At 42.4% G+C, this 72,089-nt stretch overlaps 1 long non-coding RNA gene across 2 annotated transcripts; it reads left to right on the top strand.

The window, feature by feature from the left end:
- Positions 1-37,515: 37,515 nt before the first annotated feature.
- Positions 37,516-44,485, top strand: LOC111929106 (uncharacterized). Of its 2 annotated transcripts, XR_015287044.1 has the most exons (6): positions 37,516-37,643; positions 38,591-38,669; positions 38,844-38,988; positions 40,219-40,339; positions 41,942-42,080; positions 44,256-44,485. It is a non-coding gene; the product is annotated as an uncharacterized LOC111929106 (long non-coding RNA). The 2 variants fall into 2 exon arrangements; XR_015287045.1 differs by lacking the exons at positions 41,942-42,080; positions 44,256-44,485 and having other exon boundaries at positions 40,219-40,420.
- The last annotated feature ends 27,604 nt before the right edge of the window (positions 44,486-72,089 follow it).

Genomic DNA, 72,089 nt, shown 5'->3' on the forward strand with positions numbered 1-72,089 from the left:
CCAGGGATCCAGGGGCAGCCACAGCTTCTCTGGGCACCCTGTGCCAGGGCCTCATCATCCTCAAAGGGAAGAATTCCTTCCCAATATTCCATTTAAATCTACTCTTTTCCAATTTGAGGGCAGCTGAAGCACAGCATGACTGGCCAAGAGCAGGGCTGCCTCCTTTTCCCACTCCAGCTCAACTCAGGCTTCCTTAGTGCCTTCAACCACTCACTGCTGAAGCTTCCCTGAGCTGCACAGAGTCATTATTCTCATTTTCCATTATTCTCATTTTCTGTTATTCCTGTTCCACAGACACAGCACCAAGGAGAGGTTACAGGGGTTGCTCCTCTCCCTTAACTTTTAGAAATCTAAAATGAGTTGTCTCACCCTAAGCTCGTTTCTGTGACCTTCCATTAGAGGGAAAAGGGAGAAGCTTGTGCCTCCAGGGGAGAATTCTCCTGAGACACTGATGAAAACCCAGTTTAGGAGGTGATGCATCACCCTCTATTGTGTCTGGACAGCTTTCCATGGATGCTAAAGCAATCAAGGGTGAGTAACTCACATATTCTCACCAAACTCACCTGCTGAGTCTGGAACAGACCTAAGTACCCCCAATCCCACATCCTTATTTTCCAGGATTACTCAGCTTTGTCTCAGCACTCAGCAGCATGTTGAGGATTCGAGACAGGCATTTCTGCTCTGCTCCCAGCTGACTCAAGCCCAGGGCTGTCTTTCATCTCATTAAAAGAAACTCAATTGAACGCAGTGCTGGGAATATGGAGAACAAAGATTTGTGTTGTCTCGAGTGTTGTGTCAAACTGCTACAAACAACCCATTCCAACAGCAATTCCTGCTAGCACACGGCTGGGCAGCTCTGCTTTCTGTCAGTGCAGCACTGCCTTGGTGCTGGTCTCTCTGCCAGGGTTATCCTGCTTTCCTTTGTCATCTGACACAGCCTCCCATGGCAAATTAAAACCTAGGAACTGGTGGCTTTGACAAAATACTCACTTGGCTCACTGAAGGGAAACATGGATTTACTGACTGTGGAAGGAGAGACAGGCAATGCTTCTTTTTTAATGTTTTCTGTCTTCTTCTTGGTGAGAAGCTCTTCTTCCTCCCCTCAGGACAGAGCTGTTCCAGGATCCCCTGATGGCTGCATCACCCTGTAACCTCAGAGGTGCCTTCTGACAAGAGCATGAAAGGGCCCCTGAGAAAAGAGCCAGGCAGATGCAGCAAAATGAGAGACAGATTTTCTCTCCTTTGGTCATAAAACCACAGCCAGCTCCTAATTTAGCCTCACATTTACAACCTGCCTCCAGCTTCTGGTCTGTCTTCCTGAAGTTACTACTGATTCTCTCCAGATCTTTCTCCACTAACTTGGGCTTCACTCCAGAAAACTTTGCTTCCCTCTGTGTCCAAACACAGGGGTGGGAGGTGTCTGTACTGCTGAGTCTGTTTGCCCTGGGCCATTTGAAAAAAGAAAAAAGAAAAAAGATGTAATTTAATCTTTGACATGAGCTACTTCCATTTAGAGCAGCTCAAGAGGGCAAATGAAGACTCAGAGACCACACAGCTGAATGGGCAAGAGTTGCATGAGCCAAAAATGACAAATCATGTGAAAATTTAAATAACTAGGAGCTGTTTCTCCTCGGGAGTTCTCCCTCCCTTCATCTTCATGTGAGTGAGATCTACTGGGAGTCACTGCCCAGAGGAACTTGAGGATAGTTTAACAGCACAGGGCAATGCCCTTGGAGGATGGGTCAGCTCTGGGACACCAGGAGGCCCACAGGAACATTTTTATTCACTGGGAAAGGCTCAGTGACAAAGGGTGGAAGTGAAAGAAGTGCAGAAGTCCAAGCATGGGTGACTGATGCCCTGGCTGAGTGGCTGAGCAGTGTGTCAGGAAAAGTGAATTGTTATGCAAATTTCCCCACTTTTTTCCCTGCTGGAGGAGTGTTTTATACCCCTGCCCTACTTCTATACCCCCAGTTTATGTCCTACATTTTCATTTTCTGAATGACAGTGCTGAAAACATCAAAATACAGATTAACCTGGAGACCCTTGAAGTAAAACTTTTGATTGTTACAAGACCCCTTCTTAGGTTAAATTTCACTTTTATCCAGATCTCCCTTTTTATGATGATTAGTTTTACTACTAATCACTCAACATTATATTTTTTTCTTTTAGTTTGTTACATATTTGGGAAAAAAAGGAATGTTTGTTATTTTCCTACCTGAGCTGTCACAAACCAAGTTCAAGAGGGCTCATTGATGATCCAGATCATTAATCTTTTTAACAGGTGTGGACAAAACACGCACTTCCCGTAGATGGAGAAGTATTTTACTATTTACTTTCTTTAATGCATGGCTGAAAACATCTGGCTGACATCAGGGCATGCAAACCCTGCTTTTACATAAGCATCTGGCAAGGTGGACTTATTAGACAGTGTCTCACTTGATTAGCAATAATTAAATCTGAGTGCAGATCTCAGTGTTTATATGGTGGCACCAGCTTGGAATGAAAATCAAAACCAGAGGCTACTCCTGTTGTATCTGGTTGGTGCAACTGTTCCCACCAGCTGGGGATGGATTGTCCACCCTGAGAAGAGAAGCTGAGGTTGATGGATTGAGGTCCCCATGGCTTGGGGCATCAATCAGGGAGGAAATCATCAAATCATCCTGGTTGTTCTGCTGACTTGCTGCATGTCCAATCTTCCTTGCTTTCTGAAAGGTAGACTGAAAGTTATTTACAGCACAGTCCTTCCTGATGGATTGTTCTGGAGGCTTGAAGGATGAGAGCTTGACACAGTTTGAGTCATTGTCTGGTCGTGTTGTGCCATTGGTATGGATTCACAAGCTGAGGCTGTGTGTGAGTGAGAACCTTCCTAGAACCGGAATAAAACCAATTTTCCACTCCTTTTCTTATAACATCCCCCTAAAGGGAGCAAAACTCAGAGTGACAGTTCTGTGTTGGGTGACTCCGGGGGGTTGTGGCAAGAAGGGGGAAACACAAAGCTTTCCTTTTCCTGCTCCATGTATCTCAGTGTCCCCTCTCAGAATCCCCTTTGCTCCTTGGCACAGAGAGATTTACCCTGCCTCCCTTTCCTACTGGCTCTTCTTGCTCTGTGCTGCTTTATATCCTTTTTTAAGCCAAAACCAAAACAAAGTCAACTTTTCCCACCCACAAATTGTAGTTTTTGTTTAGCATGCACCAAAGCTTTGCTTGTAAAAGAAATTGCGGCCTGGAACTTGGTGGTTTTTTTTGTTTTTTTTTTTGTTTTTTCTTTTTGTTTGTTTGTTTGTTTATTTGGTTGTTGTTGGTTTTAGTTGGTTTTTTTCTGACAGCATGGCATTTTCTGCTCAGTCTGAACGCAAAAGTGTCAGTTTCCTTTCAGAGGATCCAGCACCAAGTGATGGATCCAGATTTTACCGTGTGGATGCTTTCTCTGACACACAAATGTTGTGCTGAAAATGGAAAGCTTCAAAACTGAAGAGGTTTCTGAGGCCTCCATGGGCCTTTTCAGAGCATCAGAGACTCACTCAGGTTGGAAAATCCCTCTAAAAGCATCGAGTCCAACCATTAACTCAACACTGCCAAAGCCACAACTAACCCACATCCCCAAGTGCCACATGTACAAAGCCTTTAAACCCCTCCAGAGATGGGGACTCCACCATGGCCCTGGACATTTGTGCCAGGGCTGGAAAACCCTTTTGGTTCAATTAGGTGCCAAAGCTTCAGTTACCCTGTGTCATTCCCACATCTCCTTGGGGCAGTAGCCAGTTTGGGAGGGTCTCTGGTGTGTCTGCTTGGAGGATGGGGTGCACTTGGGCTACAACTTTGTCTCTCTTCAAAAGGTTGTGCTTGGACAATTTATTTTATTTTTTATTGTTTTGTATTTTGTAGGATGGCACCAGAGATGCACAGAGCTGGAGATCATGTTTTGTTTTGTGCCACCTCAATACCTGCTGGTTGCTTCAAGCTTGGTTCATAATTAGGAGACCAGCTTCCTTTGGCCAAGGGAGGGGAAGTAAAGGGCTGCAGGTGTTGATTCAGAGCACACCAATCCTTCCAAATTCCCCATTTTGAGGAGTAATTATCTTCCAGAAGCAACACAGACACCACTGCCTGTGTTTGTTAACTGCCTACAGCAGTAAACAAAATATTCTATAGCAGGCTCTGCAGAACATCCCCAAGAAGGGATTTTCTTTACCTGAAAGAAATTTCCTGGAAATCTAAAGCTTTCCCAAAGCATTATTTCACTAAAATTCACTTTTCCACTGTGGAAACCCCCGTGGCAGAAGCAATGACACAATGTGTTGGAGGCACTGTAATCTGGCTGCTTCAGAACTGGGTTGTTCATTTGTTCACTTTGTGTTCCAGGGCAGCCTAAGGCAGAAAATCTCAAACATCCTCCACCTTCCCTCTCTCACAGAAATTTTGTCTGAAAAAAGGCAGAGCCTCTGGCTTTGTGGCACCTTTTTCCAACCCTTTGGATATGTGACCACTGGGATGTGCACAAAGGTATGGGATTCACTGGTACTGTGAGAATCAGGACTGGGAACTCCATCACCTGAATGATTGACCCTTGCTGTGGTTGCACTGACCTCAGATGCTCCTTGGCTGTGCAGCAGAGTCTCGTTTGCCTGGCACAGGCGGCCCCTGGACCAAACAGGTTGTACTGGATGGAGTACAAAGGACTTCACGAAGGCAAACGATGAGATCTGCCCTGCTCCAGCCAAGGTGACACAGCCAAACCTGCTGATGCCGGGGTGCAGCGAGATCAGCCTGCACCAGCTGAGCCTCTGGGCCTTGTGATTTCCAACCCTCTCTTCAGCTTGGCAGCTGTAAAATTGCATTAGTGGAGTTAGAGGCATCTGTGTTATGAATTTCAGCTGACTAACAATGGGCAAGGATCTTTCCCACACCCACCAGAGAGGCCTGGGGAGCGCAGCTGGAAACCGCTGGTGAGTCGAGTGGTTCTCTGCTTCCACCGACACTAACACCAACCCAAACACATGGAAGGCTTCCAATTTCTCCTGGAGTAAACAAAGGGAAACACAAACCCCCATTATTTCCTATGGCTCTTTGTTCATGGAGTATTTTTAGCCCAGCTGACGATCTTTTTGCGTACCCAAAGTCTTTAATTAGATACATTCATCAAAATGAAGACCCCAAGGAAATTTTTGTAAGCGTTACTCCATCCAGCAGGTCACTCCCTTGCAATGCCAATTTCACATGTCACTCTGGGAATCCAGGCATGGGTTTATTATCTTATTTCACTTTCAGAGTTCAATAATTTACAACAAAAATCATCACGGCCATCTGTCAGTTCTGGAAAAAGGCTCTTCCCATCCATGGTCACCACTACTCTTTAATACCAGGGAAGTGTGAAGCAGTAGAGAGAGGAGACAAAATATCTATTGAGAAGAAAAGTCCTGTACTTTTAGGATTTATTTATGATACACGAGGTGCTTGTTAGGTCACTTCCAGATTATTTCAACCCCAAATCCAGTTTGTTTCTTCTGCAGGCTCCTATCAGCAAAACAGAGCAGGAATATCTGGAGGAACATCAGGAGAAGCAGCTGGACAGTGGGCTAAAATAAGCTTAATTTCCACAGTAAATCCACACCTGTAGGTTTATAAGGAGGTAAAAGGCAGACACCCTGTGCTGACCACAGCTACAGATGATGTCTGTGCTACAGCTTGTAATGACCCCTGTCCCAAACTGGTGTTTCTCCATCCACAAAATTAATTTATCACATTCCTTCTTGAAAATTTGTTGGATGACACATGGCAAGTGCTATGTCAGACCCACAGGGAGTTTTCCCTGTGGCTTGACTTCATCAAATTCCAGAATGAGGGGCAAGAACAGCTCTGTTAGGCAGTAGAGCTGCCCAAATGTCAGTGCCAGTGCTGCAGGTTCAAGGTTGGACATGAACACTGGATAGAACAAGAGGTCTGTGTCTGAAGGGCTTAAATTCCATCTCTAGACTTTCTGGGCTCTTCACCAAACAGGCTTGGGCCTTCAAAACCCAAAAACAGCCCATGACATCACTGGAGTTTTAAAAGTCTTCTTGTTTCCTCTTGGAATCAATTGAAATTTCACTTTTAAAGCTCTCCTTCATGGAGACCCATCTCATTCCTTGGGGCTGTGCTGTTTCTGAAGCAGTGGTGTATGAACAGTGGCAGAAGAGAAAAGGAAAGGCTTCAGCCCCACTGTAACTGTGGAGCAGCCCAGACTAAAGCAACCTGGTTTTTGTTTTCCTTTTTTTTCCCTGTGGAAGCCAAAAAGCCAAGCAACATCTCTCATGCTCATTAATTTAAGTGGAAGCACAAGATTTACTCTCTCCCAAGATTAGCCTCCAGGCTGCTTGGGGTTCTGAAGTTGCAGCCTGGCACAGGGCCAGCTTTAAATAACAGCTCATCCCTTCAGCTTGTTTCCAAAAAAAACCCAACAAAACATAAACAAACCAAACAAGAAAGCTCCACCCATCCTCTCTGTAATTCCAGGCATTGAAATGTTCAGGGCTGGTTGCTCCAGAATTTCCAGGAGGTACAAGAATGCAGCAGATACAAGCAGGGGGGACAGCGATACTCTTTGATCTTCCCTGTTTCCCAGTAAATTTATATTGAATATTAGAAGGTGTAATGGTCTGTGTCCTTTTTGCCTCATTTGGAGTTCAGTAGGTGGATGATAAAAACACAGCATAAAGCCCAGCTTGAGGAAAATGTTCATTTTCAGCTCAGAAAATGAAGGTATCTCCTAGATGTTGTCTGGAAATAATCGAGACCACTTATCCTACATGCTGGAGCACCTCATCAGAAGATTAAAATTCCCTCAATCTCCCCATCCTGGATCTGTCAGAACTCCAGACCACCACCTGGGATCAGGGGTCTGGGCTACCTTGAAGGACCCCAAAGTATTTTGTAAGCTGCAAACAGTGCAGAAATGCAGCTGCCCCAGGGTTAGGAACTCCAGACAATAAAACAAGAAAGCCCCTCAATCCAGTTAAATCCTAAAATCTAGATAGAAGAACAAAAAAAAAATCACAGAGTCCTGTGAGTTTTATTTTCATTTTGGAGAAAAGTTGCTAGCAGAGGTGGGTGTTCACTGGGTGTGTTGGGGATTTACTGGTGCTACTCTGCTTAGAGTTCAAAGCTGTAAATTTACTTTGCAAATCACAGATCAGGTGCAAAAGAGGAGGAAAGGTGGCTCTCTTTATACTTGTTTCAACCTTTAAAAGTAGATACTTGTGTGAAGCAGCAGCAGTTTCATTGTGAAAGTTTGTTTCATGCTAGAAAACATCAATTTTTCTGGTGGAAGTGTCAAAGATAGAATGTGTAATATCACGGTTTTCCTCATGTTTTCTCACAGATTTTCTGTTTTAGAAACAGGCAATTCACTGAAATCAGGTGCTTCTTGTAAACAGTTCTGATTGCACAAAATTGGTTTACTCCTGAATAGAAATCCAAAATAGGCTTACTTTTATCCAGTGGCAAAATTTGATCAACTGAAACACAGAATAAAGGCATAATAAAAAAAGCATTCAGTTTTGTGTAGAACAAAGCCCTGTTTCATCAGCAAAGATCCATCTGAATAATTACGTGCAGTGTTTTATTTCAGGTTTATGCCCCCCAAATTCGTTGAGGTCATCAAGGAGGTGTCACATACTTTGAAGTTCTCCCCCTGAAGGTTCCATGGAAGGTACCAAAAAAATCACCTGGAATAAAAAGCTGCTCAATTTACAGAAGCTATAGTTTTTTGGTCTTTGTTTTCATGGATTTTGAGCACCATCCACCTGTATTTTCTTGTACAGGTTTGTGGTGTAATTTTGGTGTTTGGCCTTTGCGGAGGCCTCTTAAGAGGTTGTGTTTGAGGAGAACTGGGATATTGTCAGGGAGTTGTTTGTGGGATGAAGGCTGGAAGAGGAATTGCCCATGTAAGGACAGGGGTGGGAGAAGATGAACCATGGCCAGTCTGAGGAAGTGCCCAGTGAACCATCCCTGGAAGGGTTCCAAAATCATGTGGATGTGGCGCTGGAGGACAATCCTTTTTGGGAAGCATGGTGGCTGACACCTGGACTTGACGACCTTAGAGTTCTTTTCCCACCTCAGTGATTCCGTGCTTCCATGATTCTGAGTGGGCCAGGTTTAGCAGGATCCACAGGATGAGATTCCAGAGGGGAACAAGGCAGCAGAGGGGGTGTATGAACAAGGAGAGACACGTCTGGGAGCGGAGCAAAGGTGGAACAACAGGATGTGGCAGAACTGGGATAACACTCTTGGGATAGTGAGGCCATTGCTCCTCGGAGCTGAGCACCTGCATTAATGAACTCTGGAAGTGCTCTCAGAAAATTGGGAAGGGAATATCAGAGGAACTCTGTGTCGAGCAGGATATATGTGTTTGCATTTCTGTAGAAGTTCAAACAGTTCCAGACAGACATTGGTGTGGGCCAAATGGGAAAACAACTTTCTTCTTTTGTACAGAAAAATAATTGCTGCTTGCTAAAGCTGCTGCTTCCAAACCCACTCCAGCCCTCAGGGATGATGCCTCTCTCTCTTCTGCTTGCTTTGCTGCAAATTATGGTAGCTCTTGGTTTTCCAAGATCCCATCAGGGGACCCAGATGCTTCCTCTGGCGGCTACAGAAATATGAATGTAAGGAGTTTACAGGTCTTGGCTCTGTCCTTGGAGCATCTCGCTGTGCTCACCATGCCTCCAAGCACAGAGGGGCATCACCAGCTTGTGTTTCTCCCTTTGCAATATGGAGGGGGTGAAGGAAAATCTGTTGTTCTGTTCTGCCACCTCACTGAACGCTCCTGCAGCTGAGGAGGACCAGCCTCGTGCACCCCAGGCATCAATTTGTGCTGGGGCCATTCGACTGGGAAGAAGTGTGGCAGGAAAGGATCTGGGAATCTTCATGAGAACCAAATCTGCCCCCTTCAACTCGCACCTACCTGGTACTAAAAAGATGCAGTTACCTTTTTCTTGCCAAATCTGAATGCTGTTTTATTTTAATTTTCTTCTCCTTCTCCTTCCTCCCCCATCACCACCTGAATTTCTGGAGCAGATCTAAGAGAGTTCAGAGAGACAGCTGTGTGCTGTGGGTGGGAGTGTGGGTGTGATATACGCACACCACGCTGGCGAGCAGGTAGTTAAAAAAATATTATAAATAAAACACTGACAGCCTCCTTTTGTCGCCTCCTTCATCACTGCATTTTACAACTCTGGGAGATTATTTTGCAGAATGTTTGGCATCAGTTTGATGCACGTTGTTACCATGGCAGCAGGTCTTTCTCACACTTTTTTGTTTTGCTTTGGTTATTTCTTGGAATATCTCATTCTTCATTATCTTAGGATTTTGGTCAGGCCAACCCTGGCAGAGTTGAAAGAGCATTGGGGAAACACTGTCAGGCACAGGGTGGGATTTTTAGGGTAGTCCAGTGAAGGGCCAGGATTTGGAGTGGTTGATCATTGTGAATGTTCTGTGGTTCTGTGATTGTGCTGCCCTTCATGTGTCGTGGATGGAAGGCAGAAGAAATGACTCATTTCCACCAGGAATCTGGAGTTCTGCTCCCCAGTCAGGGCAGGAGCACCGCTGCTCTGCTTTTTCATGTTCATTTTCTCCTTAAATGATACCCCACAATCCCACCCTTTCACACTTCATCCCCATGTCATTATTGAAAATAAATCCTGCTCTGGAGCCTCACTGCAGACTGCACGAAGTTGTGGGGTGGGGATGAAGAAGTTTATTTCATGACCTCTTATATTTTTAATAGCCTATAGGGTCTCTCTGCCTCTCTTTTCTGCCTCTGATGGTGTTCCACCAGAGGGGAAAATACAGCCACAGGACTCTGTCTTTGTGAGGAGACAAATACACAGCTCAGCAACACCGAATTTGCTGCTTGGACACGTGATTGCATCCACCAGCAGGAACCTTCATCAGAACACCAGAACTAAGGAAAAGCTTAATGACCTAAATATGAATTTGTGAGCCATCCTTCCAAAACTGCCAAGGCCCAGGCATGTCATCAAACGGCCAGGGATAGGTCTGAAGGAGGCCAATACCAGTGGGACAGGAAATGGTGAGGGTGTTCTCCAGGGAATAAACACAGAGTGGATCAGGAAATGTTTCATAGCAGTGAAAGCTGCTCGGCTGCACAGCCAGCTCCCAGAGGAAGTCCTCTTGGAGGGTCTCCAAACTCTTTCATGGGGGTGCACAAGCTGCATGAGAACGCACGTTGGATAATGTTGTTATTGATGATTGCTTTCATGATGGTGCAGGAAAGATCATTAATAAAAACTTCTGCATGAGCACAAGGGCTACGAAGAGCCATAACTGGGCTGGACAGGGATCAGCAATAAAAAAACTCCTTCCTTCATGTTTTACCAGCTTTATGAATGCTCTTCTGGGACATTCACCCCAAAAAGATCAATAGTCACATCCTTGCATCCCAAAAAAAAGAGGTTCAAGAGGTCTGGTGGGGTTTGGAGAGCTGACTCCTGGCCTTTGTGGAATGTCCTTCAGAGGCATTGGGAAGCTGCCAGCAGTATCCAGGTTTGCAGGGTGGGATGACTGAATGCCTCTGGCAGGGATCCGTTTTGGCTAGCAAGCCAAAAGTGCTTGTAGGGTCTGGGTGAAATACCCATGAAGAAAAAAGAAAAGCACAAGAGTGGGAGCAGCAGGCTTGCTGCAGGAATTCCATCTTGGGCAGCTGGAAACCTCTTTAGAAATGCCCTCTTCTATGATGTTATAGAATCATGGAATTGTTTATGTTGGAAAAGCCCTCTAAGATCATCCAGTCCAACCATTCTCCCAGCACTGCCAAGGCCACCACTGCCCCATGTCCCCAAGTGCCACATCCACGTGGCTTTTAAACCCCTCCAGGGATGGGGACTCCACCACTGCCCTGGGCAGCCTGTTCTGATCTTTGACAACCCTTTCTGTGAAGGAATTGTCCCTAATATCCAATCTAATCCTTCTGTGGCACAGCTTGAGGCTGCTTCCTCTTCTTTTATCGCTTGTTATCTGGAGGAAAAGACTGACCCCCACCTGGGGACTTATCCTTTATCCCCAAACTCCAGTGCCTCAAATCTGTCTAGAAGATCCCCAGCAGCTGCAGCATGGGAAGGAAAAGGTTTATTAGCAGAAGACACTAAAGAAATAAAACCAGAACTCCTGTGCATAGTAAGTTGTGCACTTTTTCAAGCTCACTGCTCTCCTTATATTCTCCTTACTGTTTGTTGGATGTGACAAAATCAGCTGCTTTTTTTCAAACTGAGAATGAGGATTTCTGTGTAATTTTTGAAAGCTCACAGGGCAGTCATTAGACAAGAAAAAAGAAAAAAAAATTCGCTAATCTGAAGCAAAAACGCCTTTCCTGACAGTCTCAGCTCACTTAGTGGGTCTTCCTGGCCCTGTCCCATCATGAATTTTCCACTTGAAAAGGTGGAAATTCCTTTTTTTTTGTGGAATAACTTTGCATGGCAAGGGATACAGAAGCAGTTAAGCAAGGATGTGATGGGACAGGAGCTCCATATTGAGCAATTAGACTTTTTTTTTCTTATTTCCCTCCAGTTTCAGGTGTTTTCATTATGTATGGCAAACAATGGCTCAGAACTTGGTATATTGTCTGCCAGTTTTTCTTTTTTTTCCCCAGAAGAATGGAAAAGATGAACTTTGGGAGCTCCAACTAGCTCAGTTTGAACCTTTCAGTGTCCAATTGTTTAATGGCTTTTCTAAGCGCAAGAAATTTAATTGGCGTCCTTAGACCTTCCCAACATGAAGAATTTGTCAAAAGGGAAACTTGGCACAAGATCTGCTCTGTGCAAGCTGTTCTTTCATGTCCCCAGGGCTTCCTGCAAATTCATCCATCCCTGGCACTGACAGGGTCCTGTTATGGATGGGCATGACCAGCCCTCAAAAGTCATTTATTCTTCATTTACCCAGTCCTGTGGGGTAGAGCAAGGACTGCATCAAAGGTGTCACTGATTGTCACAACTGAGAGCTGCAGACACCAAGGACAAAGCCCCTGGCTCCCAAAACTACATGGATAAACTTTGCCTTTGTTGAGGCAATGCAGAGGCCTTTTCTTACCTCAGAAAACCTTCAACAATTTAGATTCTGCTTCTCAGCCTAGCTGGAGATGTGATGGAGGAGCTCCACAAAACCACATCAAGATGAAATAATCCTGGGATTCAGAGCAGCTCTTGCTGCCTGTGCTGCCCCAAGGGTGTGATCACATCACGTTTAGAGGGTGGCAGAGCTGACTGGAGCCAAGAGCAGGAGCCACATTCCCTCTCCTTCAAACCATATCCAAGAGCAAGGCACTCAACCCTTTATGCAAGCAGTGTTTTGGGTTTTGGAGCTCTCCCCTGCCTGGGAATGTCCTCCTTAATCTTGAATTTTTAATTTCTATCTCCAAAACTCCAAAAATAGTGTCCAGGACAACGGATAAAAATAAACTGGGACATCTTTGTGATCTTCTCCATCCATTGGAGTGGGACATCAGCCATGGGACACTGAAAAGAAGAGAAAGAAGTGCGCCCTGAGAATCTTTGACAGAGCTAATAACAAAAAAAAATCAATTTATTTTTCAATCCCTTCATTGGGAACTGCACATTCTCTCTCTGATGAACAGCTAGTTCTGGTGAAAGTGGAAGAATGAGGACACTTTAGGAGAAAAACAGCCAGGAGGAAAAAAAAAAGAATAAATCAAAAAGCAACTTGTTAATGTGTCCAGATTTATGGACAGAGAATGCTGAGCAGGAGTTCCTTTCAGTCTCTTCCTACCTGTGATTTATTAGTCTTGCTCCCAGCAACTTTCTCTCATAACCCAGCATGATTTAACGGGGAAACCTCCTCCAAGTGTACATTTACTGGAAGAGAGGTGTTTTGCAGCCCCCTCCAGATTGCACCTGGATGGTTCATGGGATCAAGGAATGCCTGGAGTGGGAAGAGACCCTGTAGAAACATTTTCTGTTCAATTAAACAGAAATAGCTCTGGTACAAGTGGACATAATCAATTTATCTGTGCAGTGTGAATGTCACCAGTGAGCTCATCTTAGAGCCAGTGATGCATCCTAATCCTAATCCAGTGATGCCCTCCCCTAATTCCTGTTCTCAGATACATCATAAAATTTACTGAAGTCATCCTGTGATCTTTTCATTTCCAGTGAGAAAGTAATTTGTTTTTCTCAGGTCTTGATCTGCATTTTGCGGGGGGCTGGCCCAGAGGGATTAGAGGTGACAAACTATGTCAAGATAGTAGAAAAGAAAATGGATTTAGCTTCCCTCTAATAAAGCATTGGCTTTTCATCAGGGCAAAGAATATTAGCAGCTCATTAAGACAGATGCAACCCAGGCTTTTGCCAACCCATCACATGGATTTGAAAATAACTTCAGCCTGTGATGCAGGATATTGAAAGTAGGTGTGACTTATTATAGGTTTTTATCTTCCTTTGAAGATAGCACTGATCAGAGGATGAAAAACAGTGGTGTGAGTCTGGAGAGGAGCAAAGAGAGGGGTTTCTGGGGGCCTCCACAGACTAATTACACCCAGATCAGATTGTGCCTGTGATCTTGCACGCAGAGGATGTGCTGTGTGACTTTAGATCCCCTCCTACTCGTGTCCCACCTGTCCTTGCTTGGAAATCCCTCATTTGCAGGAGCTTTGGTAGGTACATAGTGAGATGGTTCAGGTTTAAAGATCGGAGATGGCAAGGTCTGTGCCATTTCTGGCTTGGCTTCTACCAAAATGAACTTATTTGTCTGAATTAGGTGTACAGCCAAGTATAAATAGATCCTGTCTAGACAGACAATGCAATAGAGAAGTGAAATAGAAGGTTTTAACCATACCAGGCTCCTGATTTTAGCAAACCATTTCAGAGACATTTCCAGACTGAACTGGGCTGTCAAGAATGGAAAGTGGAAACAGTTTATTATGGATGTATCTGATGGGTTTCTGTTCCTTGAATTAAAACAATCTAGGAGATTAGACCCAAAATGAAGAGGGACTACAAAACTAATGCAATAGCCAAGGTGAAAACCCCTCTGGGTGACTGATCCTGTGTCCAAATCCCCGTGTCAGGTCATCTTGTAGTACCACAACATGATGAGCACGGTGAAGAAATAACATTGTAATGTCTCTGCTGGTTTAAATCACAGAGTTTTAGATTTTAGGCAGCTGAAGTGGAGTTCAAACATGGGCAGGTTTCCTTTGTCCAGCCTGGATCACCTTTCCAGGCTGTTCCAGGGCAGACACTTTCCCATAAGTGAGCCAGGACAGAAAAGTGCAGTAACATCAACAACCCTGGTGTCACTGAGCCCTTAAATACAACAAGAATTCAGTCAGTGGGATCAAGCTTGCACCGTCTTCCAATTTACCTTCCCCCCTTTCCCCAGGAGAAATGATACCTCTGAGTGACTTTATTCCACTCCTGTGGTGCATTTTTTTAATAAAAAGGGGCGTAAACATCAGCATTTCCCTCTGTTCGCCTGGTTGAGTGAAAAACTTCCTCCAGGGATTTGAAAGTGCAGCGCTAAAGGGGCCAATATCACCCACACCAGGATTAGGGTGGAGAAACCCTTGAGTGGCACAAAGCTGTTGCATCTATGGCCAGTGCAGTGCTCTGACATCCTGTTAGAGAATTTTCAGATGGGTTGGAGCACAGAATCATAAGATCACAGAATATCCTGAGCAGAAAGACACCCACAAGGATCACTGAGCCCAACTCCTGGCCCTGCAAAGGACACCCCCAAAAATCACACCACTGGCCTGAGAACGCTGTCCAGGTGCTTCTTGGACTTCTTACATTGAATGCAACCTTAACTGGAGAAACTGATTTGTTTTTACTCAAGTCCAATATTTGTATTTCAGTGAAAATACTGGAAAAACTGTAAAAGGCTTTTTAAAAAGCCTTTTAGATTACAACTTTTATCAAGACATGTAAAAGCTGTCCCTCCAGCTTCACTCTTAAGGAGGTTAGGAGTTGACTTGGTCACATTTCTGTATCTCTGCAGAAATGTCCTTCCTGGGAGGATACAGCCTTTTCATGTAGGAGAAAAATACACTGTAATAGGTGAAGGTCAGTCTAGAGTGAACTTCTGGAGAAATTCTGACCAGAAATAAAGAAGAGATGTTTTAATAGTGAGAGAAATTAATGACTGGAACAACTTCCTCAGAGATTTCTTGATTCTTTGTCATCTGTTTTTTTTTTTAAATCCCAAGGGAGAGGTTTTTTTCTAAAAGGTGTGGATTCACTTAAAGGGAAACTGCAGGCATTTTATCACCCAGCTCTGCTGTCTGGTAAAGATCAGGGTGTTTGGCTTGGATAAAGATGCAGATTTTAAACCAGAGGGGATTGACAAGCCAGAAATTGCACTGGGTACCCCAGGAATCAGCACATACGAAGTGGTGGAGATGTTTGCATGGCTCTTGTCTGATGTCAGAGCTGTTTTGCTCACTTGGACACAGAATCTTGAGCTCATGCAGACCTGGACTTGAGTTTTCTTGTGCAGATAAGAACGTGAAACCAACTCTGTGTTGCCTTTCAAATGTGTAAAGGCAGATTTCTCTTTTGGAGGGAAGTAACACCAATTAACACAAATAAATGAGGTGCAGTTCAAAGGCAAGAGAGAGCAAAGGAGCCAACAGAGCAAGGAAGGTTTATTTCCTGTTAGCTTTATCTGCAAATCAGAATCAGAAATTTCATAAAGTATGTTGGATTTTCATAAGACACAGAAAGTAAAAAAAAAAAACAATCTCAATTTTCTGCTTCATCTTTCAGCCTGGGCAGCCAGGAGTAGTAAAATCCCCTTCTGCTGTGGCCCCAGTGTGCAGATTGCAGAGTATTGTGCAGATAAGGTGTCAGGCAGGATGACTCACTCATCAGCCAGTGCGTAGGATCCTGAATGCACAAACAACTGAGAGTCCCACAAGGCCTCCTGGAGATGGAGATTTAAAAGTCAGTTTATTTCCATGTAAAGTATTCTCAGACTGTAAAAATAGTCCTATACCTGGTCTCTGTGGAGCTTTTCAGAAATCCAGCTGGGCTAACTAACGTCATCTAAAAGTGATTTACTCAAAGTTTTCACCCTGATGGCCAAATTGCTTTGAACTTGTAAAGTCATTATGAGATGTGGGGTGGGAACTCCACCACCACAGCCAGCATTGCTCCATTTGGCTGTGGAAATTATTGTTACTTTTTAAAAAGAGCAAATATTTTACCTATTAGTATGGTTGTCATAACATTGTAGGAGAGCAGAAAGTGGTTAGTGTGGGGGAGAAGCTGAATCTGGGTATTCAAGAAGAAATCTCCCATCAAGAAAAATGAAACATGCTTTTAAATTATTCTGGAATCTTAGTTATGGCAACGAACCTGAACAAAACCAGCAGTGGTTATTATTCTGTTCAGCGAGATGACAGCTTACCAGTGAAATCATTTGTTTCCAAAAATCAGCTGGAATGGTGTCTCCAAGGAACATGTAAGAATTTTACAACTGATTTCACACAGCAAAAGATGTGGGATTTTGAAATTGATACAGGGAACTGTTTGACAGAAATGGCTGAGGATAACCCATGTCCTGCAAGGCTCAGTTTCCCAAAAGTTATGGAAATTTGCAGCATCATCTGGAATGAGCAAGGTGCTTGATACTGGAGGTGTTTTAGTTGTCTTCCCAAGCCCATAAATCTTTTTTGATCCAAATGGCAACTGCAGTGGCCCCACTGCCTGAACTTGGGTGGTGTTTGCAGTTAGCATCGAGCCCCAAAGACATCAGAGAAAGGCTGAAAGCCTCAGTCAAGTCAAGGATAATGAAAATTTTACAGCACTGAAAGAACGACATGGATTTAACCCATTTGAGCACTTCAAAATAAAAAGGTCTTCTTGGTAATTCCTGTTTCTGAGGGAGCTGAAAGTTCTGTGTTATTGCACAGCTCATTATATTTAAGGGTTGGACAAGACACAGAAAAGACAAGAAGATGCATGGATGGAATTTTGAAGGTTTGGAAATCCTTCAGAAATTCTGACTCCCATGGAGATGGGATTTTACCTCTGGTATCCTAGACAAAAACCTGATTTTATCATGAAAATCTCTAGCAAGCACTTTACAAATGTCTGATTTTGAGGCATTGTTTTACTCAAAAAAGATGTGCCTTCCACTGAATTCTCAAGTGCAGAGGTCTTCAGGGTCTTTTCTACTTTCCCCACAAACCTGATGATTCACCAGGCAGGGCCTTTTAGGGATGGCAGGATTGAGATGTGAGATTTGTTCACTTCAAGAAAATGATCCTCTCCCTCTGCTTAGAGGGAGAAACATTTTCCTTCTATTTGGTGGTAGAGAACTAAAATATATTTTGTATTCATGTTGCATCAATGGGAACTATCGAAGCGTGGCAGGTTGTTTTTAGGAAGGCTGAGTGGGTAATTTTAGAATTGTCTGTCTAAAAATACACCAGTATATTTGAGACACCAAAAAATCTTGGCAGGATTCACAAATAGAGCATTTAACCCTCGAGACCCTCTTCCTAAAATGAAAAGGCTCTGAAGAAAGGCTGCCCTGGCTGTGAGATATCTGTGGCTGAAGCCCCCACTCCCCATCCCCTGTGCTGCTGTTGGGGAGGAGGGAGAGAATTTGGGAATGAAGACGTCAGTTCATTTGCTACACCTGAAGATGAAGCCTTGCAGTGAATTCAGACCATGCTTGCTCCACCACAAGGTTCTGAAGGGTTTCTGCAAAGCCCTGCAGTGGTTTCTGTGTTATATAAAAGCCACATCCTACATGTGGCTTCCTATTTCCATAGGCTGGCAGGGCTTTACAGACTTTCTTCCCATTCTGTGTCACCCAGACGTGTTTCTGCTCACCCTTCCACCTCTGCCTGCCCCTGCTGTTGCAGGTGAAGGGTCTTCCCTTGGGTCTTTTCTGGTCTCTTTGCTTCTCCTTCTCCCATCTCTCCTGTCCTGCAGGTCTCAGTCTCATGTCCTGAAGGGCTGTGCTGCTGGAAAACCCATTTTTACAACCCCACGACATTACTGCATTCATCTTCTTTGGGATAATCATGAACTGTGGACTCATTTGCAGCCCTGGATGCAGTCCAGGCCATTGCTTGATGAACTCCCACCCCTCTGATGCTGAATGGTTCCCTCAGGAGTTGATGTTCCCACTTAGCCACAGCGCCTGCATTTTTGTGCCGTCACAGGATGCTCCAGCAAAGCTCCAGCTTTGCTTTGGCTCAGCACCGTGTTTGCAGCAAGTCAGAGGGATCTTGGGGCAGAGGCAATCTGCTTCTTCTTTCCTCAGCCCTTCTGAGGTTTCTTTCCCCTCCTGAGAGGATGAGGCCTCCTTATCTGAATTTTTTAATCAGGTAAAGTTTCCAACAGGTCGTTGGACAGTGACAGAGAAATGGTTCACTGGTGGCTTTGCATACAATAAAACTCAAGCCAGTTTTTGGTTCTTGAACTCAGGGTTGCAGATCAAATATTTAAAGGTAGAGAGGAAGAGGATTTATCCCAGTTTACCATTCCTACACCTTGGAAATCTGATGATCCTACCTGCTTTCTGGAAGTAAGGAAATACCATGAGAAGGGAATTTAGTTGACATTTGTGGGGGGATTTTAATGCAGCTGGAAACAACCTGCCAAAAGACAACTGAGTGTGAGAGAGCTGGGGGATGTGATACTCCACACAGAGCAGTGATTATCATATCTCTGACAGAAAGTATTAAACAGTTGTTCAGAATATCCATGGGTGAGGGATTCCCAGTTATTTTTCAGAAGTGCAGTAATTGATCATCAATCTTGTAATTATTTTAATTGGAGAAAATTACATGCCTGGCACCTCTCAGCATTACACCTGCCACAACCTGTTAGGAGTTCTGGGGTCTGACTCCAAGGCTGCTTCATCTAAATCAGGAGTATTCAAAAACATCACTGCATCATGTCAGACCTCCATATTTTATGGTTATGACTCCAGCTTTGGTGTACTCTGCTCCCGAGAGAGACTCAGCCTCATATTTTCTCTTCTAGCCTGCTGATGAAATTTGAAGTTGAGAAGAAAATAATTTAAAAACATAGAGTAGAGGCCCTGTGTGAAGCAGATGACAATTCCAAGACTGGAGAGAGCTCCTGCTAGCACAAGACCTGTGTCTCTAAGACAACAGTGAGATGCACATGAGGGGCTTGTGAGAATTGGAGCGGGTTCTTCCTTCAGAGAGGACATAAAGCAGAATCTCCCTCTTCCATGTAGTCACATAATTAAAAAGTAGAAGAGGTCATAATATATATGAGATGGCTCTCCTTCCATAAAATCTTATTAAACTTGGCTTATAGGGCTGAGAGCTGTAGGAGGAGTTTCTGTCAGTGTTATTTTCATCCACAACTGAACTTCCACAAGTTTTTTCCTAGTGTCTAATCCAGGCTCGAAGAACTGGTAACCCAGAGGCATTAATTCCAGAGACATGCAGGATCAGTGGATACACTCATTTTCCCTAACACATCTTCAGTTTTTGTTTTTTTTTTTTCCTGCAGTTGGATATTCCACTTGTGTATATATTGAAAAAACCCACCAAAACCAAAGCATAAAAATCTCTGTATTATCTCTTAATTTTCACAAGTTACATGCCACTATTACAACTCAGAAAACACAGCCAAGAAAATTTTTGTCCCCAGGAAGCTTGAGGTCACAGAATCATAGAATCATTAAGGCTGGAAAAGACCTTTAAGATCATCAAGTCCAACAGTCAGCCCAGCACCATGACCATGTCCATCATTAAATAATGTCCTCAAGTGCCACACCCACACAGGTTTTGAACACTTTCAGGGATGGTGACTCAACCACTTCCTTGTGCAGTCTGTTTCAATCTTTAACTACTTTCTCTAAGAAAAAACGTTGCCAAATATCCAATCTGAACCTCCCCTGGCCCAGCCTGAGCTGTTCCCTCTCCTCCTGTCCCTGTTCCCTGGGAGCAGAGCCCAACCCCCCCAGCTGTCCCCTCCTGGCAGGGAGTTGTGCAGAGCCAGAAGGGCCCCCTGAGCCTCCTTTTCTCCAGGCTGAGCCCCTTTCCAGCTCCCTCAGCAGCTCCTGGGGCTCCAGACCCTTCCCCAGCTCCGTTCCCCTCTCTGGACTCTCCCCAGCCCCTCAAGATCTTTGGTGAGGGGCCCAGAAGTGCCCCCAGCCCTGGAGGTGTCCCAGCAGTGCCAGCACAGGGGACGGGCACTGCCCTGGCCCTGCTGCCACCCCAGAGCTGGGACAACCCAGGCTCCAGTGGCCTTTCTGCTCATCTGGGCGCACCTGGGCTCATGTTCAACCACATAAAATGTTTTAAGGATATTCCCAGGACCTTTGCATGGTTTGCTGTGCGTGGTTGTCATCACTAGGACTGTCTTGAGAAGATTGTGGGAAACCCACTGGGGTGCAAAATCATCAGGATGCAGAAGCACCTCTAGAAATGGGCAGGGTGAGAACATCATTATTCCTGTGTTAACACCAGAGCTGTAAAAATGTGCCATCAATCTGCCGAAGAAACAGAGAAGATTAAAACAAAAACAATAAAATAGTGTTTGCTATGAAGCACAGCAGGAGAAAGGGAGGCTGAAAGTCTTACCGTGTAATTATAGACTCAGAGATAATTTTAAGCCAGGAAGGGGGTGTGCACACAGATCTATTAATGTGCAAATAAAGCCTTGTACAGAAGCATTTTTGACCATAAATGAAGAGCCATTAGTAGATCTGCAGATACAAATTTTCCTCATCTCTTCTGGGATAAATGGGCAAGCAGGACTTGTAGATAATGAAGTGCTGAAAGGAGTGTGAGGAAAGCAAAGGTTCAGGAAGAAGGAGATGCAGGGGGAAACTCGGATGTCTTCTCTGGACCTTTCACCTTTGTCTTTCCAGCTTCCCTCTCTCTTGCCATCACACTCTGCTCAGTTTTTATAGCTCTGTAAGGTCTGGGTGGAACAGATTGGAAAGAGAGTAGGATTAGACTGCATATTAGGAAGAATTTGTTTATTGTGAGGCTTGTGAGGCACAGGGTGCCCAGAGAAGTTTTGGACTGCCCATCCCTGGAAGTGTCCAAGGCCAGGTTGGACAGGCCTTAGAGCAACCTGGGACAGTGGAAGATGTCCCTGCCCATGGCAGGGGGTTGGAAGTTGATGGTCTTAAAGATCCTTTCCAACCCAAACCTTTCCATAATTCTGTGATTTGGTCTCTACAGGAAGGACAGGACATTGTGGAAAACAACCTATCTGCTCCTGCTCTGAGGTAAAGCAAGGCTTGATTTTTTGGTTGGTTTGACCATGGAGATTAAAGGATGTGTTAATGTGGACATCAGACTCATTATCTCAGTTCTTGTGTTCTTTAATCATCTGAACAAGGAGACTCTTGATGTTTTGTAGAAATATCATCTTTTCCTGTTAGGACACAGCGAAATTGAAAATCATCCCTGTGGGCAACACTGCTACAGTGAACTGTAAAAACCCAGACATTGTTTTCAGATGGAAAGGGCAAGGATTTTTATTACTGCCTACACATCATGTCTCCCTAGATTTTTTTAAAAAGAAAATAACCATTACATGCAATACATTTCTCTATAAACCAGGCAGAAAGATCACTTCATCTGGGAATGGGATGTGCAGGGAAGCAGTCATCCAAGCGGATGACTACGGAACCCGTACTCTCAGCAAATGCGTGTCCTTTAAATGTCGTGATTCTCTCCCTTTTGCTCTCAGTCCCTTCACACTCAAAGATTTTTCTGATTAAGGTCAGGAGTCACCTGGAGCCACCTGTTGCAGAACAAAGGCAGGAGGAGGAATTTCACCCTTTTAAAGAGCTAAATTGTTGAGCTACATCAACATTGTTCTAGAAAACCAACTTGCCTTGATATAAAGACTTGAGTGACCTTGTTATGTCCTGTGGTAAACTGGCATCATGTTTTGCAACTTTGGAAGGCAAAAATGAGAGTTTTGATCTTCCATCTGAATTTGCTCAGCTTTTCTGGCACATATCCAACCCTGCTGTGAATTTTCTGATAAATGGAAGTGTGCAGTCAGATCAGAAATCTGTACTCAGCTTGGCCAGAGACCTGGCATCAGGAAGGCTTCCAGCTTTTTTCTGGATAAATTAAATTGAACTTGTATACTCTCTCATATCCATGAACTCAAATGACATTTGAGCAGCTAGAGAAATGTGTATTAAATTACACAATAGCTATTGCAGCACATTCAATCTTACCTAGAACATGTCTTTCACCATCATGCTTTTCCTCAAATTGGGGAAATTCTAATTTCTCAGCCAGCATCCTGGCAATCCAAAGGTGATCTGTCACTGTATCCTCACTGCTATTCCCAATTTTATGTACAGCACAGGCATAAAGGAATTGTATCTCCAAGTTTGGCATTAATACCTCTTGAAATGAGACACACACAGAGCCCTTATGAGTTTGCACAGAATCTTATCAATTCTGCTGCTCAGTGTTGCATAAAATATTAGCAGTTCTGCTGTGCAGTTTTGCTATAAAATATGCTGTATATTGCTATAGAAAATCAAGAGGAAACTAATAGTTTTTTTCTGGTCCTTGCTCTGAGATATGATTGCCTTCTGTTTTTGTTTTTAGAAAGTTAAAATTTAGTCTGAAAGTTAAAACCACGGATCAATAACATGTGAGATGTCTCCTGCCTTGTCTTCCACCACTGCAGGCTTGTGCTTTGAAATATTCCCCAATTCCCTGATCTCACCTGCTTTGGAGAGAAGTCATTTTTCACCAATAACTCCAGCACCAAGAGACCCCAGGGCAGTAAACAGCACATGCAGGGTTGTTGGTACCATGCAGAACTGTTGGTAAAACCTTGGCTGTGCTTAGGGCAAGGAGCAATCTGGCAATTCACAGTGAAAATGGGGTCCTAAACCCAGACATTAATGTAACTGCCCCATAAATGATTAATGTCTAAATTCCCCCTCCACCCTCTCCAGACCCTTCAATACAGGGGGATAACAGGAGCTCAGGCACATCTTTTTTGGTTGACATAATGGGAAGATAATTCTGACCTCACCTGGCTGCTTTCAGAACAAAGCCTTTTCACTGCTGTGTGTGATCTTGTGATTTCTGGAATGAAAAATACAGAAAAACTTTTCAGGAGTTAGACTTTGAGGGACTTGTTGCACTTAAAACCAAATGACATCTCACTTCTTACAACTAAATGCAAAAGAAAACTCATAATGATATGGAAAAGTTAAATAAACACACAAAGCTGACTGTTCTGGGTTTCTATTTGTCTCCATTACTGCACAGAATGGAAGTAAAATAAAGACTTTTGCTTTTTAACAAAACTATTTCCATGACATCATCTGAAAGACTATGAGTTAGTCACAGATCAGATTTCTGATTCCAAGACTTTTAAATATGCTCAAGAAGTTTTCAGTCACTCCAGCATTGGGCCCACTTTCTGGAGCAAGGAAATCAGGTGCCAAACCATCTGTTAAAACTTCTGTGAGTAAAGAAAGAAAACTAATTGGAAACTCTTCATTCCTATGACATTTAAATTGATTATTTTTCCACAGAATACTTGACTTCAATGCACAAGCTGGCAAGTTTTCCACCTTGCCCTCCCAGAGATCAGGACAGCACACCACCAGGTGAGAACAAAAGGTTGAGCTCTCAGAAAAGTGAATTGCCATGATTTTTTCTGTGGTTATTTCCTGATAAGGTGGATATTTTTGTTCCAGAGCCACGACTAAAGTAAAATTATTTTCAGACTCTGGTGTTTCTCAAAGACCTTTATAAAGAATACCCTTTTCAACCCAAACTATTCTATGATTCTATGATTCTATGATTCTGGGACAAGGGGTCATTGTTAGTTAATTTTCTATACACAAATGCATTTCACTAAGGCACATAAATAAAATTTTAACCCATTACTTTCCTCAGCTGTAGAATAAATACTATTAAAGAAGTTGGGCTGATTGCAAATAAAAAGCAAACCTCAAGCAATATTCAGTGATTCTTCAATTCTGCCTAAATTATTTTTTTTGCCCCAGAAAAACCCAGACTGCCAGTTCAGAGATTCCTGCATGAAGGAGAATGTAATTGCTTTCGGTGTGTGCTTGTGCTAGTGATTCCATCTGCTCAGAGAAAAAACAAATATATATTATCACATTGGACTTTTCCTAGCTTCAGCTTCCCATTCATTACTACTTTGTGGAATAGCAGATAAAACCAAAGCTTGATTCACATCTGTGTGTGAGGGAATCCAGAGCCAGCAAATCCTAGCACCCCCATGATAAAGGATAATTAAAATTTCTTTTCCAGACTTAGTCACCAGACCTTGGTCAGATTTACAAAGGTTAATTTACTCTGTCACACACATCTCCTGACAATGTTGTTGTTCTTCCCCTTCCGAAAGCTTGGAAAGGGAATTCCATCTTCTTAATGTTTTTATTAAGATAAAACACTGCAAATGGATAATCTTTATCTGTCAGCGAACTGCATATTTATTTGGACAGGTCTCACTTTTTTGACAGGTTTGTGAGAAGTTTCCAAGGAAAATGCCCTGCTTTTAGTGCTAACAGTAATTCATGTTTTCATCTCCTTGTCCTCTTTGAAATGCCCTGCAGAAATCTCTGTCAAGGATCAAGACTTCAGCAAACTGAATGTGGAACCTGCAGTCACTCAAACCAACACGAAGGCCATGTGTACATTTAACTTTTATGGCAGGGGCCAATGGAAGATCCAAGAGGGGCTGAAAATCTAGGAAATTACTGGATGTGTCTTATCCTAAGATGACTTCACACCTCTTTTTATGCAACTGCTCCATGGGGAGCAAGGCATCCTTCAAAATGATCTTCAAGAAAAACCCTGGATCCTGAATGTTTCCTTCTCCCCTCCCCCTGAAACCAGTAAAGATATTTAACCCAAAGTCATTCTTTTAGATTTTTTTTTTTTCCTAATCATTGCAGCTCCAGCAGCCCCAAGAGCATTGAGCAATGTGGAAATGGCACTCGGGGAATCATGTTGGGCCACGACACTCCATGGTTTCCCCATAAGGTCTTCCCATTATCTGGGGATTGTTCTCACGCCGTACAAGCGGCAAACTTGAAGCCACATCTGCTTTGCTGACCTTGTTCGAGGAGTGGACATTGTTTGCATGTTCTCTGAGTTGGAACACTCTGTGTAGCTCCTGCACTGAGCTGGGGAGGAAACATTTTTCCCTGTTTCCTGTGTCCTCTGTGAACTTTTCCATTGTGAAATATGTGCTGTATTGTAGGTTTTGTTGTTTTGTTGTTTTTATTTTGGTTATTTTTTTTTTTTTCCCCTCAAGGAATTGACTGGAAATCGATATTTTCCATCCGATACGCTCATTTAAAATTCACCCACAGGAACTCTGTGGTTTTTCAGCTGGTATGGGGACTTTAATAAAAAAAACAAACACCCAATTCAACACATGATGGAAAGGGAGGAGATTTGGGATCAGCCATAATCACTGTTCATTGGATAACATATCATTTTTGCCATTAAAATGCCTCCTGCAAAAAGCTGTGGATGCCTCACTATGAAACAAACTGACGGCTGTAGAAAGCTTAAGAGCAAAATATATTTTTTTTTTTTTAAGCAGAGCAGGTTCTAAGTGACAAATGCACACCTCCAGCCTGTCACATTTCTAACACTCAGATGCTGTTGTGCCAGCAAGTTAGACATGCACTTGCTAAAAGGCAAGCCTACCATGGGAAAATTGTCATCTAAATAGAGGAAGCAGGCAAAAATTGGGTGAACTCAGCCATTTCTTCCAGCTGTACAAAAGCCTCACTCCAGAAGTTAAAACCACCAGAAGTTAGAGGCGCTCAATAGGATTTATCTCATTTAATGAAATGTCTTTAGGTAAGACACTGGATCTGATAGAGTCTTTGAGAGGCCAAATGAGGACGGAGAGAGAGGGAAACCTCCAGCCAGCAGCAGTGCTTCACCTAGCTTGGGATACCACCAGTCACACCTTGGAGAGCATTTTTCTGCTCAATCCTTAGGTTAGGTGACAGTCTTTGACAGAAGGTCACTTTAAAAGGGGATTAATGGATGGCATGAACAGCAAAGAGTCACGATAGCTAACCCTGACTCCTCAGCTGGTCCCTTCAGCCTCAAGAAAAACATGGTTTCAAAGGAGATACTCAAGGTCTGACAGACTGGGAGTGGAAGACATCAGTATACCCCATCCCTGGAAGTGCTCCAAGCCAGGCTGGATGGGGCTTGGGGCAACCTGGTCCTGTGGAAGGTGTTGCTGCCCATGGCAGGGGGTGGAATGAGAGGATTCATAAGGTCCCTTTCAACCCAGGCCATTCTGTGATTCTGTGATTCTGTGGTTCTGTGGTTCTGTGGTTCTGTGGTTCTGTGATTCTCTCTCTGATTCTCTGTGTCTTAAACTTTTGCCTTTCCACAGATTTGGCGTGTGGCTCTTGCACACCAGGATCTACTATCTAGGCCCCCTCAGAAGAGATGCATTAAGCACATTTTTGCCTTTGAAAGAATGAAACAGGCTCTGTCTGCTGTCTTGGGGTGCAGCAGAGAGAGGAGATAATTGCTGCTGCCTTTCAAGTGTATCCTGGGAAGCCAAGAGCCTTCCACATCCTCTCTGTGGAAGTTCAAACTCCCCTACAAGGCTCCACTAATGGCTTTGGCAGCAGGCAGCCTACGTGTTGGGGAGACAGGGGAGAGCATTCTTTGTCCATTGTGCTGAAACTGAGTCTTTATGCAGCAAATCTGGGATTAAATCTTCTCTGGATCAAAGCGGGGTGGCAGGAAGGCCATCTGCAAGCCAAAGGAATTGGGCTGTCTCCTGAAATGCGGAGGTTGGTTTCCAGTTCCTGTTCCAAGAGCTATTTATACCTTTTTATCTGGTAACTTTTACAGAATTGATTATGTGATTATGATTACACAGTGTCCTTCCTCTGCTCCACAAATAGGTAGGAAACCAGGAGCTAAGATATCAGCCCGTCCATGTTGGAGAGGCAAAAGTTGGAGCCAGCTTGGAGCTGAGACTCCAATTCTGTCTCCAAGAAATCTGTTGGATTTTCCATCTAGCAACATTTGCTGGAATAAACCCAAGCTGCACTTAGAAGCTGGAAGAGGTCACGTGGACATGAGCTGCAGGAACAAGTTTCTTTCCAAAGTAAACCCCTATGGAATGAAACTTGAGTTCCAAGACGTCATGGGAATGTCTTATACAGCAAACTCTTGTGGAGTGGGAGACATGGAGATGTTGGGAGGACATCTCCCATGCCTTTGTGACATGGAACTGCAGTCTCAAGGCTGTTGGATACACCACTTCTCCCTTATGTTCCAGAACATTCCATTTCTCCTTCACTTATCACATCAATGGAAGTTAAACACCCATCAAACAACAGTATCAGAGCAACACTCAACAGATCATCTGTTGATCGGATCAAGATTTCAGTGATTTCAATGAGTTAATCTCAGTACCTAAAGCTTTTAAGCAAAGTTAAACTGGAAAAAAATAAAATAGTGAAATAAAATTTATGGACATTGTGATTCTGCTTGCTGGGAAAAACCAAACCAAACCAGACCAGTTTTGGGAAAGTTTTATTAACAGTTTCACAGGTCTAAAATGTTTGCTAAGGTTTTGTGTGAAGCACGCTCAAAGCCGAGCTTTAAAATGTATTAATTATTGATTTTATTCTGATTTTAGAGTCTTGTCTGAGATCCAAGGAAACTTTCACACCAGATCAGCAGTGTGTGTATATGGAAGGCACCTCTACCTTTGAGAGACTTGGAAAGGGTCCCAAAACCACATGGAAGAACTGGGCAATTATTTCCCTTTGAGCTTGAAAGGGGAATGGCTGGGGTGCTGTGAAGGAAAACTGATGTGGAAGAAACCATCTCATCTCAGTGTGATGCTTGAAGAGCAAGGACCTGCTCAGGCTGTGTTAAAGTTTAGGGAATGGGACCTGGGCATGCTCCTAAAGACCCTTTCTATAGGAAAATAAAAATGTTGGAGTTAGGTAGTAGGCTCAGGAGAATAGCAGCTGTCATCCAACATAAATTTAAGGGCAAAAAAATATGAATTTCTTACTAAGAATTGAATTTATTTCTTACTTTTATACAGAGGAGCATAGAGCAGCAAGGCTGGAGAGTAAACATAAATTTTATTTCCAGAAAAACTGTAGGCAGTATCAAGATTGTATTTAGAATTATTTATTCTTTTGAGCACATAAAGATGATTTTTATCTCAGATGTATTATGAGAATATTACTGGCTGTATGAAACACAGTGTCTAGGGGACTGTTAGCTTACTTATATGGAGATTAAGGTTTATCTTCAAATCCTAGTTCTTTGTGTTCTTAAAATTGTAAAGTGGATCATGTTCATCCCTATCATAAATGAAACTGGCTTGCATAAACAGCTTTAGATTAAAGGAGCCTGTTTAATAGCACTTGTCAGAGTTTAGTCACAAATCAGAATTATTTGTTCCCATAAAAATTTTGTCAATTAACCGCAGAAAAAAAAAGAGATGTATTTGAAAGTGTGAGAACTACGAAGTACCACTTCCAATTGTGAATTTATGCTGAACTCAATGTGGAAGCAGGAAAAAAGCATCTTATCAGAAAAATGTCCTTGATTTTCACATATATGTGTGCAGAGTTACTTTTCGCTCACCCCAGAAAGACGACGACTCCACGCTGAGGATGCGAATGCTTGCTCAGATGGAAAAGGCAAAAATCACCGGGGAAACAAACAAACAAACAAACAAACAAACTGGCAGGAAGCCACAGGGATTGTTTACTATGTCCTCTTTTGGGAGGTGTGACAGGCCTGTCCCCTTTCCAAGGGATTCCTCCACTGCTGGTGCTCCGGCTCCCTGCAGGCACAGCTTCACCCAGCAGGGTTTTGTTGAGCCCCGGGGCAAACGGATTCTTGAGCTCAAGATTTTTATTCATGTTTGACTTTATGACGTCCTCCCCAGTGACAGGAGCATAGTTTTACCAATTAAAGTAAGCTCTGGAAGCCAGGAAGTGGGAAGGACTTGTTGTCCCCATGGTTCTCCCAGTCCCTGCTGAGGTATAACGATGTCAAACATAGCTGTGGTGCTGTGGCTCCCAAGGGGTGACTATTTAAACAGCTGCAGGCTCCTGGGAAAGGCCATCCATAAAACTCATCTGCCACCATCTGACCAGAAATGCTCAGAGCTGGCTGCCCATAGCCAGCGTGGGGTCTGGATGGGGCTCTGGGCAGCCAGGTCACGTGGAAAGTTCCCAGCCCATGGCAGGGGGTTTGATTGAGATGGTCTTTAAGGTCCCTTCCCACCCAAACCATTCTATGATTCTATCTTGGATAGAATATCTCCATGTAACATCAATAAAGATAATATCAATTAAGATAATTAGTGCTGACCAGGTAAGACACATCCTCAAAAACTTCTGTTTTCTGCACAGCAGGTCTGTTTAGTCCCCATGAAGATCAGACTACAAACATCGTCCATACTACACCTGCCCCTAAATGTCCACTTTACAGACCAGGCCTGAGCTGGAGAAATAAATTTAATTTATATTTTCCCTCTATAGTTATATATATATATATATTTATTTTTTTTTTTCCCAGACCTTTTGTCATAAAATGTGACCATTCCCTGGTCAAGACTTGCTTAGTGCTGTGCTGCATGTCACAGGTGCAAACTATGCAGGATGCTCTAAGTCTCCCTGAGCATAGGAGGTGTCAGGAAAGGGCTTGTTATCCTAATTGCTGGATTGAGGAAATCCCTACTCTTTTCTCATCCCATTTAAAGTGGATTCACACCATGGTGGTAATCTGTGGATCACTGCCTGGTTCACAAATCCAAATAGTAGTAATAAAAATTGGCACTTTCTAAATTCAGCCAGCAAGCTTTTATTATCTGTCCTCAGCTTGTCTAATGACAATAGACACCCATTATAAATAAATATTCTGCTTGGGTTTTGCAGCAGAGGTGTATTTTTGAGAAAAAATGGATCCTCTGAAGGCTGAAGCTTCCCTGCCACTTATTTGAGGCAACAGCTCAGACATGATGGAGCACCTTTATAAATGTCCTTTCTGACAGGTTAGTACAACTTACTGGCAAATGAATTTTTCTCTGTCATTAGCATTGGCCCATCCATGTGCTAGTAAAGTTAGAACTGAACATGTGTAGAAGAATATTTTCTTTTTAAAATAAATGGAGGTATATGAGCTATTTGCATATATATGAGCCCTATTCCCCAGAGCACCATACTCAGATATGGTAAAGTTTAGGTCATGGCAGTGTCTGAATACACCTTGTAGACAGATCAAGCACTGCTTCAAAAATTTCAGAAAGTCTGTGTCTATTGAGTGTCCTCACTTACTTCTAATATTTCCAAAAAACTGGAGCACAAGAGCCCATCCTGCTGGGCAAGGTAATAACAGCAAATAACCTGGACCTCCAGAATAACAAATAGATATCCTTCATGTGGGAGATTTTAGAGAGAAAGGGAAGAGTTTTTTCCAAGTCTAGGAAGGGAAAAAAACCCTCAAGGAAAGTTTGGAGGATAAGTTGCAATATTACCAAAGCATCCATCAGATCCCTTCCACATTTCAATTAGTTCATGCTGAGCCAGAGTCCAGTGCTCCTTGCTGAATACATAGTTTAGCACACCAAGAGCTAAAAATTCATCTCAGCAGATAACTTTGGGCTAATATCAACACAAAATAACTCTTTGGCATTTCAAAAAAAGCAGCCTGAAGCAAAATGCCATTCCCTCTTTCCCCTCTCTTTTAGTCAGTGAAAATGCAAGTCATTCTGTTCTTCAGGAACCACAAAGAACCAACATATCCCCTGGGCCAGAGGTTTTCCACCACTTCCAGCCTACAATGGATAATTCAAGCGAGAACTTCTTGGTAGGAGATTATTCAGAACACCTACATTTTCAGATCCCTCCCACTGCCTTCTGCTCTTTGAGGGTCACCACAAAAATCTCAACTCAGCCTTGTTTCACAGTCAAAAAACATCCCCAGAGACACAAGAATCAGGATGAGCACAGGAATTAAAAATGCAGGTGCTTTTGCCTCCAGATCCTGGGTTTGATTTTGCAGCTCCTTTCACATCACCATCTTTTGCATAGATGCCAGGATTTCCTGGGTTTTACTCATGAAATTCCCATCATTTTGCAGCTGTCTCAGCAAGCCCTGCATCACACTTTCCTGGTCATGAGGGCCAAAGGCTCCACTTGGATTTGTGACTCATGGACCAGCTGTGGCTGCTGCTTGTGATGGAGTGGGAAAACCCTTTCCATCTTTGCTTGCATTTTAAGGGAAAAAAAACATTTAAAAGAACGTGGGACCCAGGAGACCTGCTCCACCTGTATGTTTATGCTGTCTCCTCCTCTGTGGTGTGACCCCCTGCCAAATGTACCACAAATCACCACTGAACTCAAATTTGTCTCTGGCACAGGGAGATGCAAAGCTTGAGTGGCCTTGCTGGGTCACACCATTAAATAAATCAAAGCAGGAGCGATGTTTGAAGCCATATTTACCAAAGGGATTTAAACCAACCCACAGATCCTGTATAATTTGCCTTTTTCACCAATAGGTGGTGCCAATAATTTATGCATTCCCACATGCTGGGCAAAGGACTTGGAGCAGATCATTTATCTGTGCTGGCTGCGAGCAGAACATCTGGAGGGAAGAGTTTTCACCCAGGAAACTGCTGGAAAAGGGAATTTTGTTGAAGTAACTATGCCACAGAGGCGGCAAATGGCGAGGAGAAAACCTCATGGTTTAAAGCAAGAGTCATACAACTAAAGTAGAATATTCTTCCTTTGCATAATTCAGAACAAAAATTAAGGTCTTTTTGGCAATTCAGACATCAATATGTACATTACAGCAGAAGTCTTCAGATATGAATCAGCCCTAGCCCTTCCTTTTACACTCAGCCAACAGTGGTGTGTCAGGGAAGGCAGGAAGAGACACCAAGATGGAATCTATTGATTCATTGAAAGAAAAAAACCTATCAAAAAATATCCCTTTGACAAAGCCTTTTACATTAAAACCCACAGCTGGCATTTCTGTTGGCACACAGATCAATTTTAGCAGAACAACAAAATGCCAAGGCTTACTTCTTCAGCTTTGATATCAAATTCCACATTTAAAATAATTGATATTATTGTATTTTGGTTATTTGTTATTTGGGGACTTTTATTTTTGCATTTTGCTGGGTTAAATTCTTCTTGACCCCTTCCCATTATCATTTTGTGATCTTGGATTAATGTTATAGTGGAATGAAATGTCACTAATTCCATAAAAGGTAGGATAACCTTTGGAAAACATTTAAGCAACTTATCTATATATATATTTTTAAATTACCAGATTTAAAGCCAACATATTAGATATTTTTTGGGAGAAGGAAAGACTGGATGATGCCAGCAGAAGTCTGAGTGCCAGAAAGCAGATTCTAGAAGCCAAATCCTTAACTTTAAGTCTAGTTGGTTTTGAAAGACTATCATTATAGCTCATCATGAATAAATTGAAAAAAAGTATTTTTAAAATTATATTGTTCCCTGGCAGGAAGAGGCAAAAACTCAATAGTTTCTTTACCAATACTTTTGTGCATCACAAAAAACAACAACTAAAATAAAATAAAATAAAATAAAATAAAATAAAATAAAATAAAATTCAATTACTTTTTCCCTCCCAAATAGAAACAATCTCCTCCATAAAACTCTGACTTTTTGAAATTTGAAGTCCTGGGATTTTTTTCTGTCATGTCACAGAAGAATTCTCTTTGTGTCTTTACTGCTGTTAATTAAAAATCAGTGTCCTTGTTTTTGTGCTGAGTGTGGAGGGGCATGGAAAACTGTAATCCATGTCCTGACCAAATTGTATTTACTGTCTCAGTGCCTCAAATGTCAAACCTGCAAAACACACCAGCTTCTTTTGCTGTTGTTAATTTACTACTAAAATAAGTTTTCCTACTCCCAGTGGTTGAGCCACAGTGTTTCAGACAGCTTTTGCCAGGTATTTTCATGTGAAATTCACAGAAGATCTAATTTTTGACATGAAATTGTCCATTCCCAGTGAGAGAAGGAGTGGCTGAAGGGAAACAGCCACCAGTGCAAGAATGTTTATCCACTGAGACAAAGGCTCTAAATTCTTGGACAATTCAAAACCAGGATGGGATACAAGTAGAAGCACCAATGATTAAATGATGATTAAAGGATGATTAAATGATTGCAATGATGATTAAATCAGTATATCACTTGTTTCTGACAGTAATAAATAGAAATCTGTAGGTGCCTGATCCATGTTATAAATATTTATTACCAGTTTTGAGATGTATCAGAGGAGAGGTTCTTCAGGGGATGTTGTCACATCTCAGGATCATTGTTTGGCTTCTCCAGTCCTTGTCCTAAAGTCCCTGAAGTTAATCCATGCCCAAAAATCATCAATTCAGCATCAGCCTCCTCATGCTCCTGTGGCCCTACAGCCACATAAAATTTCCAAAATGAAGGCTGTAGCAGCAGCCTCACCGTGCTTTAAATTGAAAGTGAATTAATTGAAATGGAGCCTTTGAACTGAGAACTTAACAGAGTTTTCCTTGCACACAGCCACAAGTCTGGCCCAGAGGTCATTGCTTTAATGAATTTTGGCTTCAGTGCATGGCACTAACGTGGTGCCCTTTCACGTGTTTACCTTTATTTTTAACTTATATAGGAAAATACTGATAGTTCCATTAAATGTCCATTTGATTCAACCACAAGAGAAAATCATCTGAGTTAATATTGAATTATTTCTTTTGGGTAGATTTAGTGAGGTTACAGCTGCCTCACCATTTCTTCAAGTATTGATCTCTCTGCAGCTCCCAGAGGAGCTGTCCAGAGAAAATCAATGAGCTTCAAGTGAGGAAAGGAAGAAGAGGCTGAAGAGGCAGTTTTCACATATGTAAATTGACCCCATTTTTTTTTGCCAGAATGAAGAAAATCAGAGTAAAATTAAAGTCCATAGGAACATATATTACAAAAATCAAATGAGTCTCTCTAGTTTCTGCAGCAAACAATCTGTAAGAGACTCATGGAAGAAGGAGGGAAGTCCTTATAAACGTGATTTAATTCCTTTCACAGAAAAACATGGATCATGCATCATAAAAGTAGTAAAATATATGCACAAGGAATAACTTTTGCATCTCTAAATTTAATAACTCAGTACCAGCTCTGTGATCCTTATCTGGAGCAACCAGAAGATGGGGAGTATCAGTCTCATATTTTACCATCTCAGGGACTTTACACGAGCAATAATGAGCTGTTGACATGAGACAACACTAGAATCCAGTTTTCAAAGTCACCCTGAAGTTGTATTTGTCCAGAGCTGAGCTCTTCATTTGTCTGGGTTCTGTTTTCTCTTCCAGCTAATGAGATGTGCCAGCTGCCTTCAGAAAGCCTCGGGCATCCCAATCCCTGCCCTGAGCAGCCCAACAAATCCTGCCTTCAGTGGCTGCCTTGTGACTTCCAGCTGTCCTTGGGGTTCTGCCTGAGACATCCACTAAAAGTTTTCTGGTTTGCTCTTAAAAATATGTCAATTATATAATAAAAGTCTCTCCCAAACCTAGGAACTCACACTCTAGTGCTTGTTGCTATCATGTACCTCCTCCTTTGACCTGACAGGCTGAATCCACACCTTTTTCCAATGGTAAAGACTGGGAGGAATTGCAGGAGTAAGTCACAAGTTTTTTGCTGTCTCACTCTGGAATACCCAAGGCCATCATCCTGTTGTACCAAGCTATTTATTTTCTTCTGTGGGTGAATGTGTTTTGATCAGTTAAAGTTGTTGCTGAGATCTACAGACCAAAACACCATTTAAGAAATGGTCCTGTAAACAAGGATTATGTCTGTGTGAGCACACCTACGAAATATTATCACTTCCATTTTTCAAACCCTTACAAGTGCCCAGCTCTGCTTTATCACGATTATCAGGAGTGTGAACACTTCGCTCTCCATCACTTATCTGAGGAGCAGGTGCATGAATCCCTGTCTCCCATCAAGCAGTTGTTTTCTATCCCTTGTCTTTTCGATCTAAGCTGCAAGAAAGTGCTGGAAAATATCTACATGTTGGCTCAGAGCTTTTCAATTAAACATCCAGCAGGATAAAGATGGAATTTTCACCTGCAGGACAGCAGTGCAGAGCAGTGTGCTGTGATTCTCTGGTAGATCACAGAGTCATTTGGGTTGGAAAAGAATTTTAAGATCATCAAGCCTGACTGTCTCCCCAGCACTGCCAAGGCCACCACTAACCCACGTCCCAAAGTGTCTTTTAAACCCCTCCAGGGATGGGGACTCCTCCACTGCCCTGTGCAGCTGTGCCAGGGCTGGACAGCCCTTTCCATGGAGAAATTTTCCCTGACAGACAATCTAAACATGCCCTGGCACAACATGAGGCCGTTTCCTCTTGTTCTGTGTTAGATTGGAGAGTGATGTACTTAAAATTGGATTGTCTTCAGCAAACACAACCATGCTGGGGAGCCATGCAATATAAATCTAACTGGGCATCACACATCTAATTGGACATTCTAATGATGGTTTAGCCTTAGAGTAAGACCAGGATTAGGCCTTGTATTGGAAAAAAAAATCCCACAGAATGTGATATCGTTAGAAGTGAGATAAAAAAGCTTTCCTCATCCTTATTTCCAGGAACACAACCAATGCTCACACTCCCTTTATCTGTCTGGGAAAAAAACCCCAACCAAACAGCTAAAACCATTCTAAGTGGAAGAGTTGTTTTAAATTATGAAAGAAATTACAGTTGAAAAGGGACTGTTTTAGGACCTCTGAGAACAGAGGTGGTTTTAAAGGTAAGTATACTCATTGCTCAAAGAACAGCACCTCTCACTGTAGGGCAAAGAAAACCATCCTAAGATTTGTTTCCCTAGAAAGTGGAAATGTGCAGGAGAATAAACCAGATGTGAAATCCTAGAAAGACAATGCACATTTTGTGCTGGTCTCGTACACTCTGTTCTCAGCTTATGGAAGCAAAATGAGACCTCATTAAAAGGTCAGCCTGGAAAGAGAGGAAACAGGCCAGTTCTCAGGAGATATTTTTGTCAAATTTCCAAGAATCCAGACTCAGTCTGGTCTGAGAAAGGGCTCTATTCAATATAATAAACTCCTAGAAAAGAACTGGTGGGTGAGAACTATGTCACTAAAGATTTTTGTTGCTGTGCACATCACTGTTGCCCTACCACCCTGCCAGACTTCACTCCTTCAGCACTCACAGGTACTTACCCCAATATTTCTGTTTGTCAGCCAAACTGCCACATTCTCCTGATTGCATTATTCTTCTTTCTTCCATTAAAATATTATCACTTATTTAGGAAAGCTGCCACTTATCACTCTTCCAAACACAAACAGTCTTTGCACTGAAGAGTTCGTGCTTTTGTGGGCACTGTCTAAGCAGGAGACAGGAGAGAGCCAAGTCCATGTCTGTTCCTCTCCACTGGCTCCTGGATTTGCTGAGGAGCAGAAGTTTTATCCCTTTGCAAGGAACATTTAGCCATTAAGCACCATCTCCTGTGAGAGACTGAATGGTTGATGTTTCCATGGCTTCAACAATGCTGACATTGAAAACTGCAAGGAAAGAGCGGCTCATCTGTGACTGCTGAAGCCACCCCTCCCCAAATACACCTCCTAACTGGAATTTGGGCTGTGACAGGAACTGGGGACAAGATAAAGGGGATTTATTGTCCAATCCCAGGGCTAGGGAGAGGAAGGTATCCAGAAGTGATACTGGAAGAGAGAGTGGGATGCTGATGGCTCAAACCATGAGAGGAATCTGCAGAGTACGGGAGGGTGAGCACAGCCCAGCTCAGCCACACTGCTGATGGATGGGATAAGGAAAGAGGGGAACCCTGTGAGGCAGGAACTGTCTCCTTGTCCTTGTCAGTGATCCCTGCTGTGGTAACTGCCCTGTCTGGGAGCTCCTGGGACATTCACATGTGGCCTGAAGGTGCTCACTCTGCTCATGGGCCACCATGGCCATGACTGAAGGAGCTCACTCTGCTGCTGGGCCACCATGGCCATGACTGAAGGTGCTCACTCTGCTCATGGGCCACCCTGGCCATGACTGAAGGTGCTCACTCTGCTGATGGGCCACCATGGCCATGACTGAAGGTGTTCACTCTGCTGATGGGCCACCCTGGCCATGACTGAAGGTGCTCACTCTGCTCATGGGCCACCCTGGCCATGACTGAAGGTGCTCACTCTGCTGATGGGCCACCCTGGCCATGACAGACCCAGCTGCACTCATGTAATGGGCAGCTGTATAGAATTAGAAGGCATCAAATTCTCCCAAACTGTCCCCCAACCCACAGCATTCCATCATCCAGGTGTTCCTGACCCACAGCATTCCACATCCAGGTGTTCCTGACCCACAGCATTCCATCATCCAGGTGTTCCTGACCCACAACATTCCATCATCCAGGTGTTCCTGACCCACAACATTCCACATCCAGGTGTCCTTGATCAACAACACAACTTTACCCAGCTGAAGCTCCCCGCCCCAGGGGTGGTACCTGGGTGTTCCTGCCTGAACCCGAGTGAATATAAACCAAACTCACCCTCTGATGGGTTTGGTTTATGACCAATAGATGGTGGAACTGCACTAAGTCTCATTATAGAGCCTAGGGGTGGTAAGATATTTTTCTCTTATACATTTTTTCTAGTGATGTTTTTATGCTTTTATGTTGCCTTTAACTATAGATAATAATAACCAAAATGGTTCCATAGTAGTTTTCCTGTGCAACCAAATTGTTCTACAATGAGTCTTGCATGTGTGTATTTACAAATACTGGTCATTCAGTGTTGTTTCTCTAATCCACTCTAAGGGATTTATTAACAAGAACCTGGGTTAATAATTCTAGGGTAGGCTGTAATACCTCTCACAAGGTAAAATTTCTGCAATCAAGTTAAAGCACAGTATCTTAGTATGTGATGTACATAAGCAAAGATCAGGTTTTCTGAAGTTGGTAGGCAGCTGGAAATGCAAATAGAACAAATTTCCAAAAGTCCCTGAGCTCCTTAATTGTGTGATACTGGTCACATGCTGTAAGAATGAGTTAAGTACCACAAAATCATATGGAGCTAAACAACATAAGTGTTCTCCTGAGGGAGATAGGCATCTCTCATCCTAACTGCTTCACACTAAGCTGTGAGAGCAGAGTGGAAAATGAGAGCAGGATATCTCGGTCTGAGATCAGTGCAGAGCTCATGGACTTGAAGGATTTTTTTCTGTTGGAGTAAGAGAGCGATAATATATACACCCTTGGCTGAGAAAAATACTGAAATGTGGGATGAGACAGATCAATGTGAGAACCAAAAAAGGAACAATCCACCTAAAGCTCAGGAAATAAGACCAGCTGAGGCAGGGAGAAGGCTTGGTGACACAGGTCCATTCAAGCATCAGCATCTCAGATCAGAAATCTTTATCAGTTTTCAAATGCCAGGTTCCTCTTAGCAAGTTCAAATTACAGAGCAGGAACAGAGTTCATGGGAAGACAAAACTCCCTTTAAAGGTTTAAAGGAAGGAAGTGACACAGATTACTGTTTTTATGCCCTGTTAAAATCTATCCTGCTGCAGTTGAGAAGCAGGAGTGAAACTCCTCACTTTTCTTCCAGGGAGGAGACATGGAACAGGAATCTGAAAGGCCTGGCAAAAGGTATCTATGGAATAGGGGAGTGCCTTGTGCTTCCCCATTGCTTCTCACCCCAGAATTCCCAGGAGGTGCAAGTGGCTCCTTGCAGCCCTCTGGAGAGCTCTGCTGGGCATGGGCAGAGCTGGATCTTCTTGGCCTGTCTTAACCTGTGACTGCATTGGGCCAATTTGTTATTAGATAACAGAGCTATTGTTTGTGTTCTGCAAGGAAAAGATGAGGACCTTCTGGAATGAGTGCAGAGGAGGCTATGAAGATGCTGTGAGTGCTGTTGAAACAGGCTGAGAAGGATTGTGGTGTTCGTCTTGGAGCAGGGAAGGGTCTGGTGAGACCTCATGAGTCTTTTCCAATACCTAAAGGGGATGAGGAAAGATGAGGATGGAATTTTAGCAGGGTCTACTGCAGTAGGACAAGGGTTTTAAACTAAAAGGGGTTAACTCTTGTCTGTTATCAGATTAGATATAAGGAAGAAATTTTTAAACAATGAGGTGATGAAACACTGGCACAGGCTACCCAGAGAGGTGGTGGCTGCCCCATACTTGGAAATATTCAAGGTCAGCTTGGACAGGGCTTTGAGCAACCTGATCTAGTTGAAGTTGTCCCTGCCCATGACAGAAAACTTGGGCTAGACCACTTTGAATGGGCCCTTTCAACACAAAGCATTTATAATCCTATATTAAAAAAGCAAAACACCCAAGAGCACTGAAGCTTTGTCACATAGTTGCTTGCAAACCATCCCTGAAGCTGATTTTGAGGTGATGGAAGTGGGTGAGGCACAATCTCACAGGGCAAAATGAGCAGAGCTCTCTGTAGAGCAGCAGGTTGGAATCTGGTTTAGACCCTTTTAAGAAACCTCCCTGGTGAAGCTTTTTCTAGCAAGTGAAGCAGGGTAACACCCCAAGTTCTCCTTTACTGCAGAGACCACCCTGGAGAGCCAATGTGCTGGCATTCAGAGCACAATCCTTGCTACAGACAAAGAGAACTCTGCTCAGCAAGTTACTGCCTTGAGTTTTTGGAGTACAAATTTAATTTGAAAATTAAAGCCCCCCTGCTGTAATTTTGGGGGCTGCTACCCACACTGAGAAGCAAGCATGGCTAAGCAGGTATCTGAGCGGAGTTGTGATGCTCATGTTGATTTTCTGTGGGGTATATTTCAGCTTTTCTGCTCTGCTGAAGTAGATTGGTCTCACTGCCCCACTGCACCTTTCCTTCCAAGCACCTTATACCACCCTGCACTGATGAAGAGATCCTTAAACTCTCACAGAATGGTTTGTGGTGGAAGAAATCTAAGAGACCATCCAGTTCCAGCCACCCCTGCCAAGGGCAGGGACACCTTCCACTATCCCAGGCTGCTCTAAACCCAGTCCAACCTGGCCTTGGACCCTTCCAGGGATACCCACAGTTTTTCTGGGCAGTCTGTGCCAGAGCCTCCCCCACTTTCACAGGGAAGACTTTTTTTTCTGAGCATTTAATCTAAATCCCTTTTTGTTTAAAATAATTCCCCCTCCTATTTCTATTTGCCAGTATAAAAAGTCTCTCTCCCTGTTTTTTATAGGTCCTCTTCAAGTACTGAGATGCCACAATAAGATCTCCCTGGAACTTTTCTCTTCTCTAGGCTGAACATCCCCAGCTCTCAGCCTGTCTCTTGCACAACACAGCTGGGCTGTGTGGTCAGGGTACGTTTAACAGCCTGAGGTGGGCTGAGGGCAGCCCATGGGAAGGTGTAGATAAAGTTCTTGGCTGTCCTGATGGGACACTTGTGGCTGGGTTCTTTTTTTCTCTTGGACTGAAGATTGATGAGAAGCAGTTTTCTCTTGTTTGGACCTGGTTGTTTATTCTTCCCTTATCTACATTTCACGTATACAGGGTACAAGGAGCTATGTGCACTAAGATAGAAAGGTGAAAAATGGCTAACAAAGAACTTCAAGGTTTTTTATATGTCTATTTATCCAATTAACAAATGGCAAGAAAATTATTTTTCTTAGTGGCTCAGTGACCTAACGCCTCTGTGCTGCACTGTGGCACTTTTTATTGAATCACTTATTACTACTGAAAAACTTCTAGAAGAAGATGAAGAAGAGACAACACCCTAAATCCTCCATCTTGTCTTTTGCTTTCTAAACAAGCTTAAACTCTAAACTTTAATTTTTTCACCCAGTGACTTAAGAAAACTCTCTAATTTACACTCTCATGCTCTTTGTTTTTCTATTTAGCAGTTGTTTCTATGGTGTTATATGACATTCAGTGCTTTCTTGGATGTCAGAGTCAGGTATCACAGATAAGGGCACACGCTCTGGGCTTCTGACTCCAACACTTGGCTGGTCCAAAGCTGTTAATGCAAAGTTCTAGCAGTATCTGGTAATTGAGAGACCTCATATCCCCACAACATCCATCTGGGTTTGTCTGGCTCAAGCTGTCTCAGATCCCCAACATCTGGGAAGCTTGTAAAAAAACTGGGAAAAAACTAAAGAGTGCCGTGGATTCTGCAGAACTGGAAGATCATCTGCCTCAGGCAAAACCAGATTATGCTGAAAAGATATCTTGGTTTTGAGTGTCATTGCCCTGGATCCCAGTTTTGTCCCTGTGGGTCATCAGCTCCACCAGTGAATACCAAGCTTCAAACATTGGATATTTTCCAGGTCCTTTGCATTCTGGTACATGAGGACAGGGACAGCACAGTGAGGAATACCAATGAAATACGATGGCTGAGTGTGACTTTAGTATGGATATACTAATATATCAGTCCCATGATGTTTTTTTGACAAAATATATTTTAACCAGGAAGCCAGAATCATAAACCCTCCCTAAAAACCAAGAAAATCTACATGCTGTTTTCTTAACTAGCATCAATCAGTGTTTATTTAGTAACAAAAGGTTTGAGAATCTGGACCTCAATCAGGGGCTTTTGTTATTCTAAAAAAGGAAACAGGAAATGAGACACCATGAATTAAAAATATATGCAAATAATGCAATTAGTTATATCTGTCAGCAGCTGAGAATTGGCCCAGTGTTACTTGCAGAAAGCCTCAAACCTATTACTCCAAAAGTTTTTCCAAAACAAGATTGTTTTCATAGATACTATTGGAAATCCATGAGCCTGCACCAAGAAAAGCAGTTGCCTGATAAAGGGACGAGTGCTGCTGGCACAGCCCTGCCTACACAGAGCACATCTATTATTGCTGTGCAACGTCACAGAGTTGAGATATGGTGACCTGACTGACACCTGGAGGAGAGGAACCTCATGTTCTGAAGCATCCAATTTTGTTCCTTGTCCTCAGATCTGCAGCTCCCATCTGCAAGATCCCAATCTGCGTCATTCTTCATTTGCATGGGTGTGTGGGTTCCTGCAGCGCTTGCTGGAGCCAAGAGGATTTTCACTGAGGAAATGGAAAGTGCTGCTTGCTGGACACACAGAGGGTGAATATTCCAGCTGGCACCGTTTTCTAGGAGTACTAAAAATTTCCATCAGAACAACGAGCCCATCTCTCAGCAGCAGGGACCATATAAGTACTGAAAGTAGAACTTGGTCTGCGTTAAATTGGAGATGAGGAGGGGAACATCAGCCCAGAGGGTGGGATGGAGCTGTTCCCTCTCACCACAGATCCTCGAGGTGGCTGTGGGAGTGAGTCCTCCCTCAGCTTGCCCTCAGGACTCTTGGGGTTGTCTCCTAAATTGCAAGGGGTGTTGTTAAATTCAGCCCAAAACATGAAAGAGCTGGCACTCATTTTTCCACTAAGACAGAGGTTGTGCCAACTTGCTGTAAATCCATCTCCTCAAGCCAGGCAGTGTGAAAGCTGAGGAGCTGCACCCTCTAACCCAGGGAAAGGCAGACAGGAGCCAAGCCAATTTACTCTAAAGCAAAGACAAGGAGTCTGACTGATAAGAGCTCTCCCACACCTCTCAGGAGGAAATAGGTCACTTCAGAGCAAATCAATCACTTTTCCTGGAAGGTGAATCAGCCAAACTATGTAAGCAAAAGGTATAAAAGGCTGGTGATGAATAGGTTTGGGCTTGTAATGAATGCCCATTGCCAGGAAGGGATTTCCAGTGATTGGATTCCTTGTTCCATCTCCTGAAAACTATTTTATTTATGACTGCAATAAATAGAAAATTAGTATATCCTATGGCCTAGCAGGGTATGGGAAGTAACTCTGTGATTCACAATCAAAATAGTCCAGTATGTGAGTAATCATTCCTTTCCCTTCCTCTCTTTGAAGAAATGATGACATTTGAAAGTTGTTCATGAGCCCTCAAATCACTTGTCTGGTAAATACAATGCCATGCAGATGTTGGTAAGGTCACAAACATCTGTAAGCTGGTGGCTATTTGGTTTATTGCAAGGATTACTGAGTGGAATTCCTGCAAAAGTCAGGCCTAGGAATCTGGAGTGACTAAGTTTTTGTGGGCTGTGCTTATTTCCATCAACTAAGGATTGCGTTTGTTCCATTTAATAACTGCAGCCTCAACTGGTGATAAGGAGGAAATCTCAACAATGAATTTCAGGGAAATGTCAGGGAGAGGTGCTTGAAAAAATAAGTCTGTCAGGAACAACTAAATTGGGAATGCACCATTTCCATTGTCCCTCTTCTCCACACTCACATCTGGCCTGGAAGCACTAGAAATGCTATAAAAATTGTGTGACTGCAGGAATCAATGAAGCTCTCCCCCTCCATGCACGACCTTTGTGTATATCTGATTAATTTCTACGACTCACTGCAGGTTTTATTCAGGAGTGTATGGGACAAGGCTGACAGGAGCAGCACTGCTGGATGGTGGGAGCAAGAAGTGTCTCTTACAACAGCCCTTAACATTTAACAGTGGGACTCGATCTTAGATGTCTTTTCCAATCTTAGAGTTCTATGATTTTATCCTGTATTTAATGTAAAATGTACATTCTGTCTACAGAAACACTTATTTCAGGACTTCACTTTCCCATGCAAGGAATCCTGAAGGATTTCTACAAAAATTTCATCAGTTATATGTAAAATGCAGTGTTATTGTTTTCTTGATTAAAACTGGGATAATTTCCCTGGTCTTGGCCACTCACCCTGACTGCACCTACATTTTGTGTGATACAAGTTGAATGGGGGGAACATGGGCTTCTCTCAGATACCCTGTCTGTTAATATTAAAATGTCAACTTCACTCAACTATTTAAATCTACCTCTTGTTGCTCCTGGCAGTACTTTGCAGCAGGATCACAGAAATATTCTGTGTATCTGATCCAAGGGACGTTTCTCTGTAATAAGGAGAAGAATCAAAAATGGAAGAGTTACAATTGGAATGCAGTAAACCTCAAAACATGTTAATTTACACCTTCTTTAGGGTCATTTTGTCCTTCTCCCCGAGTGTGAGAGCTGGTAGCCTGGAAGACTGAATATAGGGTGACTGTGTCTCCATCACCTCCTCATCCTCAGCACAACTGGGCAAGTGTGGAGGCTCAGAAACCTGGTTGTTGTCAAAAAGCACCCAGACAAGCTCAGAAATAATTTGTCTGTCAAGTGGAGAGACCAGAGGGGGGGTGGAGGAAGTGAAAAAATAGGAGGAGAACAGATGTTTGTTGAAAAAATAAAAATAATTTCATTCTTGCCAGGACTGAGAGGCTGTTCCCATCTGCAGAATGAGTTGGCATTACATTTCTGCTGAAGGGGGATGTGTGCTGTTCCCTGATGTGCAACACTGCTGATGAACTGGAGACCTGCCCTTACCCACAGTAAAATGGGGAAAGGGCCATCCATGGGATCCATCAGCTTATGCTGATGTTGAGTTTCTGTTTCTTTTCTTCTTTCCTAAAGGAACACAAAATTAAAAGGATTCAATTTATCTGCCCTGTCTCTTTAAATGTGATGTGATGTCAGAGCTGGAACTTCATTTTTAGGCAGCAAAAGATTTTCTGAAAAGGGATTTTTTTTTTTTCCCCCTAGTGTTTCTTAAAGGCTGTCAGGACTCCTCCCTCTGTTCCCTGCATCTTTCTTCTCCATGCCACCTGCTGTCTGTTGGATTAAATCCCACAAGAAAGGAAAAAGAAAAAGGTCCAAGATGAATAGATGTTGATAATATTGAAAGATTTTTTTATAAAAAATCATAAAAAATTAATTTTTTTTAATAAAAAATCAAAATTTTTATAAATTTTTTTTATTTTATAAAAAAAAAATTATATGAAAAATTATAAAGGAAATGAGCCAAACCTCACCTCTCAGTGAACCTAAGAAGCTCTGCTTGCCCTTTCCTACTTCAGAAACCCCTGTGCCAGGCTACAGTTATCTCTGTTGCTTCCCAAGGCTTCAAACACTTCCCACTCACGCTTTGCTTCTATTTTTGCTCCCAGTGCCACAGCCAGAGTGCTCTGGCTGTCCAGAGGGAAGGTTCAAGAGGGGCAGCCTGAGCAGATCCCATTATGGATAAGACAGGATCACTTAAAACACTTTTCATGCTCCCTGGAGAGTTGCTCAAGAGGAGGAAACTCCTTGGACTCCACTGAGGGCATGGAAAGGGCTGCTCCTTGTTGGTTGACCATGGGGAAATGTCAAATCCTCGTGTCACAGTTTCCATATTTTTTCTGCTGTCACCCAGCCCTGTCCTTCATTTTGTTGTTTTTTTGGGTTTTTTTTACAAATTTTCTTTGTAGGTTTTGTCAGCCTTGCTACAAATTTAGTTTTACATGTGTTTCTTTCTTTATATCTTTCACTGACTCCCATTCTTAGCTTGAGATACTTCTTGGACTCTCCTGTTGTCACTTTGTCCTTCAAGAAGGTTTTTTTCTCCTCTTTTCAATGCCTCCAGATGCTCAGATAAAAGTTCCTGTGTCCTGTGGAATACACACACAGGTAAAGACCAAGCTCTGTGCTTTTAGACCCTTTTGTTTCTCAATAATTAATGAAAAAACTCCATCCCAACAAGCACAAATGATTGTGGAGGTTGTCAGGAGAATGTCCTGCTAGACCAATACAAATGGTATCAATATTAATGAATTTTATAACTTAATTAATTTACAATTTCTAATTAATTATATTTATTAACAAAATTAATAAATTATAATGAATTAAAATTAATATTAATAATACAAATATTAAAGTCTCTAACACATCATTAATATGGTTATGCATCATTAATTTTAGTCATGCATTATTTGCATCCCCCAAATCAAACATTCCCACCCTTCTCCAATATTCACAAAAGCAAGGAGAGAGGGGAGAAGAAGCTAGGAAATGTTCATTTAGTATTACTGCATACATGTGCCTTAAAAAATCCTGAATACTAATTTAATAGAGAATTCCTGTGGAGATGGATATTAGTTTCTTCATTCATAATGATTTTAATTACTGCACTTGATATTTTTACTTTTGTAGTCACAGGGTCCAACAGTTTCGTCTTTCCTTCACACTGTAAAATTATAAAGTTATGTTTATCTTGCAATGCAGAGAAATACTGCCATGCAAAAAGCAGACAGTAAAAAGCAAAATAACCTTGGAAGTACAAGCAAGCTGCTTAAATGAATGAAAAAAAAAAAATATTCAATGCAGTTTTCAGTCTCTGATAGAGTGAAAGAGCATTCTAGGAGAAAAGTGAAGACTGTCATAAAGTGACAAAAAGTAAAATCTAGGAGCCACTATCAAAATTAACTGGAGGTCCAAGCCTTAATTAAAAACAAACAAACAAACAACCCAAACCAAAACAACTCCACAAAAAAAACCCCCACAAAATAAAAAACCCCCACAAAATAAAAGACCCCCACAAAATAAAAAACCAAAAATCCTGAACCACAAACCAAAAACTCCAATGTTTCCAAACATTAATAAAGGCCAAATTAAACTAACTTTGTGAAATACTTTGCCTTGCACTTGCCTTAGGCTAAAAGTGGTCACACTGCTGTATACCACGGACCAGCTGATATGCAATAAATTCAGTTAGCTAAGCCCTCTGTCACTAAAGCTAATTTGCTTTTCCCAGCCTTATTTTCCCTAATGTCCAGGAGCAAAAAACAGAGGTGAAACCTGCAGAACAGCTTCTGTGTGAAGAACAACTAAGCTGGATAAGTTTGTCTTTCAAGTTGCAAAAAATACTGAAGGGGAAATGTTGAATATTAAATCTAGAATTTTAAATCGGGGGTGAAAGATTAGGCTGAATGCTAGAGTGGCCACCAAGGTGGAGATAACCTGAAAACTGACTGCTGGCTGTGAGAACTCCATGGATTTCAAAATCTGTGGAAGGAAAAGTCTTTGAAGGTTGGTGAGTACAAAGATTTTGTTAGAAATTCATGAGTCACCAGATGCTAGGGTAGGATTCCTGGAAGAAGAACCAAATTTGCCTCAGTTCTGTACATTTCTCTAAGTGTCTGCCAAACCCCACTTTTGGACAGGGAAATAATTAATTATTAGTAAATAATTCTGTAGAATTTTTTTCTCCTTACTCTGCTCAGGCTTCCAGAAGGAACTGAAGGCTGTGTGGGAGCTGCCCCCACTCACAACTGAATACATCAGCTTAAATTTACAGAAATCAGCATCAAATAAAAAGTTTGTCTTTCGTACAGAGTAAACCATCAATAGAGAGATGGAGCCAGTTAAGGGATGCCAGAGAACATCTCAAAACGGTGCAGTCAGGACCAGAGAGGGCTGCAGCCAAAGCTGGAAGTTGTGAGATGTGGAGAGCCTCCCCCCCATGAGATGATTCACTGGGCAGCAGCTTGGCTGATCCAAGTGATCCAAGGAATTTCTCACTCTGGAACAAAGGTTGAAACAAAATTCCTTCATTTTGGACCTGCTCCAGCAGCAGCACATGGCACAGAAAAATGCCTTCCTCTGCTGATCTTCTCACAAGATCTTTGCTGTTTTTTGTGGTCCAGTCTGGTGACTTCTATACTGAGCCACAAAAAGAAGGATGAAGGGAAGTAAATCCCATATCTTTGTGGAAGTAGTTCCCTGAGCTAATTTAATAATTCATGATAGATGTGTTCTGTCTTGAGTCCTAAATTCCATCCTTTGCCAAGGTGTACCTCATACTGTAGGAAAACTGTCTTTTCCAGCTGAGCACCTGCTAGATCAGGCCTTGAATTTGATGAGAAAATAAGGAATTCCCTGCTCCTCTTTGTCCATGGTTCTGTAGACCTCTGTCCAATCCCTGAATTCAGTTGTTTATTTTTTTTTTCCAGGACAGAGACCCAGCCAATGCAGCTGCATTTTGTATGGAAGTCTCTCCATATCTTTAATTGTACTTGTCAGTCTCAGTGACTTTTCTATTTATAACAATCCCTTTAGCACACTGAGTGGCCAAATGCCTCATGGTGCTCAGAGTCTGGGAGAACCATGAATTTCTACAGTCTCATAATGATCTATTTTCCTTTCCATTTCTTTCCTAATGACTCTTAGCATTCAATTTAGCATTTTTTGATTGCTGTTGAGCTCTGCAGTGATGCTTTCGTGGAACTGTTGCCACCCTATCAAGCTCTCACTCGAGTCATAAAGGTTTGATGAAAGCCCATCAGATTTGTTTTCAGGCATCCACCTTTATATTCAACTCCCCCTTCACATTTATCCACAGTGGATTTATTCTGTGCTTTTATTTCTCACTCAATCTCAAGTGTTTCTCCTGTCCTTCACAAGTGGTTTTTGTGCTTATTGCTCTGAAACAGATTAATATCTGCAGAAAACTTTGTCAGCCTCACCATTAATACACTTTTCTTGGGTCACTAATGCATGTATTCAGCAGTGCAGTTTCCTCCAGAATCCTTCTGTTGCTTCCCTCCCTTATGAAAGCTGCTCACTCCTACTATTCACTTCCAATTTTTTAACCATAGCAGGACTATCACGTCTGGGACTTGCAAATTCCCTTTTTCCAGGTGTAAGAGCAAGATTATCCTGGAAAAAAATCTGAAGTGGCTCCCAGTGCCCTTTAGAGGATCTCATTAAGTTGTGTTTTCTGGTAGGTAGAAAGAAGGGTTCTTATCCTTGCAAAACCTGCTAAAACAATGAGGAAGTGTTTAACTAATCAATCCTCTTGTGGATTTTGGATGGAGTGTGGGGTTTGGAGGTGGATTTTGCAAAGTTCTTCTCCCTCACTCTATGCCTTGAAAGATTTTTACTCTAACAGCATTATGAATCCAGGGGAATTTTCAGCAATATAGCAGTGACCACCCAGCTACACTGTCAGAGCATGTTCAGGCCCAGATTCACCTTGGGTCAAACAAGTCTAGATTTTTAACTTTAATATTTCTAAGCTCTTGCCTGTGGTCTGCAGTAAGAGGAGGTTTATTTCCACTCTACCTATTTTGGGATAGAAGGGGTATCTTAGAAGTTTTTTCTCTATTGATTTCAGGGATAGTCTTGACAAAGTTAGCCTTCCATAAATGTGGTGGTGGTGACCAGGGGTGTTGATCTGCTCACCTCTGAGGGCATCTAGTGCTCCATCAAAGGTAACATGGATCATCCTTGTTCCTGCTCCATCCAAGTCATGCCTTTGTAGTCACTTTTTCTCTGCTGGGTATTTCTGATTGTACTGAGCAGATTGAGCCCTTCACAAGAAACCTGCCCAGCCCTTGTACAGTCTGGCTTTTAACAAGCAGATAAACAGCACATCTGATCCATAAACTCCTCCTGTTGGTTATTCCCTGGCAGTTATCTGCAATAGAAAAGCCACAATAAGCCCTTGGAGGGTTGGCAGTGCCCCCATTGACCGGTTCTGTGCCTGATGCTGCAGCCGGCTGTCACCGTGGGCAGCTGGAGTCACCACAGAGACACTGGATGAGAAGGAGCACTGTCATCCCAAAAGTGCTTCCTGACACAGTAATTGGCTCTGGGGGACACTGGAAGCTCTGGGTGTTGCCATGGAGTACCTGGAGGGCAGTAATCACCAAGGAAGGGAGGGATTGCCATGAGCAACACAATTTTCTGAGATTAAAAGCATTAAAAGCATTTCATGAAAGCGGGCGGACAGATGGGACTGGATAAAACGCTGGGCCTAGAGTGAGCAGTGAACATTTCACAGGTATTGAATCCTCATGAAACAGAGCTGAGCTTGGCAATAAAGGTATTTTACCCTCCTTTGTGAGTCAGCCAGTGCTCAGGAGAGCACAGCAGCAATGAGGGATCACAAAGAATGGTGATATGAAACCACCACAAATATGGTGGTTTTGTTGAGAAACCTGTAAATAATATTGACTAAAGTATTATGGAGGATATTTATCAAATACACAACAGAGTATTTTTATCTATTTGATTAAGACTTGACACATTAATTACCAAATAACACTCAGAAGTTAGTGTTAGCCTTGACTCGTCCTTCTGGCAGAAGTCAAATGATCAGATGTGACTGAGGGCTTTTCTACACACACAGTCATTCCACACCTTCCATGATGACATCATTCCATGGCAATTGTAGAAATGCTAATTGAAAGGGAACTCTGAAGGTCTTGAATTACTCCTGAACAGCGCAGCAAGGCATAACACAGCTATTCCAACGTCCTGCCCATAAATTATGTGCCCATTTCCTATCTCCACAGGAAATGCAGGTTACTATTCATAAGACCAGCTTTCATTTTTCGTAGAAATAAAAGATTGTACTAAGGAAAATCAACCTGGACTGATATAGAAATCCTCATCAATAATGCATGTCCCCACACTCCCAGCTTCAAGGAAAGAACACCACGTACTTTTGACTCAAACCAAAACTTGTTTTACATCACAGGAGTGTCAAACCCTTGGCTATCATTACAAGAGCTAATTAGGACATGGTCATTAGAGGAGATACAGACTCCTCCTCAGAAAGTGACAGTGTGAAGTCCTTTATCGGGGTTTGCTGTGTAGGTTCAGGAGCTCATGGGGTCATTAAACACAGGCAGGAAATTAACATACAATCAAGACATCAGATGAACTTACACATGAGCAACAAAGAACTCTGGAAATATGAAAAATTAAGCTCCCTCTTGCTGGCATTTAACCACAGTCAATGGAATTGTTCCAATAAATCCTGGCTGGACCATACAGAGCATATGCAGTGCATAGCCAGAGGTACTGTAATTTTTCAATATTCCATCCTTGTCAATATTCCTGAGATGGGAGATGGCAACGGAAAGGGAGAACTACCAAAACATCCTTTCATAATCAGCATTTCATGGCAGGAACTCTCTTTTCACTGTGAAACCTGGAAGGATGTCTAAAGTCCCAGCCCTGGAACTAGCACCCTGCAGGTTTTATAGGCACAGGATCAAGGATGAAGCTAAAGAACAAAACATCAGTAGGATGGGATCGTGTTATCAAAGACTTCTACATTAAGACCAAAAAAATTACAGAGAATTGTGTTCAGAAAAGACAGCCCTACCATTCACTGTGTATTATTTGGACTCTAAATCTCTCTTGTTTCTTTGATCTCCAACACAAGGGATACAAAAAACAGGACTAGAAAATTGAGGAAGTAAAATCCTCAGAAGCAACAAGTGAAGAAAATATCTTCCTGTTGTTTTTCTTTTCTGTGTAATTCCAAAACCTCAAAAGGTTTGTAATGGGGCACTATAAATTGAAGGGAAATTAAATATATATATAGATAGATAAATAGATAGATAGATAGATAGATAGATAGATAGATTTACAGACATCACCACCCCTTAAGGCAACAATAATCTTCTGCAAGATCATTTCCTTAGCTAAATACCAAAGCTCTGAATAACAATATTATTATTATTATTATCATTATTATTAACAACGATATTATTATTATTATTATTATTATTATTATTATTATTATTATTATTATTATTATTATTATTATTATTAAAAAATAACCCTATTCAATAGGCAATGCAGCCAGGAGACTGAATGCCAGAGGTAAAAAAAAATTAGTGACATCAGTAACTACAGAAATTCTTGGGCACTTCACCAAAACCTGGAGGTGTTAAATGAAGACAATAAAATCACTACATATAATGATTATTACTTCAGTGTATGTCTCATGGAGGTTAAGCTGTTTCCACTTGACTTTAGCAGTTACCATCACTTGCACTCAAATTATCCTCCTGGTCCACTAAAAATCATTTCTATTTCCCACCTGCTTGCTCAAATCTGTCTCTAGAGGAATGTTTTTTTTCCAGAGAGCAGGATATAGAAGAAATCCTGGTAGCTGCTCTTTTTATTGCCCCATTTGTCTTCCATGTCCTTCTCTTCCAGCTGCTGACTTGTGTAAAATGTCTTTTCCACATCCTCGGCTCGCTCGTTCTCCAATTTATTGTCGTCCTTAATTTTATTGTCCCTTCTAGCAAATTTTTTTTAGTTTAATAGAGTTTCTTGAGCAATTTTGCATCATGAATTGCATTATAGATGCTGTATTTACTCATGTGGAGAGCTCTGTTATTACTCCTGGAGTAAATATTGGTTTTCATACATTACAAGCTTTCACGTTCTTTGGATTATTGCTCCTTGATATCACTTAAATTAATTCTTCTACACAGAGGCAATCTTTTCATCATTTTTCATCCATCTTTTCCTCCTCATATCTTAGCCCATAATATTTAACACGCTGTAGTCACAGAGTTTGCTCTAAATTCAGATTTCAGGGTCAGTAAATGAACCTCATGCTCACGTTCCTCAGCTAAAGGTTTTTAAACAGGGAAGGCTGGTGTGGGTTTGGATGGCTGGTGAGCTCCTTTGGGGACAGATTTACTGACAATTAAACTCTCTTTGCTGCGTGGGATTGTCTACAGGAATTGAAAACAGGGTATGAGGAGAGATGCTGCTGTTCTCTCCCTCTTATACTCTGAAGCTTTGAAAGGGATAAAGTGGCATTAATAGCCGCTGGGACTGAAATTGAGATGTACCCTTGGCTGTACCTAAATGCCAAAAAAACTAAGAGGAGGCTTCAATATGATGATTTGAATGAAAAAAGTATTTTCCACAGAATTTTCAGGGCTGTCCCATGGCTTCAAAGTTTCTTTAGGGTACTCCAGGAGCCCTGACTGGCACAATACTGAATTTACCTATATCCAGATCCCATAAATCTAATTCCAAACCCCTGCCATGGGTAGGGACACCTTCCACTAGACCAGGTTGCTCCAAGCCCCATCCAAATTGACCTTGAACACTCCTAGAGATCCAGGGACAGCCACAACAGAAGAGGAGGATCTCTCAATTCAGGGATGCCAACTTGCACCTTTCCCTGAAAACTTTATGGAAGGCAGTGGGAACCATTATGAGCAGTTAGAGCTGGTCATTTCCAGCATCAGTGGAGTACAGAGGTTTAGAGAAATGCACTTTGCCCCACCTTCTTTGCCCAGAGTGAGTTATCTGGGAAAAGGGCAGGAATCTGAGTGAGCACTCAGAAGAGCTGATTCATTTTAGAAACATGGGCAGTTACATGGGACACTAATGATGCATCAGCTTTGATGGGACCAGTCAAAATGCATACAAAATAGTGAAACTTCCAGGGTCCCTGGTATCCTGTTTAGCAATAAGGAACAGTTTCATTCCATGTGTCCCTGTAGAGCTTTTATTTCTGTGGCAAAACCAGTGCTGACCATCAATCCCCCAAATCCAATTTCTCTCTTTTCTCCCCTCAACTGTTCTGTCGGTGTAGAATAAAGAGCAGAAGGTCAAATAGCTGTAAGTGTACAAATAAGTTGCCCAAATTTTTCTTTTATTGCATCATTAAATGGATTGGCCATTAGTGTTTATGAAAAAAGAGTGGATCTGCACCCATTGCTGGGAAAAGTTATGCTCTTGTTCCAAAGATAAAACAACAAAAAATAAAAATAAAAATTAAAAAAAAAAAAAAAACAACAACAACAAAAAAGAGCCAAGGCTATCAAGGCTATTACTGAATTAGAATATTCATTCAGCCTTGCAGTGCAGCCTTTCAGCAGTTCTCCAGCAGAGGAAATTCTCTTTATCAGGCACCTGGAATATATAGTCCCCAGAGACTCAGAGATAAGAAAGCACATTCTCCAAAAGCTCCACATTCCGCTGTGGTGTGATCTGAAGGGTGATAACATTTCTCCAGCTGGCTCTGAGAATCATTAATTCATTATTCAGCTGTGTCTTCGAGCCCCCTTGATCATGGGTCCTTTTTCTCTCTGTCAGGCAACTGTTCTGTTCTATGTTCCTGATTTCTTTACATCTCTGCCTTCAGTGCTGTTATCTCTAACTTAGACTATCCCAGTGTTCAAACGTTGGCTCCTATTTTTACCTTTGTTAGAAGAGACAGAGTGAAAACAATTATGTGATGAGTGTTTAATGTGTTTCTGGGAGCTATGTGCTGCTCATTTAAAGTCTGGACTTTCCCTTTACAAGAATGCTAAAAAAGAAGAAAAGCAAGTGTGAAGCTGCCATTTTTCCTTTTTTTACAATTTCTTTTTACACTTGCTGCAAAACCCTCTGCTTCACTCTTTCCCCTGCCTTAACATTACATTAGTTAATGAGGTTTCTAATTTTAATTGCTCTCATCCTTTTCTCATCCTCCCAAACCTGACTCAATGTGATTGGAGCAGAGTGACGCAGTTTGTTAGAGCTGAGGTGACAGTGGGGTGAGTCACGGGCTTGGCACTTCAAAACCTTTTGTGGCATTTTAAACACATTTGCAAACAGAGGACATTTCATGGAATTCCAACATGTTATAATAGAAAAATGGACTCATCCTGTCTGCAAGTTTCATTCTTGCTAGCAAGAGGAGGAATTCAAAATTTTTTTCTGGAAGTTTCGTTCTGGGGTCGCCCCTTGACACCTTCAAGGGTATCAAACACTTCAGAACCCCCAAAGAAACACTCAGCTGCAGGAAAGGAGTGGGACAGCTTGCAGGAGCTGCAGATTGAGGTAATTACCCACTTGACTGCCCAGCCTTGGCAGTTGATGTTGTGTTAGACAGATTGAAGTCCACAGTTATGTGCATTTGGAGCTGGTGAGCCAAATACCCACACTGACCTTTCAAACAAAATACTTTTTGTACCCTGTAAGTCTTAAAGACATTCCTGTGTGGTGTTGCTGAGCTTTAATTTGAGGAGGAAGAACATTGAGGGTGGATAATTCTCCCATGTTCAAGGAGAATTCACAGAGTCAGGGAGCAGTTGAGTTTGGAAGGGATCTCTGGAGATCTTTGCTCCAACCTTCTGCTCCAGCAGGGTCACCAAAAGCTGGTTGCAGAGAACTGAGTGTATTTGTTTTTATTTTGTATTTCTAAGGAAGGAAACTCCACAGACTCATTGGGAAACCTGCATCAGTTCTTAATCATTCTTAGACCAAAAAACGTGTTTCCATTTTTTTTTTACATGTAATATTCTGCATTTCAGTTTGTGCCCATGGCCAGTGGTGATAGACAAATTAACCAACAAAATTTGTGGATGTAAAATTGTAAAATCAGGTCACAAAACACGACCTTGAACACAGAATTGTATTTTTCAGTGTGTGCCATTTACCATTAAACTTTGCTGCAGCTTGTGAGCTCTGGACAGCGAATATAATAATTTAGGCTTACAGGAAAAAGAAGCAAAAATTAATCTCTTAAGATATTTGTGTTTGCAACTATTTTCTTTAGCAGAAATTAGCTTTTGTGTAGAAACTGATGCTTCATTTACCATGATCTGTGTGGAAGGTAAAAAGAACAATTTATGTATTTATATTTTTTAATTCCATATAATTAAGTGCTTATTAGAAAATGGTATGTATTTATTTATAATGCTGGATTTTTTTACCTTTCTGTACTGTTCAATGTATACCTGTCTTTACCCATGTAGAGGGTCTTGGAGTAAAACAGGGCCCTCAGACACCAATTGTTTAAGATGGTGATCAGAATGATTGAAAAACCCAGTGCAGAGGATAATGAAGTATTGCTGAATATATATCCTGACATAGGGATTACTCTCCTTCCAAGGTGTGTCTGCTACATAACCCAAACATGCCTTGTTTATATTGAATTATATAGATTTTTATATCTATTATTTATATTTATAGCAGCTGATGCAGAGCCATGCAGTGAAGCAGCATGGAGAGGACCCTAAGGAGCGATTTTTACCCCAGACTGCAGCAAACCAAATCATTTCTGCACTTCCAATTCCTCCCCTCCACCACACATTTTTCACATCACCACTTTAACCCATTTCTCTACAGTCCTGCACTCATAATATCAACTGTTTCCAGAAGCATTCAGGCCTTCTCTAAACCATCATTTTCCAATGAGAACAATCATTTTGGAGCCATGGTCCACATTTTGCCCTCTGAGAAACCTCTGGCACACTCAGAGGCTGCCTGAGAGAACAACGACCCGGTGAAGAATGTGACAGAATATACAATTCCCAAATGGCAGCGCACAAATGTTAATGACATGGATTTCCTGCCCACATTCAAACCCAATTCCATCACAAGATGGTCTGTTCCATTTAAAACAGCCCAAAAAGGCTCCCAAACCTCCTTCTTCTGATTAGGTTGAGAAACACGAGCAGGAGCCACGTTTCCTGTTTGCTGCTATCAGTGTATTGAACTACTCCATTTCCCTCTGGATTTGGATCACAGGCCACCAGCTAAGAGATGTCAGATTGCACAAATGTTTTTTGTCACAGTTCGCAAGCCAAGCCTACTGGAGAGATCCCAAATGCCCTCAGAGAAACCTACATCCAGTTCCCTACAATTTTATTTAAAGCGTCCTGCCTGTGAATGTGTGGTTAGCTTAAAAAAAAAAAAAGCTCATGAAATGACCCAAAGTCATGAGCACCCTGTGGCTGCTAATTGGCCTCAAATCAGCTTGTTTTCACTTTGGTCATTTGTCAGTGGCTCAATTAGCTGCAGATCCCACTCTTGCTAGGCAAAAAGAGGGAAAACTGAGTGAGAATATTGAATTGTTCTGAGACCTCAGACTATTTTATCTCAGTGAAAGTATTTTGTACTGCCAAGTGCTGTGATGTGATAGTTTACCTACAGGGAGAATGTTGCCTCCTCTTGGTGCTGTCTGTATTCCCCCTCCTCCCCAAATCCTTGCCTGACTCCCTCCCTTGTCACAATGAACATGATTTTGGGTGTCAGTCGTGGCACTCTTCAGGGTTACTACCCAGGAGCTGCTGTCATGGGACAGAGTGCAGGAGCATTTTTCTTCCTACTCACGCCATTATAAGAGGTAAATGGCAAAAGAAGTTAGAAAAAAACCCAATCTGCTCTTAATGTTTAGTCTCCAAGCACTGGCAAGCAATACACAGATTATGGGTTTTTATATGACTTTAATGTGTGGAACTAGGTAAGTATTAGTTGGAAGAAGCTTCTGGAGCCGGTCCCCTCTGGCCTTGCAGTGATTTTGGAGGTTCAAACATGAGTTTTCTGTTTTGATCTCATTTCAGTGAATGTGCTGTGACATCTCTTCCAGAGCTTGGCCCTGCAGGTGTGTGAAGGCAGGGGTGTGACCCAGGGCTGAAACATGTTATAATTGAGATGGGTCAGGAGCTCCACAGAGCATCCATGCCCCATCACAGCAGGAAGGGCACGGGCACTGTGTGAAGTCTTTTCTGCCCCAGGATTGACTGTGCTCAATTTCAGATCATCCCAAGTGACCCAAAACAAACTCACTGGAGATCTGAGTTCCTCCAGCATGAACCACCCCAAGGTACCACTCGAGTCCCATCCTTCCTCACAGGCAGATCACAACGCTCCCAAGATAGGACAGGTTTCTGAGGATCTCTGTGTTTTGTGGTGGCTGGAAGGAGCTTGAGAATGAGCAAAAGAATTGTGACTTTCAGAAGCAACCTTGGCACAAATGACCCAGCACCCTTTCAGCAGCCTCAGGCCAAAACCAAAGCTGCCCAATTTCACCTTTCCAAATCACCAGTCTGTCATACCTTCAAATGCCATTCAGAGACTGCCCTGGTTTTTCTGGGTTGTAATTTAATTAGGGACCTGTCTGGGAAAGTTGTAAAGGATTCTACCTCAAAGCTGGGTGTGATCCAGCTGGTGGATGGCAAATGAGCAACTCTGCAGCTCCTCTTTGATTCTGTAATTCTCCCACATTAAACTAAAATTCTACAATCCATCTGCTGATTCCAGGCTCCAAGGAGATAGTAGAAAGGCTGAAAAATTTTTACAGTCAGAAGGGGGTCTGGAGTGTTGCAGTTCCTGGTTTTCAATGTGAGAATTGGGGATGTAGAGTGCAGTGCTTCCAAGAAAACAGATCTTGGTGTATAAACTCAAACATACCAAAAATCAATTCTATTTTCTTGTCTTGCCCATAAAAGAATTGTACTGAGTTCTGCAAATTCTGGTTTTTTATTATTTTAGACACAAAAGAGATAATGCATTTCATCTCTCCCACTGTCCTACATGACATACTATCATTGCATTTTCAGACATTTATAAATGTTTTTGTGAAATAGTTTTATTCTCTTATTCTCTTTCTTCCTTTTTTTCACAACAAAGTCTCTGTGTGCATTTACAGACCCTTTTCTGTAATCTTAAAGTAAGAAAGGACCTTGAAAACTAAAATTCTCTCCACATTATCTACATTCACAGCTTATTCAGCAGCAAGGACATAGAAGCATGACACTCCTCTGATTCATCTGAATTTTTGGTGTCACACCCTTGAAAACAGAAGTTAAAGTGCACTGTGTATGATGCAATGGATTATCAAAAAGAACTAATTTGTTATGTAGGAAACCTTTACTAATTAAGAGCATCATAGTCTTCCTGAAGTTGAATAGAATTAATCCAAGTTCCCTCTATAAATTTTCAGGTCTTCACTTCAAATGTACTCTTGGGATTACATCCTGGCCAAACGTTCTCAGACCCTGCCTCTTCAAATTTTTCTCTGTTTCCTTATAGCCCTTCTGAGAAGTTTTCTGCAAGTTCATCTCTATCCTTTCTGGGCACAAATTAATTGTTGATAAAAATAAAAGCTGTTTGGACAGCTACATCTTTCACTGCAGTGCCATAGGCACCAGTAAGATCCACAGCACATTAATTATTTCCTGTTATGCATCTGCTCTTGGGATAAGTCACATCACTGGGTGACAATTTCTCCAGTCATGTCTCTACTAGGCTTAAAAAAGCACTGAGGAGCAGGTTGCAATAGCAATTAAGATGGATTACTGTTTTACAGACAAATTTACAAAATTAATCTCAGCTTTAGCTCTCTTTTTAAACACTGCCCTAAAATAAACACTGTGCTTATTTTTGGCTCATGACCCTTAAATATAATAATTGTGGTAGATAGCCTGAAAAGATTCCACACTGAGTGTCTGAACTCATTTAAGTGATGCAAACAGCCTTTAGTGAGAAAAACTAAAGTCACAGAATTGTAGAATCACAGAATGGTTTGGGTTGAAAGGGACCTTCAAGATTATTCAGTTCCAACCCCCTGCCATGAGCAGGGACACCTTCCACTAGAGCAGGTGGCTCAGAGTCCCAAACAATCTGGCCTTGAGCACTTGCAGGGATGGGGAATCCACAGCTTCTCTGGGCATCACACACAGTGGCACCAGTGAAGCTGAACATGGAGAGAACTCTGCTCCTGCTGCAGATCAGTGAGACACTGCAGTCACGTTAAGCTGCCAGTGCTAAAGAGTGTCCTCCAGCCCAGGTGGCAGTGGGGTAGCTTTGTCCTCTGGCCTTAACAAATGAGTACAAGAATCCCTGCAGGAGAAGCAAGTCAGCCTGTTTCCAAGGAAATAAATTTCCAAGAATTTGCTTGTCCTGTTTCTTAAGGGATTTTGGCCAGGGAGGAGCCTCAGCTGTGATAACTCACCTTGAAAAAGGTGTTGAAAGGAATGTGAGAAATGTGAGGAAGTTCACACTTGAGCACCCAGAGCACAGAGGCCTGGAAGGCATCAATGGCAGGGGCCAGAGCATCACTTTAGGGAATGGACACTCAATTCCAACCAAATAGGCTTCCAATTCCACACAAGTCCCTTTCCCTGTTGGGTAACCCCATGCCCTCATAAACACCTGGCTAGTAAAAACCATCAGACTTGGAGATTTTAGGCCCTCTCAAAATTGATGTGTGTGCTCAGGCAGCAGTTTTCTCCTTAACATCATCCTTGTCCTGAACAGCTCAGCTGCTTTTACTGGCCAAGGAAGCAGAAGAGATAAAGGGAGGAGAAGTGGGGAAGATAAGAACAGGGCTGAGCATGAATCTGAGGATCTGGTGATGAATTTACAGCTGCACATGTAGGCATGACAGGGTCACTTTCAGTGCTCCAACAGCAGGTATTTGAAAGGGACAGGGTTTTTTGGTGAGGGTAAAAACCTGATTGTTGGTTGGAAATAAGCAGGAATTATTTCCTTATTTCTGAGTAATTCTATGAGACTGACATGGGAGATGGGTCAGCTTATAGAGAACAGAAGGATAAATGCATGACTTGATGCACCAGACAGCCTCCACATCCTCACCTTGAGTTTCCTACACCACCTTTGAGCCCTGGCTCCTGCCCAGCTCCAGCTTTCCCTGCAAAGGGATCTCCCATAAACTGTGGCTCATGCAGAAAACACACAAGCTGTCCTCTGTTTTCTTATCCCATGCCATGTTTAGTTGGTGGCTTTTGGTGTTTCATTAGGACTTTCCAGTCAGTTACACAGCACTGGGGGGTGTTTTTGTAGCTGTTTATGAGCCACAGTCTGGCTGTAGCCTCGTCACCAGCAGCCAAGTCTCTCAAACACTGCTTTGTTACGAGTTTTCTTTCCACCTCCTCCTGTCTCTACTTAACTTTCTCCGTTGAAAACCCAGAGAAGCTATTTGGGTTTACTGCAAGCCATTATTCGGTCCACAGTTTGCCAGAATTTCTTTTGAGATCTCTATAAGAGAAATCTTAAAGGCTCTGGTATCATCCATGCCTTTAGTTATGGAAAGTATCTCTATTGAGCTGCTTCTGTCCTACAGAAGGAAAATTCCTCTTTATAGTGGTATTTGGCCTCCTCCTCCACAGACCCACGTTTCAGTCCCCCTTGTGAATCACATACTCTTGGCTGGGCATGCAAAAGCTGGCAGGAAACAAAATTCCTATGGAAAACTGGTTTATTCTCATTAATGACAGCTGGTGGTATTAAAGACAATGCTGAATTTGGATGCCTTCTGTCCTTGAAATGTGAGCAGAGGTTCCCTTTGGGGTTAATTCCTATTCATTTTTTGCCGCTGCTGTAAAATCTGCTTCTCCCATCCCAGAGGATGGGACATATCCTCTCCTGTCAGATTATTAAAATCAGACTGACTCATGACCCAAAATTCTCTCATACTCCTTCTCATCAAAAAACTGCTTTGTTTGCTAAAAGGCTCTTTTTATAATCCCCTCTGGTGCTATTCACGGTTAACACATCTTCCTGTTGTGGTCTTCCAAATTTTCAGTGTTGGTTGAGCAAGGGAAAGGGAACTCTAAATATTGGAACAATCCCTGTAGCAGCTACCAGTGAGAATGCAATCCCAGAGGGTCAAGAAGAGCTTGGATGCCTTTTGGTAAACCAGAATTCTTGCACATTCCAGCTCTCAAGGCAGCCACTGGCCTCTTGAACCAGCTCTCTACTGAACATTTTTAATCATTCCCCTGAGCCCTCTTCAACAGCAGCAAACTTGTCCCAGGAAAGCTCAGTTACACCCTTAGCAAAGGAAATTATCAGCAGGCTTGTTAGTTTGCTGTTGAGTGTGTGGGAAGAGTTTACAGAGATAGCATGAGGTGCTTTTCCTTTGGGAATAAAAAGGTTAAAAAATTAATTTGCAAAAATGAGTGTTTTGGATTCCTGAACAGCAGATATTTGTTTTTGCTGCAGGGTGTGTTTGTTAGCTGAGATAACAGAATAAAGACTCTGCTCACACCTCTTACCCATCTGCTGAGAGATGAGTGCAATGTGAGTATTGCTGTTTCCTTCCAGGGTAACCTTCCCAAATCCTAACTAAGCAGCACAGGTCTGAAAGACAAGTCCTGCATTCACCAGACCAGCATGGGGAGGCTCATGAAATCAAGTTTTCTCAAAGCCTGGGGTGTTTTCTGCCCCCAGCCTCCCAATGTAGCCAAGCCTGCAGGTTACCCCAGCATCCAGCAGCGTGAGGATTCTCCAAGAGATGTCCCAGAATTAGGAATCTTTGGCTGTATCTCACTCCATGGTGGTGCTTGTGTGTTGTACCAGGTGTCAAGTCATTGGCACGACAGGTTGTGTTCCTTGAAGTTGTTACAAGAAGAGAGAGCCCAAAATTTCCTTCTGGAACCACAAACAATTAAGAGCTGTTTGACCAAACCCTTCTGATCAAGGTATCATTTGAAACAGGAGCAGCCTCAGGGCTGCTCTGCCCCCAAAATCAGGGGGCTTCTTTGTGTATGATGACTTACACACTCCAAAATCCAAGTATTTGCTGGCATGAGGGAGCTGGGAAAGAGGCTCAGCCTGGAGAAAAGGAGGCTCAGGGGGCCCTTCTGGCTCTGCACAACTCCCTGCCAGGAGGGGACAGCCGGGGGGGTCGGGCTCTGCTCGCAGGGAACAGGGACAGGAGGAGAGGGAACAGCTCAGGCTGGGCCAGGGGAGGTTCAGATTGGATATTTGGGAAAATTTCTTCTTGAAAGAGCTGTTCATCCCTGGCACAGCTGCCCAGCTGGAGTCCCCATCCCTGGAGGGATTTAAAAGCCATGTGGATGTGGCACTTGGGGACAGGGGTCAGTGGTGGCCTTGGCAGTGCTGGCAATTGATGATCTTAGAGGACTTTTCCAGCCTTAACAATTCTAGGAATTCCATGATCCCACATCTCTCTGAAGGGACAGTAAGCCAATGAAGTCAAATCAGTTTTCAAAAAAATCACCCTCTGAGTCTGGCTTACCTTTGCCCACACTAAACATGTTCTTGAGGTCTCTTCCAGCACTTTATTTCTATGATTTTGAGCAACAGAAAAGGAATAATGAGCCAGTAGGTCCTTGAGGAAGTTTTTTTCCCCCACTGGAGTAGGCAGCAGTTATAAATATTCTGCAGGCAGACTCCAGTGCTGCAGCAGTGACCACTCTGTGACGACAGCAGACACTATCTCAATAGCAGGAGACAAGCGGGGTTGCTTCTGTGAAAACAAATTTACCCATAAGCTCAATTTCAACAGCCACAGGGGGAAATCCAACCTCTTTCCTACTGAAAAAAGAATTACTTTTCTGTTTCCAGTGCTACAGCATCACCACTTGAAAACTATCCCCATTATTCTACCAACTGATTGATTTCTTCCCAAGCGTGCTGCTGGTGACTGAATTCATTTTGGGAGCCAATTACAGAAAAAAAATATAGTAAGTGTTGCAAGAGAACCCCAGATTACTGTTTTAAAACTAGTTTTTCTCTTTTCTTCTTCCTTCTATTTAATCCAAAGGAAACATATCCACAGTAGGAGTAAAGACCAGTGTAAACAAACCAAAAGAATTGAATAATATGTATCTGCTTGTATATTTTTTTTTCTGTTGAGCAGAATGCATGACCTTTATTTAAGTTTTATGAATACTGAAAAAATTACTTTCACTGCAGCTCACAGTCTTGAAAAAAAATATGTCTGTGGACATATTCATAACCCACCCCCCAGTTTTCTAATACTTGATATTCTATATATATTTTGTTCCATGTACCACAATGAACAGAATGAAATGTGAAAGCCACCAGAAAAAAAACTAAACAACCCACCACTTTCCTAAAACAACACCCAAGAACAGGAAAAATGTGCTGTTTTTTTTGCTTACTGTAATATTAGATATTTTATTCTGGATTGTTATTATTTCTGTGTGTCACACGCAGAGGAACTTTTATTAATGGAAATCAAAACCCACAGCAAGGAAGAGGCATTTTCCATCCCATTTCTGACTGTTCCCAGCTGAAGAACATGTCAGACACAATATAACTGCCGTCACACAAGACTCTAAAAGATGCTGGCAGATATTTCAAGAGTTTGGCATTCTGTATCAATAAAAAAACAAGTCCATGACAGTTTCCCATCGAGTCAGAACAATACAAGCCCAGGACAGAATATTTTTAGCATGCTTATATTCCATACCACGCATCTGAGGCTGATTTTTTTCCCCTCTTTTTCTTTGCTGTGTTTTCCAGCAGTATATTGACCAATTTATAGTCAGATGCACTTAGAATTCATCGGCATCCTTCTCTTATGGAATTACATAAAAGTCTCAAGACTCCAATATTAGCAAATTTTTGTCTGCATTGACAAGGAGCATGAAATAAAAATCATGAGTCTTTTAGGGCTCTGCCCTCAAGGGCATAGGGAAAATCCAGGGCCACCCAGAGAAACATCTCCACAGCTCCTGTCAAGCCAAGGTCTCCTGAAGCTACTCCTACAATCATCAATTCTTGTCAAGAAAATTTCAGTAACAGCACCATGTCTAGAAAATGGGTGAAGAGAGGAAAAGCTCACTCTCCAGTGATGAATTCATACATGAAATCACCTCATTCCCCACTAAGATCATTGTTTTGAGCAATTGTGGGTTGAGAGGAATTCACCCATGTGCAGTTTTCCTCAGTATAATTTCATACTTTTAAAGTCACATACTGAGATCCATCAAGGCTTCCTCTGCTTTCTTGGGGATGTATTTCAAATCATCCTTCACATTTTCCCCTTATTTTGAAGGGTTTCAATTTTCCAAAGACACTTTCTGATATTGCTGAAATGAACTTTTTCTCTTATTTGTGAAGAGTTTGGAGGTGGCAGCAACAAAATCTGATCCTATAAATTTATGATATGCTAATAGCATTTTGAGGTCCATGATACATCTCCAGTGATAAATACAAATAGTTTTGACACATTGGTTACTACTCATCGTTTTCTGAAGGCAGAATATTGCCAAATTTTAGTTAAGGGAAATTTTGATGAATTCAGACAGTCAATATTAAGCTGAAAAACATTAAGGGTTATATGAGGAATATGTAAGGAATTGCTGATCTCACTAAGATGGAAAAGAAGGTGGTAACAGGCTGCCTTGAATAAAAGTATGGATAATTCATGGAATCATTCAAGTTGGAAAGGATCTTTAAGATTTTTTGAGTCCAACCATTCCCCCAGCACTGCCAAGGCCACCACTGCCTCATGTCCCCAAGTGGCACATCCACACAGCTTCTAAATCCCTCCAGGGATGGGGACTCCAGCACTGCCCTGGGCAGCTGTGCCAGGGCTGGACAACCCTTTCTGTGAAGAAATTTTCCCAATATACAACTCAAAGCTCCTTTGGCACAAATTGAGGCTGTTTCCTCTTGTCCTGTTACTTGGGAAAAGAGACCAAGCTCCACTTGGCTACACTCTTCTTTCAAGGGGTTGTGCAGAGCCAGAAGGGCCCCCTGAGCCTCCTTTTCTCCAGGCTGAGCCCCTTTCCCAGCTCCCTCAGCCTCTCCTGGGGCTCCAGACCCTTCCCCAGCTCCATTCCATTCTTCAGACATGCTCCAGCCCCTCAAAGTCTTAATTAACAGAAAAACCTGTCTTCCTCAGCAGCCTGCCTGCAGCTCCCTACAACATGGCAATGCAGTGGAAGATCTGAATAGAAAAAAAAAAACAAAACCTGGATTTATGATGTGTAAAAACAAAACCTGGATTTATGATGTGTAAAAAAATATTTTTTTTTTTGATATATTTATTATATAATTTATTGAACCAGGATATTGTTTCTGATATCACAGAACCAGGTGGGCAAACACCTGGTGTTATGGACACTTTGGAAAAATCAAAGAAGCTGGGTCATCCTTAAGGGGATTTTACCACTGTAATTATGATGAAATAAATTATTTCTCTAGTCCTCTTACAAAATTTCACATGGTTTTATGGACAAAAAAATTCTGATCATATTCCATGATCATATATGGAGGAATAGCCTGGATATTGTGCGTTCGTTTAAATTTTTGGGTGTAACAATCATGTGTATGTTGAAAGCTAAGGAAGTTCTCTACTTCTAAGTTTTGAATCTGCATTTCTCCCTGTGTTTTTGACCTTAACACATTCAGCCTCCACTGCTTAACACACCCTTAACATGATCAGCTGCTATTTTTCACAGTATTTTTCACATTTTTTAAGGTTATTCCCCACCTTTCTCATCTCTGCTGTCTGAGCTGGTCAGTGCCCACCCACTGAGGGTGATTCCCTTGGGGCATCACATCCCTGGCCTGAACCCTGGAAGGATTCAACAAAGGAATTCCTAAAAGGAAAAGTGATGCCCAAACTACCCCAGTGCACAAGAGAGGAAAATAAAAGCAGTCAAGTCTCCTCTCAAAAGCAACTTGTCATTTTCCCGCTGACACATTTTGTGTCAGAAGAAGAATTGGCCTGTTTTGCTTAACACCAATATCTGTCTCTGTTTGCTGCTGTGCTCAATTGCATCAAGAATTCAATATTCCTGAAGGTGGAACCAGCTTATTGAGCATAAATACCTGTGCAGTGACACCAAAAAATGAAGGATTTTGCACCAGCAGGAGCTTTTGTAGAACCAGTTGTTTGCTTGAGCAGATCTACCTGTTCCTATCACTTGAAGGTTCAGTCCAATGTTCATTATTTGAACACTGTTGCTGATCAACACAAAAGCATCACCCAAACCCTTTGGTATAAATGCACTTTATTTCTGTGTGTTTGTATTGGCTTTTAAATTTTTCCCACCTCCCTCATGAAGAGAGGTTAATTAGCAGGAGAGTTTCTAATTTAAATGGACTTTTTCCTTTGAGTAATGCTGGAAGAAAGAACAACCACCTTCCTCTAAGTAAAATAAAATTATTATTTCCTAATAGAAGTCCTGTTCTAATGCAGCTAAGGAACCTGTATAAAAACAGCCTGTGATTGTGAGTGTCCCCACCCTGCCCTGTAACACCTGACACAGAACTTAACATCATCTTAAGTCTTGCTCTTTCCTGCAGTTATCCCATGTTTTCTCTTGTGAGACACAATTAGTCTCTTCACCTTACATCCTGCTTCTAAACAAGCTGTTCCTTTGCATAATGCAAGATGGTGCAGTGAAAGGTGTCCCTGCCCATGGCAGGGGGTTGGAATTCGATGTTCTTTAATGTCTCTTTCAACCAAAACCTTTCCATGATTCTGTGGCAATGCACGAGGAACACTTTTAAGTTAAAATTGCCTTTTGTGCATCTCCAAACTGCAATGGCTGTGTGCACACTGGGGGGCTCAGCGTGGATTTCTGCAGTTTATGAATAAATGTTTAGATGCTCAGAAGCCCCTACAGGCACAGAAGAAAGGAGACACTGAGTATGATTTAACTCTGAACCTGCACCACTGGGAGGTGTTGTTTAGATCGACCTTACAGCCTGCCTGACTCCAGGAGAGCTGGCAGTGAGCTCCCTCCTCATCAAAGAACACCCAAGTGTCTTTCTGTGCTGGAGAGGGCACAGAAAGGCACATTAAGCCTTGAAAGGTGCTTCTGAAAGTGCAGGCAAAGGGATGAGGAGTTGGTGCTTATTCCTAGCAAGACACACTGCAGGAAAAGTAAGAATTTGTAGGAACAGCCTCAGAGAAATGCAGGTTTGCAGCTCCATGAGGAGACCTGGTCTGAAGGACTGAAGACTGCTCGATGTATTCTGCATTCAGGGAAGAGTGAATTACCTGACACGAGCAGCCAGAGCAGTTGATTTGTTGATGACAAGGGTTCTTCACTTGCCTTTATTTATTTCCGTCCAGGTTGAATTTATTTGAACAAACCAAAGATTCTTCTGGCACTGGTAAGTCCAGGAAAATATGGAGATACTCACGGGGCAATTCATCCCACCAAGCTTAAAAAAACCCACTCTCTTCATTAGATTTGAGGCTGTAGAACTTACTAAGAGAGAACCAAAAAGTTCTACTTTTAAGTACATGAAACATGTCACAGTGAAAAATGTCAGGAATAAAGAGATGAAGTTAAGGGGAAAGTACAAGAGAGAATAAAATAATTTCTGGGCCACTTCATCCAGAAGAAGTTTAAAAGCTTTTGTGGCAGCTTAATGAGTAAGACTCCAAACAATTTGTTGAAAGAACAGCTGGGACACAAACCTTACCTGTTTCTGCAAATCAGGAGGGAGTTTTCTCTGTCTGTGGCCTTGGTTATATGCCATGGTTTCATCACAGGAATGGACGGCAGGGCTGAAAACCCTGGGATGTTTTTCCATCTCTGTCTCAAACCATTGTGTTTCCTGCCCTCTGTGAAAAGCAGGCTGGAGAAGGTGACCTTGCACTGCTGATGAGAGCAACTCAAAGCCTAAAGAAATGACAGAGATAAAAACTGCTGTGCAAGATCCTGTAAACATATGCAAAAAAAAAAAAAAGCCACAAACACAATAAAAACCCCAAACCCCTTTGGAAATATGGAATAATCTCCTCAGTTCATGCAAAAAGAATTAATGTAGGGTGGTAATTAAGTTTTTTAAAAATTATACTGTAACTGTACTTAATGATTCTTTTGCCATCTAATCGAGGATCTCACACTGACATTTTCCAATATTGCTAAAGCTTCTCATGCCAGCTCATTTGTCTAATGAGGTTTCTATTTATAAACCTCGTTGGAAGCAAAACTAAATTAATGAACAAGTCCATCTCATTTTTCCAAAATACAAGAATATATTCACAGAATAGTTGGGGTTGGAAGGGATTGTGAAGATCATTGAATGTAACCCCCCTGCCAAGGCAGGGTCACCTACAGCACAGATATTTTTGTACTGAATTGGTATTGAATATTTATTCACCAGTTCAGGCATCACCCATCATGATTTACTGAGAAAACATTTACCTTTGATTCAAGCACTTCCAAACAGAAATGTTAGCAGAAGAGAAACTAATGTATGAACACTCTGCTGAGCAAAACCAACAAAAAACTTTTTTCAGGAATTTTAACGGATTTTAACTTAATTTTTATATTCAGGGATTTTAATCCCTTTTAAATATTTGATAAACCAAACCTTTAGGAAGTAAAATAACAACCATTTACACTTCTCATTATCATTGATTTAGTGGTTTAAAAGTTGATGAAACATGCATTTGCATGTCCTTGGGGCCTTTTTAATCTGATAATACAGACTAGTAACATCCATTTAATGGCACTTGAAATCGTGAATTACTGAAAAAGAAGCTGTTTTTTTAGAAATATTGCATGATCTCCATCCTTGAAGGCTTTCAAGAGCACACCAAGCCCTGAAGAGCCTGGTTTAAATTCAGTGTTGGCTCTGCTTTGTGCAGGAGGTCGGATCAGTGATTCCCAGCCTCGCTTATCCCATGGTCTCTGCTCTGACATCAAGGCCAGCCAACTAAATTTCACTGAAGAGAGTAAAACTGCTCTCTGTGGGCTGATGTTTCCTCAATCAGCTGGAAATAAAAGAAACCAGAAGCCCTGCTCCAAGGGAGGCTGTCCAGAGTGAAGCACATTTATCCTGAAAGGTCAAGTGCCCCATTTATCACGACTGGGAACAAAAGTTTGGCTCTGCCAGCGAGGGGATGCTCCAGCTCCACTTGCTCAGCTGCATAAACAGTGAAAAAGAAATAATTTAGGCGTGTTTCTGCCTATCAGGAGGTCTCACAAATGACTGTTTGTGTAAAGGACCTTACAGGTGAAGTCTAAATCACTTTTGTGCTCAGAACTGTTAAATACATCAGCACTGCTGAGAGCTGGGGAACTTATTGCCTCCCTGGGTACACATTTACAGGAGGACAAGGGAAAATAACTATAACAATTTGAGCAAAACCAGAGGAAACAAGTCCAAAAATAGGAGAATCTGGAAGGTGTTCTGGCTGGTCTAATGGAACACAGTGGTTTGTCAAATATTTACAGTTTTATTCATTCTGTGGTTTGTTAATAAATGTGCATATTTTTTGGCCACTGGGAAAAAAAAAAAAACAAAACTTGTCAGATTTTGCTGGTGGGATTTTTTTTGTTGTTTTCTTTTTTTTTCCTGACAAACAGACGGTGAGAAAAACCCTGCTGGCTCAGTGATAAAGTCATGCATGCAACAGGAATGTTTTGGGTTTTTTTTGTTTTTTTTTTTCTTCCTTAAAAATAAACTATATTGCCGAAACTAATGAAAAATTAGTGTTGAATTACAAGCTAATTCTATTAGGATTCAGGCATATATATCTGATTATTCAGCTTTTAAAAATAAAACCTTTGAATATTTCTCAGTCAATAGGCTTTCAGGTTCCTTCCTGCTCCAAGAAATACCAGCCCTCCCTTCCCTGAGAGATAACTAAAGCTTTTGAAATAAGGAAAGATTGCTGGCATTTATGAAAAAAGGTAAAAAATCATACCAAGGAGCCCTGCATGACCTGCTAATGTGTTTGAGCAGAAAGAGAAAATTTTCCTGTACAATGGGGGCTATAGAAAAAAAATAATAAAAATCAATAATAAGCAACACTAAGATTTGCCCAGGAAATCTTTATTCCACCCACCTCTGAATGTGCATTAGGAAATTGTTTTTGACAGTGTTTACAAGTTGAAGATGGAACAAGTGCAGTGTTTAATGAATAGCTATTTGCTCATAGACTGTTCTGTGCACTGAGCAGAGGTGACTCAAACTAAAAGGCCCTGCAAGGATGGGGAAGGATGCAAGGTGGAGGCTCCCACTGAGCTGGGGAAGAGCAGATTTTAGTGACTGGGATAAGGAGAGGGATTAGACCACTGAGCTTGTGAAATCCAGCACAGCCAGTCAGCCAAAAAAGCCCTTTCTCCACTGTGCTGTAGAAGATAGCAGGTGTTGTTGGGCATGGAACTTATTAGGGGATGCAGGGACAAAGAGGCTTTGGGGTTGGAATGGAAAATGTTGGGAGTGGATGAAAGTTGTTGTGGGGTGTTCAGAGGAAAGGACAACCTCTTTTCTCATCAGCCCTGCCCAGGGGAATCTCTGTGTCCCACCACTCACCAGATTTATCTCACCAGCGTCCCCCTTCTTCCCTGGACAGAGCCCATTAATAGATCAGAGACATCTTTTGCTCCATGAGGGTTTTTGTGGAATTCACACTTAGAGGGTGATGCAAAAATCCTCACCAGGAACATCATGGAATGGTTTAGCTTGGGAGGAACTTTAAAGATCTTTAATATCACCGCTGCCATGGGCAGGGACACCTTCCACTGTTCCAGGTTGCTCCAAGCCCTGTCCAACCTGGCCTTGGACACTTCCAGGGATCCAGGGGCAGCCACAGCTTCTCTGGGCACCCTCTGCCAGGGCCTGCCCACCCTCACAGGGAACAATTCCTGCCCAATATCCCATCCATCCCTGCCCTCTGGCAGTGGGAAGCTCTATCCCCTTCTGTCACTCCAGACCCTTGTAAAATGTCCTGCTCCATCTTTCTTGCAGGATCCCTTCAGGCACTGGAAGGCCACAATTAAGTCACAATTAAGTCACCTCAGAACCTTCTCTTCTCCAGGCTGAACAATCCCAGCTCTCTCAGCCTTTCCTCACAGGAGAGGTGCCCCAACCCTCTCATCAACTTTGTGGCCTCCTCACCAGGTTTCCCCTTCTGACAATGCCCCTCTCTTCTTAGGGAAGGAAAATTCTGAACGTTTTATTGTGGCGAAATGAAGCTGAGAACTGAACAGTAGAAAAACCCCCACATATGTGAAAGGAATTTCACAGCTCACTGCACTTTTATTGCAGTAACACAGAAGTTCCATATTTTTTAAGTCTCAACTTTGCCTGTTCCCTTAATGTGGGCAATAAACTTATTTATTCCTGAGATATTCATACCGGAGCAAATGAAGAATTTGTCTGCTGGGAGTGAAATAAACATTGACATCTGCTCTGCCTGGTAGAAATTCTACCAGGAACCCAGGAATAGACCAAAAGTGGGAACAATAAAGGCAGGTGTGTAACCTTTCTTTGCAAGGGAAGCCAGAGATTGTAACATGTTTGGTTTTGGGCCTCTCACAACAAGAAGAGGAGGAGATTGAGGAGCTGGGGTGTGTCCAGAGAAGGGAATGGAGCTGGGGAAGGGTGTGGAGCACCAGGAGCAGCTGAGGGAGCTGGAAAAGGGCTCAGCCTGGAGAACTTAATTTCAGGAGGCTCCTTTCTGCCCCTCTGACCTATTGAGGTCCCTCTGAAGGGCCACACAATCCCCTGAGGTCTCGGCCACTCCTCAGTTTTGTACCAACAGAATTGAGAGCTGTGAGGAGCGCCCAAGGCCAGAGTGATGCTGCTCTGGTGTGGGCATGGATGGAGATCTGCAGAGTCCCTGGCAGCCATCAGCAGCCCTGGCAGCATCTGCTGAGAACAGAACCAGCTCAGACACCCACCTTGACTGCAGCAGGGCCCAGCCTGGGCCACAGAACCCCTCTGGATGGCAAATTAAGCCCTGCTGACCTCTGTCTTGCAAAGGCAAAGCTGACTTTTAACCCTCATAGTTTTTCCCTAGCTCTAGCACAATATTCAAATGCTTGCAGCTGATCACAGAGAAAGTTTAAGTGCTGCCTGACGTACAGAGTCATTGCAGATTGTCACTTCCATGAAGTAAAAAATATTTCACCTAAACCTTAGATAGAAAGTGTAAATTTACTTGTTTTTTAAAGTTCTGGTACAACAATTAA

This window comes from Cyanistes caeruleus, chromosome 5, assembly GCF_971803275.1.
Source record: "Cyanistes caeruleus chromosome 5, bCyaCae1.hap1.1, whole genome shotgun sequence".
Taxonomy (NCBI): Eukaryota; Metazoa; Chordata; class Aves; order Passeriformes; family Paridae; genus Cyanistes; species Cyanistes caeruleus.